Source organism: Mustelus asterias, unplaced genomic scaffold, assembly GCF_964213995.1.
Source record: "Mustelus asterias unplaced genomic scaffold, sMusAst1.hap1.1 HAP1_SCAFFOLD_650, whole genome shotgun sequence".
NCBI classification, from domain to species: Eukaryota; Metazoa; Chordata; class Chondrichthyes; order Carcharhiniformes; family Triakidae; genus Mustelus; species Mustelus asterias.
This window is the reverse complement of record NW_027590599.1, coordinates 33,091-103,604: the sequence shown is the minus strand read 5'-3', so window position 1 is coordinate 103,604 and position 70,514 is coordinate 33,091. Positions and strand designations below refer to the sequence as shown.

Sequence of the window (70,514 nt, the reverse complement as noted above, 5' to 3'; positions counted from 1 at the left end):
GGGGACCTGGGGTGGAGGGTGCTGCATGCAGCAGTTCCGCACAACCGTAGGATTCACTGGCTCACGGGCTCCCGAGACTGCCCCTTCTGTGGCCTCGTGGAGTCCGTGGACCATGTCTACGTTCTGTGTTTTAGGCTGCACACCCTTTTTGGTTTCCTCAAACACCTCTTACTGATGTTTTGTTTGCACTTCAGTCCCACGCTCCTGATCTACGGGCACCTGGTGCGGAGAGGGGCGGGTCGGGATGCCGACCTCCTCGTGAACCTGCTCCTGGGCCTGGCGAGACGCGCCATCAATAGGTCCAGGCAGCGGGCGATCGACGGGGCCGTCCATCCCGACTGTCTGCCCCTCTACCGCGGCTACATTCGCGGCCAGGTGTCTCTGGAGAGGGAGCATGCGGTGTCCACGGGCGCGGTTGACGCCTTCCGCGACCGCTGGGCGCCGCAGGGGCTGGGGTGTATTATCGACCCCGATAATCACCTTTTGGTTTGACGTTTTAAGTTTCCTTTCGACTTTGATTTTGGTTCGGGCTGTTCCCCCCTTCCTTTTGGGGAGCCGCCCCTTTTACTTTGTCCCTAAGTTAATTTGAGTTCGTTTACTTGATTGGTGCCGAAAAAAGCTACTTGATTGGTGTCGAAAGAAATGCCTGATAGAGGGAGGAGGGGGTGGGCGGGGCGGGGTGGGGTTGTGAGTGCTGGGTAATTGGTTCAATTGTTGTTGTTGATTCTGGAATAATTGCTGTCAGCTGAGAGTGGGCTGTGTGTATAAAAGGTGTCGCTTGGTGCCTGAAGGGATGGTTCAGTTGTTTGGGATGACGGGGGATTTTGGAGTGAGGAGTTTCTTCCCAGTGCTGGTGTTAGTTGGAGCTGTTTGTTGCTCTGATACTTGGCAACAGTTTCCAGGCCACAGGTTTCCATGGATAATAGTCAAAGCCACCCCGAGGCCTCAGACATTCCCTCCTCCTGGGCCTCCCTTTGATTCCCATTTCCGTGTGTCTGAGGGTCAAGGTGTGTCTCCAGTGCAGAGTGTGAGGGTGCAGTGTGGAGAGGACAAGCTGCTGCTCAGGGTCCAGCTGGATTTATTTGGAACCAGGCACCTGGTTAAAGCTGCTGATCTGACCCTGGGGACAGCAGGTTGTCGGCCAACCAGGATCTACTCTCAGAACCACACTGTCCTCTTTGACTATGGACTCCATGAGTGTGGCAGCAGATTGCAGGTAATGTGAATCCTCAAACTCTGCCTCTGAGCTGGGGCTGTAGGTTGTTCCCCACTCTTCACTCCAGCACTGGGTGAGATGTCATTGATATTGAGGAGATAGCTGTCTCCTGCTTTATAAACCCCAAACTAGCTTTCTATTCAGGATTGTACTTCACTTTCACTGGTCTGAGTCTCTCCAACCCCATTGTTCTGGAAGCTTCTCTTTGCTTCCTCCAAGCTTTTCCTCTTGTTTTGAGGATTTTCAGTTTGATTTCCCCTCATTCAGATCAACTCCACTGAGGGTTGGGTTTCAGTCCAGTTTAATCCAATTTTGGGATGAGTCTGAATGTAATGGGAATTGAGATGGATTGGACTAAAGAGGAACTCCACACTTCCCACTTTCCCAGTCATTGGAATAAATGGGGCCCTGATTACAAACTGTTTCCAGGCTCCAAATTACTGACAACTTGTGGCTTCTTTTCCTGTTAACTGAAGCTTGCATTGAATCACTTCCCTGTTAATTGATTCTGGTCTTGTGCTCATGATCTCTCCTTGCAGCAAGGGCTGAGGTTGCATAGCAACACTGCTAACCAGATGAGGCCCTTCAGCCTGTTCCCCAGTCATTATGATCAGGACTGAGCTTCCCACAGCCTCCATGTTCCTGTCCTCACAACATGATTCCCTCATGACCAGAAATATATCCCTCTGTCCTAAATATCCTCAGTGAGTGACCATTTCCCAGCTCTCTGGGGCTGGAGAGAATTCCAAAGATTCATCAGCTGCTGAATGAAGAAATTCTTCATCACATTAAATCCTAAATGACTGACCCCCTGCCCTGAGATGACCTCCCTGCTAACAGAATCTCCAGCTTGGGGGAAGCAGCCTCTTCACACTGACCCTGTCAATCCCCCTGAAGAATTGTTTTAATGAGATGAGTTCATTGTTAACCCCAGTGTAGAACATTCTCATTTCAGATCAGTTCTTCATTCCTTAAGCTGCTGTCTTTCAGATGACTGGAGATTTCCTGATCTACAGCACCCACCTGAGCCACAGCCCAGAGTATCATGGATCTGTTATTGTGAGAACCAATGGAGCGGTCGTTCCCATTGAGTGTCGTTATTTTAGGTGAGAATCTTTACTCGATTGTCAATAAGATCTCCAGCTGCTAGTGACCTCTAAACTTGTCCTAAAATGTCTGCACTGTCTTTCCAGGAAGGGCAATGTGAGCAGTAACCCCATCAAGCCCACCTGGATCCCATTCAGCTCCACCAGGTCTGGAGAAGGGCATCTGTCATTCTCACTGCGCCTAATGAATGGTATGTGATGGGTGGATGGGGAGTGATTTCCTGTCCTCATTCACTGGGAGTTACACCCACTGTCTCCAACCCTTGTCCTCTTGTCCTTCAGGTGACTGGCTTACAGAGCGCACTTCGACTGTCTACTACCTGGGTGAGCTCATTCACATTGAGGCCTCTGTTTCAATGAGCAACCACATGGCCCTGAAGCTCTACATTGACCGCTGTGTAGCGACATTGAGGCCAGACAAGGACTCCAGCCCGAGATACAGCATCATTGACTACAATGGGTAAGGAGCTCTCTGCTTCCTCCAGCTGCTCCCATCTCAATGGCTTCTCTGGATTCACTTCTTGTCCCTTTTTCCATCTTTCTTCAGCTGCCTCCTGGACACCAAAGCTGAGGACTCCTTTTCAACCTTTGTGTTGCCAGGAGAGGAGCGGGAGCCGGACAAGCTCCGCTTTGACCTGGATGCCTTCCGTTTCTTTGGAGATGAGCGTTCCTTGGTAAGAGGAAGCTGATCATTACGGGTCTCCATGTTGGGAGGGAGTCACTAAATAACCACTTGTGTTGCATGTGTCCCTCAGATTTTCATCACCTGTCACCTGAAAGTTGTTCCAGTGGATCGGAGAGATTCCAGGAACAAAGCTTGTACTTTGCTGAAGATGCAGGATGTGTAAGTTCCCCCTCTCTCCCTCAGGGATGTGTTTGTGTGGAGAAGTGATGCACAACCTAGTTGACTGATTTCTCTTATTTAGCTGGACCCCATTGGAGGAATCGATCTTTGACATTTGTGCCTGTTGCCATGTGGGGAACTGTGGGGCCACAAGGGATTTGGGATTTGGATCCAGAGGAAGGAGAGTTCTTGCAGCTGAAGCTGGTGGGACATTGATCCTCTAGATGTGGGAGCTTCCCCCTTTCCCCCCTCTAACTGGAATGGTTGATATTGCAGAGAGTGAAGCTGGATTGAAGTGGGAGGCTGAGGCCTCACTTGGACCCCTGCTCATTCTGGATACTGATGGGACCAACCTGGCAACAGCCTCCCTGAATGAGGCTGAGGGAAAGATACAGGAGAGGTCTCCAGGGGGTGAGTTGGCTGACTGCTGGTTTCCATTTCCCCCTCAGTGTTAGCTTCAGTAACCATTGGTTTCTCATTGCTTTGTAGGTGTGGAGTCTGAGGTGGTCCTGATTGTGACCCTGACTGTGACAGCTGTCTCTCTGATCTCTGCTTCATTGATCACCTTGTTCCTGTACAGGAAACACAAACAAACTCTGTTCAACCAGTCATCAAATGATCAATAAAGACCTGTGCTTGTTTCCAGTGTCTGGGAGCTGATTGGTCAATGCATCCTCCATGTTAGTTTGATGGCTTCATGGGACTAATGGCAGGGGTGAGCCAATCCCAGCACAGAACTGGGCCTGCTGAATGATTGGTTTACTGAGGGTTGAAAGAGAAACAATAACTCTCTGGATTTGATGGGGCTGCTGCTGGTTTTCTGTCTGTTTCAGAGCCCAGTGTCGAGGAGGGTTGTGATCAGGTCTGGGGATGTCCTTGTGGAGCTGAGCCTGGCTGCTGTTGCTGTTTCCTGGTGCTGCCTCCTTCTCTCCCATGGTGATGTTCACCCCCTGGAGAGGGTCAGATCACTAAAGCAGCTGTCCTCCCTGGCTGCCTAACTCTGCATCACTTTCACTGAGTGAACAGAGATGAGGAATTGACCTGGGAGAATGTTCTACTGGTCAAGCTGGCTGAGTCCTATTGTGGAGGTGCCGGCGTTGGACTGGGGTGAACACAGTAAGAGTTTAACAACACCAGCTTAAAGTCCAACAGGTTCATTTGGTAGCAAATACCTCTGCTCTTTGTGATTTTTATTAATGACTTAGAGGAGGGGGCTGAAGGGTGGATCAGTAAATTTGCTGATGACACCAAGATTGTTGGAGTAGTGGATGAGGTGGAGGGCTGTTGTAGGCTGCAAAGAGACATAGATAGGATGCAAAGCTGGGCTGAAAAATGGCAAATGGAGTTTAACCCTGATAAATGTGAGTTGATTCATTTTGGTAGGACTAATTTAAATGTGGAATACAGGGTCCAAGGTAGGGTTCTGAAGACTGGAGGAACAGAGATCTTGGGGTCTATATCCACAGATCTCTAAAGGTTGCCACTCGGGTGGATAGAGCTGTGAAGAAGGCCTATAGTGTGTTAGCTTTTATTAACGGGGTTGAAGTTTAAGAGCCGTGGGGTTATGCTGCAACTGTACAGGACCTTGGTGAGACCACATTTGGAATATTGTGTGCAGTTCTGGTCACCTCACTACAAGAAGGATGTGGAAGCGCTGGAAAGAGTGCAGAGGAGATTTACCAGGATGCTGCTTGGTTTGGAGGGTAGGTCTTATGAGGAAAGGTTGAGGGGGCTCGGGCTGTTCTCTCTGGAGTGGAGGAGGCTGAGGGGAGTCTTAATAGAGGTGTATAAAATGATGAAGGGGATAGATAGTGAACGTTCGAAGACTATTTCCTCGGGTGGATGGAGCTATTACAAGGGGGCATAACTATAGGGTTCATGGTGGGAGATATCCTTCCTATATCAGGGGTAGGTTCTTTACACAGAGTGGTTGGGGTGTGGAATGGACTGCCTGCAGTGATAGTGGAGTCAGACACTTTAGGAACATTTAAGCGGTTATTGGATAGGCACATGGAGCACACCTGGATGATGGGAAGTGGGATAGCTTGATCTTGGTTTCAGATAATGCTCGGCACTACATTGTGGGCTGAAGGGCCTGTTCTGTGCTGTACTGTTCTATAAGCTTTTGGAGCGTTGCTCCTTCGTCAGATGGAGTGGAAATGTGCTCTCAAACAGTGCACAGAGACACAAAATTAAGTTACAGAATATTGATTAGAATGCGAATCCCTACAACCAGCCAGGTCTTAAAGATACAGACAATGTGGGTGGAGGGAGCATTAAGCACAGGTTAAAGACATGTGTATTGTCTCCAGACAGGGCAGCCTGCAAGTCCAGGAAGCAAGCTGTGGGGGTTACTGATAATGTGACATAAATCCAACATCCCGGTTTAGGCTGTCCTCATGTGTGCAGAACTTGGCTATCAGTTTCTGCTCAGTGACTCTGTGCTGTCGTGTGTCATGAAGGCCGCCTTGGAGAACGCTTACCTGAAGATCTGAGGCTGGATGCCCATGACTGCTGAAGTGCTCCCCCACAGGAAGAGAACAGTCTTGCCTGGTGATTGTTGAGTGGTGTTCATTCATCTGTTGTTGCAGCGTCTGCATGGTTTCCCCAATGTACCATGCCTCGGGACATCCTTTCCTGCAGCATATCAGGTACACAGCGTTGGCTGAGTTGCAAGAGTAGGTACCGTGTACCTGGTAGATGTTCTCGCGTGAGATGATGGCATCCGTGTCGATGATCCGGCATGTTTTGCAGAGGTTGTTGTGGCAGGGTTGTGTGGTGTCGTGGTCACTGTTCGCCTGCAGGATGGGCAGTTTGCTGTGGACAATGGTCTGTTTGAGGTTGCGCGGTTGTTTGAAGGAAAGGTGTGGGGTTGGCCTGGGCGAGCTGTTCGTCTTCATCAATGACATGTTGAAGGCTCTGGAGGAGATGCCGTAGCTTCTCTGCTCTGGGGAAGTACTGGACGATGAAGGGTACTCTGTCCACTGTGTCCCGTGTTTGTCTTCTGAGGAGGTCGGTGTGGTTTTTCACTGGCGTGTCTCAACTGTTGATCAAGGAGTCGAGCGCCATATCCTGTTCTTATGAGGGCATCTTTCAGTGTCTGGAGGTGTCTGTTGCGATCCTCCTCATCCGAGCAGATCCTGTGTATTCGGAGGGCTTCTCTGTAGGGGATGGCTTCTTTAACGTGTTTCGGGTGGAAGCTGGAGAAGTGGAGCATGAGGTTATCTGTGGGCTTGCGGTACAGTGAGGTGCTGAGGTGACTCTCCTTAATGGAGATGCGTGTGTCCAAGAATGCAACAGATTCCAGAGAGTAGTCCATGGTGAGTCTGATGGTGGGATGGAACTTGTTGATGTCGTCATATATAGTTGTTTCAGTGATTGCTCACCATGACTCTCCAAAGGAAGAAAATGTCGTCAATGTATTTAGTGTATAGCATCAGTTGAAGGTCCTGTGCGGTGAAGAAGTCTTGTTCGAAAATGTGCATGAAGATGTTGGCATATTGAGGTGCGAATTTGGTCCCCATGGCTGTTTCGTGTATCTGGATTAAGAACTGGTTGTTGAAGGTGAAGATATTGTGGTCCATGATGAAGTGGATGAGTTGTAAAATTGCATCTGGAAACTGGCAGTTGATGGCATTGAGTACTGAGGTGGTTGCAGCAATGCCATCATCGTGGGGGATGCTGGTGTAGAGTGCCGAGACATCCATTGTGACAAGGAGTGCTCCTGGTTCAACTGCTCCTACACAAACTCAACGCACATGGAAGTCCGTAGAGTTGCAACAAAAGCTGGGGGTTCTTTGTATAATCGGGTTTCAAGATGCCTTCGACATAGCCTGAAACGATGGGACAGTCGGGTGTGTTTGCCTTGTGTATCTTTGGGAGGCAGTAGAGATCTCCAACACGTGGAGTACGTCGGATGGGTCCGGCTCAAAGGTCTTGATCAGAGTGAGTTGACGGGTGTGTTCTTTGGTCGGATCTGTGGGTAACTGTCTGTAGTGTTCCTCGTTGTTCAGTTGTCGGTATGCTCCTTTGCAGTAATCTGTTCTGTTCAGTATGACGATGGCCCCTCCTTTGTCTGCTGGTTTGATAATGTTGCGGTTGGTCTTGAGAGTGTTGATGGTGTTGCATTGTGTTTGGGTGATGTTCGGTGCCATCTTGTGAGTGCAGCTGATGAATTTGGTGTTGACGCACCTCCTGATGGCTTGGACATGTCAAGTCAAGGGCAGCGGCCTTCCCAAGGAGTCCAATTCGACACTTTTCTCTTCGGTTGCACCGTGGATCTGTCGGCTGTTCTGGTTCATTGGCTGTCTCATTGTGTTTGCTGTTGGCCTCTTGGGGTTTGTGGAAGAACTCCTGCAGCCTCATTCGCCTGATGAATTCCTCTGTCTGCTGTGAGACTGGGGTCTATTTTGATAGTGGGGCAAAAGTTGAGCCCTCGGCTGAGAACTTCGATTTCATCTGGCTGAAGTGTAGTGTGACAAGTTGACAATGGACTTCCCTGCAGTGGTACTGTTTTCTACTGTGGTACCGGGGGAGGCTTGGTTGCTGCTGGTGGTGATGCCGAGTTTCTCAAGTTTCCTGTTCTTGGTGTGCATGTAGATGGTGTAGTTCCTTTGTCTCCTCTGCTTGGCAGAGTTCCGCAGCTGGTCTGCGTCCTGAGTGCAAGTTGACAATATGGACTCTATCTTGGTTTCCAGGCTGTGGTGTATGCTGTAGAGCTGGTGTATGAGGTGTTTGAGGAGGGTGAGAGGTGCGACGGCAAAGTCTCTCAGCGTAGTCTGTTATAGGTTGACCTGAGTGGGTTCGTGATACATAGTCCTTTTGGTATCTTGTCTGCCTTCTTGCATGTTTGTAGAAACTTGATGTCTGTGTCGATATGTGCGATCCTCTTCACTTAGACATGCTGGATCATCAACATGGATGCCATCATCTCATGTGAGAACACCATCTATCAGATACACGGTACATACACTTGCAACTTGGCCAACGTTGTCTACCTGATGTGCTGCAGGAAAGGATGTCCTGAGGCATGGTACATTGGGGAAACCATGCAGACGCTATGACAATGGATGAATGAACACTGCTTGGCAATCACCAGGCAAGACTGTTCTCTTCCTGTGGGGGAGCACTTCAGCAGTCACGGGCATTCAGCCTCTGATCTTCGGGTAAGCGTTCTCCAAGGTGGCCTTCATGACACATGACATTGCTGAGTGGCTGAGCAGAAACCGATAGCTATGTTCCACACATGAGGATGGCCGAAACCAGGATGTTGGGTTTATGTCACACTATCACTGTCACACTTGGCTAAGGCTACTGGAGAGACTTTAAACTAGAAAGGTTGGGGGGAGGGAATCGAAATGAGGGGACTGAGAGCGAGGAGGTTAGCTCGCAAATAGATAAGGAATGTAGACAGGGTAAGAGGGAGGTTAGATGAGTGATGGAGAAGGGAAGTGCTCAGGCTGAAGGTCTGAGATGTGTCTATTTTAATGCCAGGAGTGTAGTGAATAAAGTGGATGAGCTTAGAGCGTGGATTGCTGCTTCGAATTGTGATGTGGTGGCCATTACGGAGACTTGGATGTCTCAGGGACAGGACTGGGTGCTTCAGGTGCCGGGTTTTAGATGTTTCAGGAAGGACAGGGAGGGAGGCGAGAGGGGGGGGGAGTGGCACTGTTGATCAGGGATAGTGTCACGGCTGTAGAGAAGGTGGACGCCGTGGAGGGATTGACTACGGAGTCTCTGTGGGTGGAGGTTAGGAACAGGAAGGGGTCGGTAACTTTGCTGGGTGTTTTCTATAGGCCGCCCAATAGTAACAGAGATGTTGAGGAGCAGATGGGGAAACAGATCCTGGAGAGATGTAGGAATAACAGAGTTGTCGTGATGGGAGATTTTAATTTCCCAAACATAGATTGGAATATCCCTAGGGCTAGGGGTTTGGATGGAGAGGAGTTTGTTAGGTGTGTCCAGGAGAGTTTCCTGACACAGTATGTTTAGTATGATCAAAAGTAGTCAGCACGGCTTTGTCAAGGGCAGGTCGTGCCTTACGAGCCTGGTTGAGTTCTTTGAAAATGTGACCAAACACATTGACGAAGGAAGAGCGGTGGATGTGGTCTATATGGACTTCAGCAAGGCGTTCGATAAGGTCCCCCATGCAAGACTTCTTGAGAAAGTGAGAGGGCATGGGATCCAAGGGGCTGTTGCCTTGTGGATCCAGAACTGGCTTGCCTGCAGAAGGCAGAGAGTGGCTGTGGAGGGGTCTTTCTCTGCATGGAGGTCAGTGACCAGTGGAGTGCCCCAGGGATCTGTTCTGGGACCCTTGCTGTTTGTCATTTTCATAAATGACCTGGATGAGGAAGTGGAGGGATGGGTTGGTAAGTTTGCTGACGACACCAAGGTAGGTGGTGTTGTGGATAGTTTGGAGGGATGTCAGAAGTTGCAGCGAGACATAGATAGAATGCAAGACTGGGCGGAGAAGTGGCAGATGGACTTCAACCCGGATAAGTGTGTAGTGATCCATTTTGGCAGATCCAATGGGATGAAGCAGCAGTATAATATGAAGGGTACCATTCTTAGCAGTGTAGAGGATCAGAAGGACCTTGGGGTCCGGGTCCATAGGACTCTTAAATCGGCCTCGCAGGTGGAGGATGCGGTCAAGAAGGCGTACGGCGTACTGGCCTTCATTAATCGAGGGATTGTGTTTAGGAGTCGGGAGATAATGCTGCTGCTTTATAGGACCCTGGTTAGACCCCACTTGGAGTACTGCGCGCAGTTCTGGTCACCTCATTACAGGAAAGATGTTGAAGCCATTGAAAGGGTGCAGAGGAGATTTACAAGGATGTTGCCTGGATTGGGGGGCATGCCTTATGAGGATAGGTTGAGAGAGCTTGGTCTCTTCTCCCTGGAGAGACGAAGGATGAGAGGTGACCTGATAGAGGTTTACAAGATGTTGAGAGGTCTGGATAGGGTAGACTCTCAGAGGCTATTTCCAAGGGCTGAAATGGTTGCTACGAGAGGACACAGGTTTAAGGTGCTGGGGGGTAGGTACAGAGGAGATGTCAGGGGTAAGTTTTTCACTCAGAGGGTGGTGGGTGAGTGGAATCGGCTGACGTCGGTGGTGGTGGAGGCAAACTCGTTGGGGTCTTTTAAGAGACTTCTGGATGAGTACATGGGATTTAATGGGATTGAGGGCTATAGATAGGCCTAGAGGTAGGGATATGATCAGCGCAACTTGTGGGCCGAAGGGCCTGTTTGTGCTGGGGCTTTCTATGGTCTATGGTCTATGCCCACAGCTTGCCTCCTGGCCATGCAGGCTGGTGTGTGTGCGTGTGCAACCTTTCCCATCCACGTACCTGTCACATGTCTTTGAAATGTCGTAATTGTACCCATCTTCCCTGGCAGCTCATTCCATACACACCACCCTCTGTGGAAAGGTTGCTCCTACCCTGGGGGAAAAGACCTTGCCTTGCCTATTTCCCCCTTGTGATTTTTATGATCTTTCAATGTCACACCTGATCCTCCCAGGCACCCCTGTCTGTTTCACAAGGCTCCCACAGCCCTACCATTAAGCCAACAAGGAGAGACAGCAACACTGGTGCCTTAGAAGGCTGTGTCCTCAGCCCCTTACTATTCTCAGGCAGCATGGTGGCACAGTGGTTAGCAATGTGCCTCACACGGTGCCAGGGACCCAGATTCAATTCTGGCCTCAGGTGAGAGTCTGTGTGGAGTTTGCACATTCTCCCACAGTCCAAAGGTGTGTGGTTTGGGTTGACTGGCCATGCTAAATTGCCCCTTGGCCCCCCCTGACCCTAACAGGGTAAATATGCAAGGTTCTGGGGTTAGGGCCTGGGTGGGATTGTTGTCAGTGCAAGCCTGATGGGCTGAATGTGAGGTAATGCATTTTGGAATGTCTAATACAGATAGGAGATATACAGTAAATGGCAGAAACATTGATGGGCAAAGGGATCTGGGTGTACAGGTACTCGGGTCACTGAAAGTGGCAATGCAGGTGGAGAAAGTCGAAGGCATATGGCATGCTTGCCTTCATAGGCTGGGGCATTGAGTTTAAAAATTGGCAAGTCATGTTGCAGCTTTATAGAACCTTAGTTAGGCCGCACTTGGAATATAATGTTAAATTCTGGTTGCCACACTACCAGAAGGATGTGGAGGCTTTGGAGAGGGTACAGAAAAGATTTACCAGGATTTTGCCTGTTATGGAGGGCATTAGCTACGAGGAGAAGTTGGAGAAACTTGGTTTGTTCTCACTGGAACGACAGAGGTTGAGGGGTGACCTGATAGAAGTCTACAAGATTGAGAAGCCTGGACAGTGTGGATAGTCAGAAGGTTTTTCCCAGGGTGGAAGAGTCAGTGACTAGGGCACACAGGTTTGAGGGGCAAGGTTTAAAGGACATGTATGAGGCAGATTTTTTTACAGAGGAGTGAGGGCCTGGAACTCATTACGGGGGGAAGTAGTGGCAGCGGATACAGTAGTGACTTCTAAGGGGGGTCCTGACAAATACATGAATAGGATGGGAATAGAGGGATATGGTCCCCGGAAGGGTAGGGGGTTTTAGTTCACTTGGGCAGCATCGTCAGTACAGGCTTGGAGGGCCAAAGGGCCTGTTCCTGTGCTGTAATGTTCTTTGAATGGACTCCTTCTACATTGTAGGGATTCTATACTCCTTATACCTACAGCTGTGACGAAAATCTCTCTCTCCCACCCCCCAATTGACTCCATTTTGAGATTTGCTAATGACGCTGCTGTAGGGGGTTAGAGCTCAAACCATGAGAGTGCAGGAAAGAGAATTGGTGACAGCAATCTCTCCATGTCAGTAAAACTGAGGAGAGAGTCATCGACTTCAGGAAGTGTAGTGGAGGACATGCCCCTGTCTACATCAACAGGAATCAAGTGAGAATGCTCGAGAGCTTCAAGTTTCTAGGTGTTCAGATCCAGTCTCCTCCCCCCACTTTGGGGCACAGAATTCCATTCTCGAAGAAGGAATTTCTACACTGTTTTAAATGACCAGCCCTTTATCTTGGAGCTATGTCACCTTGCTCCAGATTCTCCTACGAGTGAAAACATCTCACTATCTACCCTGTGAAGCCCCCTCAGCATCTTGTATGTTTGAATAAGGGTCACCCCTCACTCTTCCAAACTCCCAAGGAATAGAGGCCCAGACTATTTAGTTTCTCCTTGATAAGACAAACTTCTGATCCCAAGAATTTAGCCTGGTGAATCTCCTTTGGACTGCCTTCAATGTTACTCACGCTCCTTTTTTAGGAAAGGTGACCCGAATTGTATGCAGTATTCCAGGTGAGGCCTCGCCAACACCCTGTACAATTGTAACAAATCCTCCCTATTTTTAAACTCCAACCCCTTTGCAATAATGGCCAAAATGCCATTTACCTTAACTACTTGTTGGGCCTGCCTGCTAGCTTTTGGACTCATGTAAAACCCAGATCCCTCTGTACTTCACTCGCCTGCAGTCTCTCTCCAATCTGCCTTTTCCTTCCTCCTACTGAAGTGCATGACCTCTCACTTCCCCACATTAAACCCCATTTGCCAGGTTTTTGCCCAGTCGCCCAATCTATCTCTATCCTGCTGCAGGATCACAATATCCTCATCACAACCTGCCCTTCCACCTATCTTATCAGCTAATTTGGACACCTCGCATTCTGTTCCTTCCTCCAGGTCATTAATGTAAATAGTGAACAATTGTGGGCCAAGAACTGATCCCTGTGGTACTCCACTGGTTATATCTTTCCTCTCTGACAAGGACCCATTTATTCCAACTCTGTTTTCTATGTGACGGCCAGTTTTCAACCGATGCGAACACACTCCCTACAATTCCATGGGGTTGATAAATTCTGATGCCTGCTTTACCAGGACACAGCAAGCTTTGATAGTTTAATACATCATTTGGATACAATGCCTGATGTAAAACTGCATGTTGCTATTCGCTCAGATATGTTTTCAAGACGTTTTTTGCATTTCCAATTCTTTATTCTGCACACATTTTCAGATGTAGAGCAGCAATGTGACAGAATGGTGATAAATACGCAGACACAGAGTTGAACATAGAATCCCGACAGTGCAGAAGGAGACCATCGAATTTGCACCGACTCTCTGACAGAGCATCTTAGCCAGTCCCCTCCCTCTCCCCTTCACAACATTTAAGAAGCATTTAGAGGAACGCTGCAAACACCATTGCAAACAACACGATGCAGGAAGTGCTGGAAAATGGGTCTGGAATTGTGCATGCATCATCACACAGGGCACCGCATCGAGAAGTAGCTCATGTTTCACCTCCACGTTACTGAGTTAATGGAAAAGTGTAGCAAAATACCCTGTCATTTTTCACAGAGGAATTAGATAAGTTGTCCATGGATGTTGCCTCATGTGGCACTGTTGGTAAGGATACCGAGATTTCTATGTTCTTCTTCCAATAATGCCAACTTTAATCTCCCCTGAACAATCCGCCTCGGCAAAGCTGTTCCCTGGACAAGCTCTGTCTCAATGGAGTGTGGGTAGGAGAGTTTGATGCCCCAGCGCTGAACTGGACTGTGAACCCGTATTGCTTCCACATTTGTGCACTTTCTTCTAACAATCGGTGAGCAGTGATCACAGGAATATCCACGCCCCATATCTCCCTCCCAGGCAACCGCAGCCTGATATCTATTACAGTTAAAGCCCAATTCTGCACAGCTTTCAGTCCTTTCCAAGTTTGGGTGATTGTTGCTTTCACAAACAATAGCTTGTTATTTTCTACAAGATGGAGCAGCAATCCCCCATCTCAGGAATCACATTTCTTAAGGTTTGCAGCAGATTCTGAAAGACACGCTGGTTAGGGTGCATTGGCCGTGCTAAATTCTCCCTCAGTGTACCCGAACAGGCACCAGAGTGTGGTGACTAGGGGATTTTCACAGTAACTTCATTGCAGTGTTAATACAAGTGTATTTGTGACACTAATAAACACAATTTAACTTTAAGAACTTAGATTCTGTATCTATTAAAGATAGTTTGATCCTGTTCAGGTCTTTATTTCACAGTCCATTACTGCTTTTGCAAAACCTGTCTCCAACAGGAGAAACTCTCTCAAAGAAAACACTCTAAATATATGCAGTAATGAAAATTCTAATTTCAGACTGAACTCTCATTGAATACTGCTGCTTTTTCTTTTGCAAACTCCCTTACAGTGACCTTAGTGATGATTGTGATCCTATCTCAAGGACGATGTGGTCTCTCTAAATGTGTCGCTCGATACCTGGTGTCCATGGCAGCGGCAGATCTACTGGTTATTATAGTTGATGTGATACTCGGACAGATTCCCATTGCTTACGCCGCACACTTCCTTTTTGTACAGAACATTAAATTGTGTAATAGACACAGCGTCCTGCTTTATGCAATAACTGACTGTTCAGTCTGGTACACAGTTGCTTTTACCTTTGATCGATTTGTGGCAATCTGTTGCCAGAAGCTGAAAGTAAAATATTGCACAGAGAGAACGGCGACTCCAGTTGTGGGAAGCGTGACGGTGCTGTTCTTATTGAAAAATACTTTCTGGTACTTTATTTTAACCAGTGAATATATGCTGTTTAACGCGCCTTGGTTTTGTTACGTGTTAGACAGCTTTCTTCTTTCAAGGATATGGGGAGCAGTAGAAACAATACATTATATTTTAACTCCATTTGTCCCTTTCTTGCTGATCCTGCTGCTCAATGCGCTGACTGTTAGACACATTCTGGTGTCGAGCGGGGCCCGGAGGAGACTCCGGCTCCACAGCAGTGGGAAGAATCCCAGTGATCCCGAAATCGAGAAGCGAAGAAAATCCATCATTTTACTCTTTGTCATCTGGGGAAATTTTATCTTGCTCTGGGTGATGTTTCTGGTGAATTCTATTTGCTTGCGAATGGCCATGATGCAAGATAATGCATCAATTAGGTTGGGGGGAGGGGATCGAGACGAGGTGGCTGGGAGCGAGGAAGTTAGCTCGCAAAACAGAGAAGGGTTATAGACAGTGCAAGAGGGAGGATGGACGGGGGATAGAAGGGGAGAGCTCAGACCAAAGGATTGAGATGTGTTTACTTTAATGCCAGGAGTATCGTGAATAAAGGGGATGAGCTCAGAGCGTGGATCGATGCCTGGAAGTGTGATGTGGTGGCCATTACGGAGACTTGGGTGTCTCGGAGACAGGACTGGATACTCCAGGTGCCGGGATTCAGATGTTTCGGGAAGGACAGGGAGGGAGGCAAGAGAGGGGGTGGAGTGGCACTGCTGATCAGGAATAGTGTCACAGCTGTAGAGGGATTGTCTACAGAGTCTCTGTGGGTGGAAGTTCGGAGTGGGAAGAGGCCGGTCACTTTGCTGGGAGTTTTCTATAGGCCGCCCAATAGTAACAGGGAGGTGGAGGAGCAGATAGGGAAACAGATCCTGGAGAGATGCAGAGTTGTTGTAATGGGAGACTTTAATTTCCCAACCATAGATTGGAATATCCCTAGGGTAAGGGGATTGGATGGGGAGGAGTTCGTTGGCTGTGTTCAGGAGGATTTCCTGACACAGCATGTGGACAAGCCGACAAGAGGAGAGGCTGTACTTGATCTGATGCTGATTAATGAACCTGGACAGGTGTCTCAGATCTCAGTGGGAGAGCATCTTGGGGATAGCGATCATAACTCTACTCCTTTATGCTTGCATTGGAAAAAGAGAGGATCAGGCAAGCTAGGAAAGCGTTTATATGGAGTAAGGGGAAATATGAAGACATGAGGCAGCAAATTAGAGGAATAAATTGGAAGGAGGTATTCTCGGGGAAATGTACTGAAGAGAGGTGGCAGTTTTTCCAGGAATATCTGTCGAGAGTTCTGCAGGGCAACGTTCCGAGCAGACAGGGAGGAGTTGGACGGTTAAAGGAACCGTGGTGCACGAAAGCTGTGCGGGACCTCGTCGAGAAGAAAAGGAAAGCGTACAAAAGGTTCAGAGAGCTTGGCGAAGATAGGGATCTAGATGAGTATACGGCTTGTAGGAAGGGACTAAAGAAGGAAATTAGGAGAGCCAGAAGGGGTCACGAGAAGGCCTTGGCAGGTAGGATTAATTGATCCACTGGAGCAAGCTGAGAGGAGTGATTGAAGGCAGCAGTGCTGGTGAGAGATTAATTGAATTGTTTATTTATTTAATTAGTCAGCTAGTGTGTGTATTTTTTTGGCCTTTACTTTAACAGCAGTTTTTCAAGTTTAAAGTGAAAACTAGAAGTGGGCAGCAAAGGAGTCTGGGAAGGGTTTCTTTAAGCGCGTGAAGTATAAAAGGTAGGCTGCAGTATACAGCGGGCAGCGTCGGGAGTGGGCAGCGTAGTGTGTGGGAAGCAGAGTGTGAGCTATAAGACTTTGGCTCACAGGGCTTAGGCTGAAAGGGCGAGTAGGGGTGAGTTTGAATTCATTTTTGCACTTTCTACCTGGTACTGGCAAGGTATCTAGAGGGGATGGGTGTGCAGGCAGTGCAATGTTCCTCTTGCACTATGTTTGAGGTGAGGGACGACGACAGTGTCCCTACTGATTACACCTGTGGGAAGTGCACCCATCTGCAGCTCCTCCAAAACCGTGTTAGGGAACTGGAGCTGGAGTTGGATGAACTTAGGATCATCAGGGACGCAGAGATGGCCATAGACACAAGCTTTAGGAATACAGTTACTCCGAGGATTGAAAACAGATGGGTGACGGTGAGAGGGGCTGGGAGGAAGCAGTCCGTACAGGGATCCCCGGTGGTCGTTCCCCTTAGCAACAAGTATTCCGCTTTGGATACGGTTGAGGGGGATGACATACCAGTGGGGAGCCGCAGTGAGAGGATCTCCAGCACTGTGTCCGTCTCTGTGGCTCGGGAGGGAAAGGGGGAGAGCGGGAGGGCGATAGTTATTGGGGACTCGTTAGTTAGAGGGATAGATAGGAGGTTCTGTGGCAGCAAAAGAGACTCACGGATGGTATGTTGCCTACCGGATGCCAAGGTCCGTGATGTCTCAGACCGTGTTTTCCAGATTCTGAAGGGGGAGGGGAAACAGTCACAAGTCGTGGTGCACATTGGTACCAATGACATAGGTAAGAGAAGGGACGGGGATTTAAAGCAGGAATTTCTGGAGCTGGGCTGGAAGCTGAGAGCCAAGACGAAACATGTGGTCATCTCTGGTACGTTGCCGGTACCACGTGATAGCGAGTTGAGGAACAGGGAGAGAGTGCAGTTAAATATGTGGTTGCAGGGATGGTGTAGGAGGGAGGGTTTCAGATACGTGGATAATTGGAACACGTTCTGGGGAAGGTGGGACCTGTACAAACAGGACGGGGTGCACCTGAACCAGAGGGGCACCAATATCCTCGGAGGGAAATTTGTTACGGCTCTTCAGGGGGGTTTAAACTAATTTGTCAGGGGAGTGGGAAAGGGAGTTGTAGTCCAGAAGTCAGTGAGGGTGGTGAGGTATTGGGTAAGGTATCAGGGTCAAGGGTGGGTACTGGTAGACAGGAAGGTGGGTTGAAGTGTGTCTACTTCAATGCAAGGAGCATCCGGAACAAGGTAGATGAACTTGGGGTGTGGATTGGTACTTGGGACTACGATGTTGTGGCCATTACGGAGACGTGGGTAGAACAAGGACAGGAATGGTTGTTGGACGTTCCGGGGTATAGATGTTTCACAAAGTGTAGGGAAGCTGGTAAAAGAGGTGGAGGAGTGGCATTGTTAATCAAGGATAGTTTAACGGCTGCGGAAAGGCACTTCGTGGGGGATCTGCACACTGAGGTAATATGGGCTGAAGTTAGAAATAGGAAAGGAGCGGTCACGTTGCTAGGAGTTTACTATAGGCCCCCAAATAGTAATAGAGATGTGGAGGAAGAAATTGCTAAGCAGATTATGGATATGTGTGGGGGTCACAGGGTAGTTGTCATGGGGGACTTTAACTTTCCAAATATTGATTGGAACCTTTGTAGGTCAAATAGTTTGGATGGGGCAGTTTTTGTGCAGTGTGTGCGGGAGGGTTTCCTGACACAATATGTGGATGGGCCGACTAGAGGTGAGGCCACATTGGATTTGGTACTGGGAAATGAACCGGGCCAAGTGTTAGATTTGGTTGTGGGAGAGCAATTTGGAGATAGTGACCACAATTCGGTGTCTTTTGTTATTGCAATGGAGAGGGATAGGGCCGTACGGCAGGGCAAGGTTTACAATTGGGGGAGGGGTAATTATGATGCGATTAGGCAAGAATTAGGGGGCATAAGTTGGGAACAGAAACTGTCAGAGAAAGGAACTAATGAAAAGTGGAACTTTTTCAAGGAACAAATACTGGATGTCCTTGATAGGTATGTTCCTGTCAGGCAGGGAGGAAATGGCCGAGTGAGGGAACCATGGTTCACAAAAGAGGTGGAATGACTTGTGAAAAGGAAGAGGGAAGCTTATGTAGGGATGAGGAACAAGGTTCAGATGGCTCGATTGAGGGTTACAAGTTAGCAAGGAATGAGCTGAAAAAGGGGCTTAGGAGAGCTAGGAGGGGACATGAGAAGTCCTTGGCGGGTCGGATCAAGGAAAACCCCAAGGCTTTTTACTCTTATGTGAGGAATAAAAGAATGACCAGGGTGAGGTTAGGGCCGGTCAAGGACAGTAGTGGGAACTTGTGTATGGAGTCAGTAGAGATAGGCGAGGTGATGAATGAATACTTTTCTTCAGTGTTCACCAAGGAGAGGGGCCATGTTTTTGAGGAAGAGAAGGTGTTACAGGCTAATAGGCTGGAGGAAATAGATGTTCGGAGGGAGGATGTCTTGGCAGTTTTGAATAAACTGAAGGTCGATAGGTCCCCTGGGCCTGATGAAATGTATCCTAGGATTCTGTGGGAGGCAAGGGATGAGATTGCAGAGCCTTTGGCGCTGATCTTTGGGTCCTCGCTGTCCACGGGGATGGTGCCAGAGGACTGGAGAATGGCGAATGTTGTTCCTCTGTTTAAGAAAGGGAATAGAAATGACCCTGGTAATTATAGACCGGTTAGTCTTACTTCGGTGGTTGGTAAATTGATGGAAAGGGTCCTTGGGGATGGGATTTACGACCATTTAGAAAGATGCGGATTAATCCGAGATAGTCAGCACGGATTCGTGAAGGGCAAGTCGTGCCTCACAAATTTGATAGAATTTTTTGAGGAGGTAACTAAGTGTGTTGATGAAGGTAGGGCAGTTGATGTCATATACATGGATTTTAGTAAGGCGTTTGATAAGGTCCCCCATGGTCGGCTTATGATGAAAGTGAGGAGGTGTGGGATAGAGGGAAAGTTGGCCGATTGGATAGGTAACTGGCTGTCTGACCGAAGACAGAGGGTGGTGGTCGATGGAAAATTTTCGGATTGGAGGCAGGTTGCTAGCGGTGTGCCGCAGGGATCAGTGCTTGGTCCTCTGCTCTTTGTGATTTTTATTAATGACTTAGAGGAGGGGGCTGAAGGGTGGATCAGTAAATTTGCTGATGACACCAAGATTGGTGGAGTAGTGGATGAGGTGGAGGGCTGTTGTAGGCTGCAAAGAGACATAGATAGGATGCAAAGCTGGGCTGAAAAATGGCAAATGGAGTTTAACCCTGATAAATGTGAGGTGATTCATTTTGGTAGGACAAATTTAAATGTGGATTACAGGGTCAAAGGTAGGGTTCTGAAGACTGTGGAGGAACAGAGAGATCTTGGGGTCCATATCCACAGATCTCTAAAGGTTGCCAGTCAAGTGGATAGAGCTGTGAAGAAGGCCTATAGTGTGTTAGCTTTTATTAACAGGGGGTTGGAGTTTAAGAGCCGTGGGGTTATGCTGCAACTGTACAGGACCTTGGTGAGACCACATTTGGAATATTGTGTGCAGTTCTGGTCACCTCACTATAAGAAGGATGTGGAAGCGCTGGAAAGAGTGCAGAGGAGATTTACCAGGATGCTGCCTGGTTTGGAGGGTAGGTCATATGAGGAAAGGTTGAGGGAGCTAGGGCTGTTCTCTCTGGAGCGGAGGAGGCTGAGGGGAGACTTAATAGAGGTGTATAAAATGATGAAGGGGATAGATAGAGTGAACGTTCAAAGACTATTTCCTCGGGTGGATGGAGCTATTACAAGGGGGCATAACTATAGGGTTCGTGGTGGGAGATACAGGACGGATATCAGAGGTAGAGTGGTTGGGGTGTGGAATGGACTGCCTGCAGTGATAGTGGAGTCAGACACTTTAGAAACATTTACGCGGTTATTGGATAGGCACATGGAGCACACCAGGATGATAGGGAGTGGGATAGCTTGATCTTGGTTTCAGATAAAGCTCGGCACAACATCGTGGGCCGAAGGGCCTGTTCTGTGCTGTACTGTTCTATGTTCTATGTATTAAGGAAAAACCAAAGGCGTTCTATAAATATGTGAAGTGTGAAAGGATGAGACGTGAAGGAATAGGGCCGATAAACGGTGAAGGCGGGAAAATCTGTACGGAACCAGTAGAAATGGCAGAGGTGCTTAATGAGTATTTTGCCTCAGTTTTCACAGAGGAGAAGGACCTGGGTGGATGTCCTGTGGGCTTGCGGTGGACTGAAAAGATTGAGTATGTGGACTTTAACAAAGAGGTTGTGCTGGAATCTTTGAATGGCATCAAGATAGATAAGTCGCCGGGTCTGGATGGAATGTACCCCAGGTTACTGTGGGAGGCGAGGGAAGAGATTGCAGAGCCTCTGGCGATGATCTTTGCGTCGTTGATAAAGACGGGGGAAGTGCCGGAGGATTGGAGGATTGCGGATGTGGTTCCTATTTTCAAGAAGGGGAATAGGGATAGCCCAGGTAATTACCGACCGGTGAGTCTAACCTCAGTGGTTGGTAAGCTGGTGGAGAAGATCCTGAAGGACAAGATTTATGAGCATTGAGAGAGGTTTAGTATGCTCAAGAATACTCAGCATGGCTTTGTCAAAGGCAAGATCGTGCCTTACGAGCCTGGTGGAGTTCTTCGAAAATGTGACTAAACACATTGACGAAGGGCAAGTGGTAGATGTGGTTTATATGGATTTTAGCAATGCGTTCGATAAGGTCCCCCGTGCAAAGCTTCTGGAAAAAGTGAGAGGGCATGGGATCCAAGGGGCTGCTGCCCTGTGGATCCAGAACTGGCTTGCCCAAAGGAACACAGAAAGAGTTTTAACACCAGGTTAAAGTCCAACAGGTTTATTTGGTAGCAAATACTATTAGCTTTTGGAGCGCTGCTCCTTCGTCAGATGGAGTGGAAATGTGCTCTCAAATAGGGCACAGAGACACAAAATCAAGTTACAGAATACTGATTAACATGCGAATCCCTACAACCAACCAGATCTTAAAGATACAGACAATGTCGGTGGAGGGAGCATTAAGCACAGGTTAAAGAGATGTGTATTGTCTCCAGACAGGACAGCCCGCAAGTCCAGGAGGCAAGCTGTGGGGGTTACTGATAATGTGACATAAATCCAACATCCCGGTTTAGGCCGTCCTCATGTGTGCGGAACTTGGCTATCAGTTTCTGCTCAGTGACTCTGCGCTGTCGTTGTGGATAGTCTGGAGGGATGTCAGAAGTTACAGAGGGACATAGGATGCAAGACTGGGCAGACAAGTGGCAGATGGACTTCAACCCAGATAAATGCGTAGTGGTCCATTTTGGCAGGTCAAATGGAATGAAGGAGTACAATATAAAGGGAAAGACTCTTAGTACTGTAGAGGATCAGAAGGACCTTAGGGTCCGGGTCCATAGGACTCTAAAATCGGCCCCGCAGGTGGAGGAGGTGGTTAAGAAGGCGTATTGTGTGCTGGCCTTTATCAATCGAGGGATTGAGTTTAGGAGTCCGGGGATAATGATGCAGCTATATAAGACCCTCGTCAGACCCCACTTGGAGTACTGTGCTCAGTTCTGGTCACCTCATTACAGGAAGGATGTGGAAAAGATTGAAGGGTGCAGAGGCGATTTACAAGGATGTTGCCTGGATTGAGTGGCATGCCTTATCAGGATAAGCTGAGGGAGCTTGGTCTTTTCTCCTTGGAGAGATGTAGGGTGAGAGGAGACCTAATAGAGGTATATAAGATGTTGAGAGGCATAGATCGGGTGGACTCTCAGAGGCTTTTTCCCAAGGTGGAAATGGCTGCTACAAGAGGACACAGGTTTAAAGTGTTGGGGGCTAGGTACAGGGGAGCAGTTTGGGGCAAAGTTTTCACTCAGAGGGTGGTGGGCGAGTGGAATCGGCTGCCGTCAGTGGTGGTGGAGGCAAATTCAATAGGGTCTTTTAAGAGACTCCTGGATGAGTACATGGGACTTAATAGGATGGAGGGTTATAGGTAGGTCTAGAAGGTAGGGATATGTTCGGCACAACTAGTGGGGCCGAAGGGCCTGTTTTGTGCTGTAGTGTTTTCTATGTTTCTAATTAGCATTTTGGATGTCCTACAAGAAATCGGTTTCATGCTTCAGCTTTTGAGTTCTTGCACAAATACCTGCATTTATGCAGCAACTCAGAATAAATTCCGTCACGAATTGAAGTCTGTGCTGAAATATCCCATCACTCTCATCTTGAAATGTTGCTGGGGAAACAAATAGAAATTAAAACATGTCCAGAGCAAAACATCCCGCCACCGATTGCTATTTCATTGTCAGCTTCAACAAATATGCAGCAATTTGACTTCATGCAAACCACTGGATAAATCATTCCAACCTTTAACATGTTAATAAAATAAGATAAACAAACAACTTTCCACCTGGATCAAATAATCTGCTTGTTCTTTCTATATTGTTATATTTTTATTCATTTATGGGATGTGGGAGTTGCCGGCTGGACCCAGCGTTTATTGTCCATCCCTCACTGCCCCCCATTTCAGAGGGCATTTGAGAGTCACCCACACACCTGTGGGTCTGGAGTCTCATGGAGGCCAGACCGGGTAAGGATGGCAGATTTCCTTCCCTAAAGGTCATTAGTGAACCAGATGGGTTTTTCCAACAATTGGCAATCATTTCATGGTCATTGTTAGACTTTTAATTCCATATTTTTATTGAATTCAAATTTCACCAGCGGCCGTGGTGGGATTTGAACCTGGGTCTCTGGATTACAAATCTAGAGACGATACCATTGTGCCACCGCCTACCTTGGCATGTCCTTGTCGTAACGTGCCATGGACAAGACCCAGAGGTCTCAGCTAAAAACCATCCACGTGATAACTGAGCCACGATGAGGATTGGTGATTGTTGCATTGTGTAGAACATAGAACAGAGAATATAGAACAGTACAGCACAGAACAGGCCCTTAGGCCCACGATGTTGTGCCAAGCTTTGTCTGAAACCCAGATCAAGCTATTTCCTCCCTATCATCCCGAAGTACTCCATGTGCCTATCCAATAGCTTCTTAAATGTTCCTAAAGTTGCTGACTCCACTATCCCTGCAGGCAGTCCATTCCACACCCTAACCACTCTCTGCGTAAAGAACCTACCTCGGACATCCTTCCTATATCTCCCACCATGAACCCTATAGTTATGCCCGCTAGTTACCGCTCCATTCACCCGAGGAAATAGTCTTTGAACGTTCACTCTATCTATCCCCCTCATCATCTTATAAACCTCTATCAAGTCTCCTTTCAACCTCCTCCACTCCAAAGAGAAAAGCCCAAGTTCCCTCAACCTTTCCTCATAAGACCTACCCTCCAAACCAGGCAGCATCCTGGTAAATCTCCTTTGCACTCTGTCCAGTGTCTCCACATCCTTCTTGTAGTGAGGTGACCAGAACTGCACACAATATTCCAAATGTGGTCTCACCAAGGTCCTGTACAGTTGCAGCATAACCCCACGGCTCTTAAACTCAAACCCCCTGTTAATGAATGCCAACACACTATAGGCCTTCTTCACGGCTCTATCCACTTGAGTGGCAACCTTCAGAGACCTATGGATATGAACCCCAAGATCTCTCTGTTCCTCCACATTCTTCAGAAACCTACCTTTGACCCTGTAATCCACATTTAAATTTGTCCTACCAAAATGAATCACCTCGCATTTGTCAGGGTTAAACTCCATTTGCCATTTTTCAGCCCAGCTCTGCATCCTATCTATATCTCTTTGCAGCCTACAACAGCCCTCCACCTCATCCACTACTCCACCAATCTTGGTGTCATCAGCAAATTTACTGATCCACCCTTCAGCCCCCTCCTCCAAGTCATTTATAAAAATTACAAATAGCAGACGACCAAGCACTGATCCCTGTGGCACTCCGCTGGTAACCGGTTTCCAGTCTGAAAATTTTCCATCCACCCCCACCCTCTGTCTTCTGTTAGATACAGTAAGAAGTTTAACAACACCAGGTTAAAGTCCAACAGGTTTATTTGGTAGCAAAAGCCACACAAGCTTTCGGAGCTGCAAGCCCCTTCTTCAGGTGAGTGGGAATTCTGTTCACAAACAGAGCATATAAAGACTCAAACTCAATTTACATGAATAATGGTTGGAATGCGAATACTTACAACTAATCAAGTCTTTAAGAAACAAAACAATGTGAGTGGAGAGAGCATCAAGACAGGCTAAAAAGATGTGTATTGTCTCCAGACAAGACAGCCAGTGAAACTCTGTGGGGGTTACAAATAGTGTGCCATGAACCCGGTTGAGGCCGTCCTCGTGTGTGCGGAACTTGGCTATCAGTTTCTGCTCAGCGACTCTGCGCCGTCGTGTGTCGCGAAGGCCACCTTGGAGAACGCTTACCCGAATATCAGAGGCCGAATGCCCGTGACCGCTGAAGTGCTCCCCAACAGGAAGAGAACAGTCTTGCCTGGTGATTGTCGAGTGGTGTTCATTCATCCGTTGTCGCAGCGTCTGCATAGTTTCCCCAATGTACCATGCCTCGGGACATCCTTTCTTGCAGCGTATCAGGTAGACAACGTTGGCCGAGTTGCAAGAGTATGTACCGTGTACCTGGTGGATAGTGTTCTCACGTGAGATGATGGCATCTGTGTTGATGATCCGGCACGTCTTGCAGAGGTTGCTGTGGCAGGGTTGTGTGGTGTCATGGTCACTGTTCTCCTGAAGGCTGGGTAGTTTGCTGCGGACAATGGTCTGTTTGAGGTTGTGCGGTTGTTTGAAGGCAAGAAGTGGGGGTGTGGGGATGGCCTTGGCGAGATGTTCGTCTTCATCAATGACATGTTGAAGGCTCCGGAGGAGATGCCGTAGCTTCTCCGCTCCGGGGAAGTACTGGACAACGAAGGGTACTCTGTCCACTGTGTCCCGTGTTTGTCTTCTGAGGAGGTCGGTGCGGTTTTTCGCTGTGGCGCGTTGGAACTGTTGATCAATGAGTCGAGCGCCATATCCTGTTCTTATGAGGGCATCTTTCAGCATCTGGAGGTGTCTGTTGCGATCCTCCTCATCCGAGCAGATCCTGTGTATACGGAGGGCTTCTCTGTAGGGGATGGCTTCTTTAACGTGTTTAGGGTGGAAGCTGGAGAAGTGGAGCATCGTGAGGTTATCCGTGGGTTTGCGGTACAGTGAGGTGCTGAGGTGACCGTCCTTAATGGAGATGCGTGTGTCCAAGAATGCAACCGATTCTGGATAGGAGTCTATGGTGAGTCTGATGGTGGGATGGAACTTGTTGATGTCATCATAGAGTTGTTTCAGTGATTGCTCACCATGAGTCCAAAGGAAGAAAATGTCATCGATGTATCTAGTGTATAGCATCGGTTGAAGGTCCCGTGCGGTGAAGAAGTCTTGTTCGAACCTGTGCATGAAGATGTTGGCATATTGAGGTGCGAATTTGGTCCCCATGGTTGTTCCGTGTGTCTGGATGAAGAACTGGTTGTTGAAGGTGAAGATATTGTGGTCCAGGATGAAGCGGATGAGATGTAAAATTGCATCTGGAAACTGGCAGTTGTTGGCGCTGAGCACTGAGGCCGTTGCAGCAATGCCATCGTCATGGGGGATGCTGGTGTAGAGTGCCGAGACATCCATTGTGACAACTTCTTACTGTGTTTACCCCAGTCCAACGTCGGCATCTCCACATTCTGTTAGATAGCCAGTTACCTATCCAATCGGCCAAACTTCCCTCTATCCCACACATCCTTACTTTCTTCATAAGCCGACCATGGTGGACTTTATCAAACGCCTTACTAAAATCCATGTATATGACATCAACTGCACTACCTTCATCTACATACTTAGTTACCTCTTCAAAAAATTCTATCAAATTTGTGAGGCAAGACTTGCCCTTCACAAATCCGTGCTGACTATCCCGGATTGAGCTGCATCTTTCTAAATGGTCGTAAATCCTATCCCTGAGGACCTTTTCCATCAACTTACCGACCACCGAAGTAAGACTAACCGGCCTATAATTACCAGGGTCATTTCTATTCCCTTTCTTAAACAGAAGAACAACATTCGCCACTCTCTAGTCCTCTGGCACCACCCCCCTGGACAGTGAGGACGCAAAGATCAATGCCAAAGGCTCTGCTATCTCATCCCTTGCCTCCCAAAGACTCCTAGGATATATTTCATCAGGCCCAGAGGACTTATCAACTTTCAGTTTTTTCAAAATTGCTAGTACATCTTCCCTCCGAACATCTACTTCCTCCAGCCTATCAGCCTGTGACACCCTCTCTTCCTCAAAAACATGGCCCCTCTCCTTGGTGAACACTGAAGAAAAGTATTCATTCATCACCTCTCCTATCTCTTCTGAATCCATGCACAAATTCCCACTGCCGTCCTTGACCGGCCCCAACCTCACCCTGGTCATTCTTTTATTCCTCACATAAGAGTAAAAAGCCTTGGGGTTTTCCTTGATCCGACCCGCCAAGGACTTCTCATGCCCCCTCCTCGCTCTCCTAAGCCCCTTTTTCAGCTCATTCCTTGCTAACTTGTAACCCTCCATCGAGCCAACTGAACCTTGTTTTCTCAACCTTACACATGCTTCCTTCTTCCTCTTGACAAGACATTCCACCTCTTTTGTGAACCATGGTTCCCTCACTCGGCCATTTCCTCTCTGCCTGGCAGGGACATACCTATCAAGGACACGCAGTATTTGTTCCTTGAAAAAGTTCCACTTTTCATTAGTGCCTTTCCCTGACAATTTTTGTTCCCATCCTATGCTTCCTAATTCCCGCCTGATTGCATCATAATTACCTCTCCCCCAATTGTAAACTATGCCCTGCCGCATGGCCCTCTCCCTCTCCATTGCAATAACAAAAGACACCGAATTGTGGTCACTATCTCCAAAGTGTTCTCCCACAACCAAATCCAACACTTGGCCCGGTTCATTTCCCAGTACCAAATCCAATGTGGCCCCACCTCTTGTCGGCTTATCCACATATTGTGTCAGGAACCCCTCCTGCACACACTGCACAAAAACTGCCCCATCCGAACTATTCGACCTATAAAGGCTCCAATCAATATTTGGAAAGTTAAAGTCCCCCATGACAACTACCCTGTGACCTCCACACCTATCCATAATTTGCTTAGCAATTTCTTGCTCCACATCTCTATTACTATTTGGGGGCCTATAGTAAACTCCTAACAACGTGACCGCTCCTTTCCTATTTCTAACCTCAGCCCATATTACCTCTGGAGGCAGATCCCCTTCGAAATGCCTTTCTGCAGCCGTTACACTCTCCTTGATTAACAGTGCCACTCCTCCACCTCTTTTACCAGCTACCCTACACTTACTGAAACATCTATACCCCGGAACTTCCAACAACCATTCATGTCCTTGTTCTACCCATGTTTCCGTAATGGCCACAACATCGTAGTCCCAAGTGCCAATCCACGCCCCAAGTTCACCTACCTTATTTCGGATGCTCCTTGCATTGAAGTAGACACACTTCAACCCACCTTCTTGTCTGCTGGTACCCACCTTTGACCATGATACCCTTCCCAGTACCTCACTACACTCACTGACCTCCGGACTACAACTCCTTTTCCCATCCCCCTGACAAATTAGTTTAAACCCCCCCGAAGAGCTGTAGCAAATTTCCCTCCCAGGATATTGGTGCCCTTCTGGTTCAGGTGCACCCCGTCCTGTTGGTACAGGTCCCACCTTCCCCAGAAAGTGTTCCAATTATCCACATAGCTGAAACCCTCCCTCCTACACCATCCCTGCATCCATGTGTTTAACTGCACTCTCTCCCTGTTCCTCAGCTCGCTATCCCGTGGCACCGGCAACATACCAGAGATGACAACCTGTTTTGTCCTGGCTCTCAGCTTCCACCCTAGCTCCCTGAATTCCTGTTTTAAATCCCCGTCCCCTCTCTTACCTATTTCTTTGGTGCCGGCGTGCACCACGACTTGTGACTGTTCCCCCTCCCCCTTTAGAATCCTGAAGACACGGTCGGAGATGTCACGGACCCTGGCATCCGGGAGGCAACATACCATCCGTGAGTCTCTCTTGTTGCCACAGAACCTCCTATCTATCCCTCTAACAAATGAATCCCCAATAACTATAGCTCTACCGCTCTCCCCCTTTCCCTTCTGAGCCACAGGGACGGACTCAACGCTGGCGATCTGGTCACTGCGGCTCACCACTGGTAGGTCGCCCCCCTCACCTGTATCCAAAGTGGAATACTTGTTGCTAAGGGGAACGACCACAGGGGATCAACTGCGCCAAGTGCTCCGGACTCCTGGTTGGTCCGTGGGAGACGGACCTTCCTCCGGAGGTGCTCAGGCCTTTCACCTGGAGCAGGACCAACCTCCTCGACTTGGGGGCCCATCTCTGCCCAGCCGAGGAATCCTGGCCGGCAACCTGGCAGGAGCTGGAGGCCAAAGTCTCTGCACACCTGAGTCACTGGACAGGACTGCTCCGAGTGCTGTCCTGCAGAGCGCGAGTTCTCATCATTAACCAGCTGCTCGCCTCCATGTTGTGGTACCGGCTGGTCCCTTTGACCCCTCCCCCTGGCTTTGTCACAAATCTCCAGAAAACCCTTGTGCGGTTTTTCTGGGACAACCGACTGCACTGGGTCTCTGCCGAGGTTCTGCATCTCCCGCTTGCGGAGGGCGGTCAGGGTCTCGTGTGCCTTCGCACACAGGTAGCGACCTTCCACCTCCAGACCCTGCAGAGATACCTTTACGTCGAGCCTCCTCCACGATGGTGTGCCCTGGCAACGGATTTCTTCCGCCAGTTGCACGGCCTGAATTACGACGTGCAGCTGCTGCATATAAATCTGGGGTGTATTCCGACCTCCTTGCGGGAGTTGCCCGTCTTTTACCAGGACCTCCTCACTGTCTGGAACACGGTCGCCTCACGACACAGCATCAGGAGTAGCGACCCTCGTGCGAGAGCCACTGCTCAGGAATCCGCTCCTCCAGCTGTATAACTTCAGGTGGCTGACGGAGAGGGGGGCTGTGGCCGCCGGGGTGACCAAGATCGGGGACGTGCTGGATGGCGGAGGAGCGGGCAGGATGAGCCCCCGCGTGCTGGCTGAGCGCGCGGGGGTGGCCGTCTGGCGCGCGGCCAAAGCCATCCAAGACCTTAGAACGGTCGTGCTCGGCCCCGAAAGTGCACGTGGTCTCGAGGCGGCGCAGGCGTGCGGTGGGATCCTGCCCAAGCGTTCCCCTGTTTGGACGGAATTCCACATTGGTCCAAAACCTTTCCCTCCCCCTCCCGGGTCAGGTGACCCACAGTGTGTGCCGCCTCACGGAAATTCCCTCCGTGCCTTTTTCCACCTCGCTGAGGCGTTTCCTGTACGGGCTGCTGCTGCACACCTTCCACTACCGCATCCTCGCCCATCGCCCGGATACACCTTGGCGGGCCTTGTTGCCGCCGGGCGGCGGAGGTCCCCAGTGGAGGTCCCTCTACGGAAGGATCTCCACCAATTACATGGGAGACCTGGGGTGGAGGGTGATGCATGCAGCAGTTCCGCACAACCGTAGGATTCACTGGTTCACGGGCTCCGAAGACTGCCCCTTCTGTGGACTTGTGGAGTCCATGGACCATGTCGACATTTTGTGTCTCAGGTTGCACTTCCATTTTGTTTTCCTGAAGAACCTTTTATTGATGTTTTGTTTGCACTTCAGTCCCACGCTCCTGGTCTCCGGGCACCTGGTGCGGAGAGGGGCGGGTCGGGGTGGCGAGCTCCTCGTGAACCTGCTCCTGGGCTTGGCGAAACACGCCATTAACAGGTCCAGGCAGCGGGCGATTGAGGGGGCCGTCCATCCCGACTGTCTGCCCCTCTACCGCGGCTACATTCGCGGCCAGGTGTCTCTGGAGAGGGAGCATGCGGTGTCCACGGGCGTGGTTGACGCCTTCCGCACCCGTTGGGCACTGCAGGGGTTGGGGTGTATTATTGACCTTGATAATCACATTTTAAATTGATGTCTTTAAGTTTCAAAGAACAAAAGAACAAAGAACAATACAGCACAGGAACAGGCCCTTCGGCCCTCCAAGCCCGCGCCGCTCCCCGGTCCAGGATTGAATCCTGAATCCAGGATCCCCGCCCAATTTTCCAGCCTATCTACATACCAATATCCTATCCACCGATCTGTCCCTCACAGCTACGATGCTTTGTTCATCACAACCTATTAACTCACCCCCACCCCCCCATTCCAGACCATGTGATCTCCAGGGAGAGGCGAAAACCCAGAGTGAAAACCCCAGGGCCAATATGAGGAAAAGAAATCTGGGAAATTCCTCTCCGACCCCCTGAGGCGATCGAAACGAGTCCAGGAGATCACACTGGCCCTGATCGGAAAATGCTTCCCAACCCTAGTCATTTCCACTTCCACGAACACCATATGAATTCCCTGCCCCCGAGACAGGTTCCCAACTATCCGCAGTCTCGCTCTGTACTGGCACCAGCATGATGATCATAGAATGAAGCCTTGAAACGAGAAACAAGGAACAATTAGCCCGCGCCGCTCCCTGGTCCAAACTAGACCACTCTTTTGTATCCCTCCATTCCCACTCCGTTCATATAGCTGTCTAGATAAGTCTTAAACGTTCCCAGTGTGTCCGCCTCCACCACCTTGCCCGGCAACACATTCCAGGCCCCCACGACCCTCTGTGTAAAATATGTCCTTCTGATATCTGTGTTAAACCTCCCCCCCTTCACCTTGAACCTATGACCCCTCGTGAACGTCACCACCGACCCGGGGAAAAGCTTCCCACCGTTCACCCTATCTATGCCTTTCATAATTTTATACACCTCTATTAAGTCTCCCCTCATCCTCCGTCTTTCCAAGGAGAACAACCCCAGTTTCCCCAATCTCTCCTCATAACCAAGCCCCTCCATACCAGGCAACATCCTGGTAAACCTCCTCTGTACTCTCTCTCCAAAGCCTCCACGTCCTTCTGGTAGTGTGGCGACCAGAACTGGACGCAGTATTCCAAATGCGGCCGAACCAACGTTCTATACATCTGCAACATCAGACCCCAACTCTTATACTCTATGCCCCGTCCTATAAAGGCAAGCATGCCATATGCCTTCTTCACCACCTTCTCCACCTGTGACGTCACCTTCAAAGATCTGTGGACTTGCACACCCAGGTCCCTCTGCATCTCTACACCCTTTATGGTTCTTCCATTTATCGTGTAGCTCCTCCCTACATTATTCCCACCAAAATGCATCACTTCGCATTTATCAGGATTGAACTCCATCTGCCATTTCCTTGCCCAAATTTCCAGCCTATCTATATCCTTCTGTAGCCTCTGACAATGTTCCTCACTATCTGCAAGTCCTGCCAGTTTTGTGTCGTCCGCAAACTTACTGATCACCCCAGTTACTCCTTCTTCCAGATCATTTATATAAATCACAAACAGCAGAGGTCCCAATACAGAGCCCTGCGGTACACCACTAGTCACAGGCCTCCAGCCGGAAAAAGACCCTTCCACTACCACCCTCTGTCTTCTATGACCAAGCCAGTTCTCCACCCATCTAGCCACCTCCCCCTTTATCCCATGAGATCCAACCTTTTTCACTAGCCTACCATGAGGGACTTTGTCAAACGCTTTACTAAAGTCCATATAGACAACATCCACGGCCCTTCCTTTGTCAACCATTTTGGTCACTTCTTCAAAAAACACCACCAGGTTAGTGAGGCATGACCTCCCTCTCACAAAACCATGCTGACTATCGTTAATGAGTTTATTCCTTTCTAAATGCGCATACATCCTATCTCTAAGAATCTTCTCCAAAAAATTCCCCACCACGGACGTCAAGCTCACCGGCCTATAATTACCCGGGTTATCCTTCCTACCCTTCTTAAATAACGGGACCACATTGGCTATCCTCCAATCCTCTGGGACCTCACCTGTGTCCAGTGACGAGACAAAGATTTGCGTCAGAGGCCCAACGATTTCACCTCTCGTCTCCCTGAGCAGCCTTGGATAGATTCCATCAGGCCCTGGGGATTTGTCAGTCTTTATATTCTCTAACAAACCTAACACTTCCTCCTTTGTAATGGAGATTTTTTCCAACGGTTCAACACTCCCCTCAGAGACACTCCCAGTCAACACTTCCCTCTCCTTTGTGAATACCGACGCAAAGTATTCATTTAGGATCTCCCCTACTTCTTTGGGCTCCAAGCATAAGTCCCCACTTTTGTCCCTGAGAGGTCCAATTTTTTCCCTAACAACCCTTTTGTTCCTAACGTATGAATAAAATGCCTTGGGATTCTCCTTAATCCTGTCTGCCAAGAACATTTCGTGACCCCTTTTTGCTCTTCTAATTCCCCGTTTGAGTACTTTCCTACTTTCATTGTACTCCTCCAGAGTTCCCTCCGTTTTTAGCTGCTTGGACCTAACATACACCTCTCTTTTCTTTTTGACCAGTCCCTCAATTTCCCTGGTTATCCACGGTTCTCTAATCCTACCCTTCCTATCCTTCTTTTTTACAGGCACATGCTTGTCCTGTAGCACTAACAACCGTTCCTTAAAAGACTGCCACATACCAGATGTGGATTTACCCTCAAACAACCTCTCCCAATCAAGAAATGCGCATACATCCTATCTCTAAGAATCTTCTCCAACAACTTCCCCACCACGGACGTCAAGCTCACCGGCCTATAATTACCCGCGTTATCCTTCCTACCCTTCTTAAATAACGGGACCACATTGGCTATCTCGCCAGGCCCAGGAGCAGGTTCACGAGGAGGTCGGCATCCCGACCCGCCCCTCTCCGCACCAGGTGCCCGTAGATCAGGAGTGTGGGACTGAAGTGCAAACAGATCATCAATAAGAGGTGTTTGAGGAAACCAAAAAGGGTGTGCAGCCTAAAACACACAACGTAGACATGGTCCACGGACTGCACGAGGCCACAGAAATACAAATTTCCTTTGTACTTTGATTTTTGTTCGGGCTGTTCCCCTCCTTTTGGGGAGCTGCCCCCTTTACTTTGTCCTGATTTAAGTTGAGTTTGTTTATTTGGTTTGACCTAAAAAGAGGCCAAAGCCTAGACCCCCCCTCCCGGGTCAGGTGCCCCACAGGTTGTGCCGTCTCACGGAAGTGTCCTCCGTGCCTTTTTCCACCTCGCTGAGGCGTTTCCTGTACGGGCTGCTGCTGCACACCTTCCACTACCGCATCCTCGCCTGTCGCCCGGATACACCTTGGCAGGCCTTGTTGCCGCCGGGCGGCGGAGGTCCCCAGGGGAGGTACCTCTACGGAGGGATCTCCCCCAATTATCTCAGGGACCTGGGGTGGACGGTGCTGCACGCAGCAGTGCCGTGCAACCGTAGGTTTTTCCGGTACACGGGCTCCCGAGACTGCCCTTTCTGTGGCCTCGTGGAGTCCGTGGACCATGTCTACGTTCTGTGTTTTAGGCTGCACACCCTTTTTTGGTTTCCTCAAACACCTCTTATTGATGTTTTGTTTGCACTTCAGTCCCACGCTCCTGATCTACGGGCACCTGGTGCGGAGAGGGGCGGGTCGGGATGCCGACCTCCTCGTGAACCTGCTCCTGGGCCTGGCGAGACGCGCCATCAATAGGTCCAGGCAGCGGGCGATCGACGGGGCCGTCCACCCCGACTGTCTGCCCCTCTACCGCGGCTACATTCGCGGCCAGGTGTCCTTGGAGAGGGAGCATGCGGTGTCCACGGGCGCGGTTGACACCTTCCGCGACCGCTGGGCGCCGCAGGGGCTGGGGTGTATTATCGACCCCGATAATCACCTTTTGGTTTGACGTTTTAAGTTTCCTTTCGACTTTGATTTTGGTTCGGGCTGTTCCCCCCTTCCTTTTGGGGAGCCGCCCCTTTTACTTTGTCCCTAAGTTAATTTGAGTTCGTTTACTTGATTGGTGCCGAAAGAGCTATCGAAAGAGTTGGGTAATTGGTTCAATTGTTGTTATTGATTCTGGAATAATTGCTGTCAGCTGAGTGTGGGCTGTGTGTATAAAAGGTGTCGCTTGGTGCCTGAAGGGATGGTTCAGTTGTTTGGGATGATGGGGGATTTTGGAGTGAGGGGTTTCTTCCCAGTGCTTGTGTTAGTTGGAGCTGTTTGTTGCTCTGATACTTGGCAACAGTTTCCAGGCCACAGGTTTCCATGGATAATAGTCAAAGCCACCCCTAGGCCTCAGACATTCCCTCCTCCTGGGCCTCCCTTTGATTCCCATTTCCGTGTGTCTGAGGGTCAAGGTGTGTCTCCAGTGCAGAGTGTGAGGGTGCAGTGTGGAGAGGACAAGCTGCTGCTCAGGGTCCAGCTGGATTTATTTGGAACCAGGCACCTGGTTAAAGCTGCTGATCTGACCCTGGGGACAGCAGGTTGTCGGCCAACCAGGATCTACTCTCAGAACCACACTGTCCTCTTTGACTATGGACTCCATGAGTGTGGCAGCAGATTGCAGGTAATGTGAATCCTCAAACTCTGCCTCTGAGCTGGGGCTGTAGGTTGTTCCCCACTCTTCACTCCAGCACTGGGTGAGATGTCATTGATATTGAGGAGATAGCTGTCTCCTGCTTTATAAACCCCAAACTAGCTTTCTATTCAGGATTGTACTTTACTTTCTCTGGTCTGAGTCTCTCCAACCCCATTGTTCTGGAAGCTTCTCTTTGCTTCCTCCAAGCTGTTCCTAGTTTGAAGATTTTTACAGTTTGATTTCCCCTCATTCAGATCAACTCAACTGAGGGTTGAGTTTCAGTCCAATTTAGTCCAAATGGGTTGAGTCTGAATGAAATGGGATTTGAGATGGATTGGACGAAATAAGAACTCCACACTTCCCACTTTCCCAGTCATTGGAATAAATGGGGTTCTGATTCCAAACTGTTCTATTTCCATGCTCCAGATTACTGACAACTTGTGGCTCATTTTCCTGTTAACTGAAGCTTTCATTGAACCACTTCCCTGTTAATTGATTCTGGTCTTGTGCTAATCATCTCTCCTTGCAGGAAGGGATGAGGTTGCATAGCAACACTGCTAACCAGATAAGGCCCTTCTGCCTGTTCCCCAGTCATTAAGATCAAGACTGAGCTTCCCACAGCCTCCATGTTCCTGTCCTCACAACATGATTCCCTCAATGGCCAAAAATAAATGCCTCTGTCCTGAATATCCTCTGAGTGACCATTCCCAGCCCTCTGGGGCTGGAGAGAATTCCAAAGATTCATCAGCTGCTGAAGGAAATTCGTCGTCACATAAATCCTAAATGACTGACCCCTGACTTGAGAAGACTCCCTGCTAACACACTCCAGCTTGGGAGAAGCAGCCTCTTCACACTGACCCTGTCAATCCTGCTGAAGAATTGTTTTAATGAGATGAGTTCATTGTTAACCCCAGTGTAGAACATTCTCATTTCAGATCAGTTTTTCATTCCTTAAGCTGCTGTCTTTCAGATGACTGGAGATTTCCTGATCTACAGCACCCACCTGAGCCACAGCCCAGAGTATCATGGATCTGTTATTGTGAGAACCAATGGAGTGGTCGTTCCCATTGAGTGTCGTTATTTTAGGTGAGAATCTTTACTCGATTGTCAATAAGATCTCCAGCTGCTAGTGACCTCTGACCTTGTCCTAAAATGCCTGCACTGTCTTTCCAGGAAGGGCAATGTGAGCAGTAACCCCATCAAGCCCACCTGGATCCCATTCAGCTCCACCAGGTCTGGAGAAGGGCATCTGTCATTCTCTCTGCGCCTAATGAATGGTATGTGATGGGTGGATGGGGAGTGATTTCCTGTCCTCACTCACTGGGAGTTACACCCACTGTCTCCAACCCTTGTCCTCTTGTACTTCAGGTGACTGGCTTACAGAGCGCACTTCGACTGTCTACTACCTGGGTGAGCTCATTCACATTGAGGCCTCTGTTTCAATGAGCAACCACATGGTCCTGAAGCTCTACATTGACCGCTGTGTAGCGACATTGAGGCCAGACAAGGACTCCAGCCCGAGATACAGCATCATTGACTACAATGGGTAAGGAGCTCTGCTTTCTCCAGCTGCTCCCATCTCAATGGCTTCTCTGGATTCACTTCTTGTCCCTTTTTCCATCTTTCTTCAGCTGCCTCCTGGACAGCAAAGCTGAGGACTCCTTTTCAACCTTTGTGTTGCCAGGAGATGAGCGGGAGCCGGACAAGCTCCGCTTTGACCTGGATGCCTTCCGTTTCTTTGGAGATGAGCGTTCCTTGGTAAGAGGAAGCTGCTCATTGGGGTCTCCATGTTGGGAGGGAGTCACTAAATAACCACTTGTGTTGAATGTGTCCCTCAGATTTTTATCACCTGTCACCTGAAAGTTGTTCCAGTGGATCGGAGAGATTCCAGGAACAAAGCTTGTACTTTGCTGAAGATGCAGAATGTGTAAGTTTCCCCCTCTCTCCCTCAGGGATGTGTTTGTGTGGAGAAGTGATGCACAACCTGGTTGACTGATTTCTCTTGTTTAGCTGGACCCCATTGGAGGAATCGAGCTTTGACATTTGTGCCTGTTGCCATGTGGGGAACTGTGGGGCCACAAGGGATTTGGGATTTGGATCCAGAGGAAGGAGAGATCTTGTAGTTGAAGCTGGTAGGACATTGATCCTCTAGATGTGGGAGCTTCCCCCTTTCCCCTCTCTAACTGGAATGGTTGATATTGCAGAGAGTGAAGCTGGATTGAAGTGGGAGGCTGAGGCCTCACTTGGACCCCTGCTCATTCTGGATACTGATGGGACCAACCTGGCAACAGCCTCCCTGAATGAGGCTGAGGGAAAGATACAGGAGAGGTCTCCAGGGGGTGAGTTGGCTGACTGCTGGTTTCCATTTCCCCCTCAGTGGTAGCTTCAGTAACCATTGGTTTCTCATTGCTTTGTAGGTGTGGAGTCTGAGGTGGTCCTGATTGTGACCCTGACTGTGACAGCTGTCTCTCTGATCTCTGCTTCATTGATCACCTTGTTCCTGTACAGGAAACACAAACAAACTCTGTTCAACCAGTCATCAAATGATCAATAAAGAACTGTGCTTGTTTCCAGTGTCTGGGAGCTGATTGGTCAATGCATCCTCCATGTTAGTTTGATGGCTTCATGGAACTAATGGCTGGGGTGAGCCAGTCCCAGCCCAGAACTGGGCCTGCTGAATGATTGGTTTACTGAGGGTTGAGAGAGAAACACTAACTCTCTGGATTTGATGGGGCTGCTGCTGGTTTTCTGCCTGTTTCAGAGCCAAGTTTGGGGGAGGGGGTGTGATCAGGTCTGGGGATGTCCTTGTGGGGCTGAGCCTGGCTGCTGTGGCTGTTTCCTGGTGCTGCCTCCTTCTCTCCAATGGTGACGTTCACCCCATGGAGAGGGGCAGATCACTAAAGCAGCTGTCCTCCCTGGCTGCCTAACTCTGCATCACTTTCACTGAGTGAACAGAGATGAGGAATTGACCTGGGAGAATGTTCTACTGGTCAAGCTGGCTGAGTCCTATTGTGTAGGTGCCGGCGTTGGACTGGGGTGAACACAGTAAGAGTTTTAACAACACCAGCTTAAAGTCCAACAGGTTTATTTGGTAGCAAATACCTCTGCTCTTTGTGATTTTTATTAATGACTTAGAGGAGGGGGCTGAATGGTGGATCAGTAAATTTGCTGATGACACCAAGATTGGTGGAGTAGTGGATGAGGTGAAGGGCTGTTGTAGGCTGCAAAGAGACATAGATAGGATGCAAAGCTGGGCTGAAAAATGGCAAATGGAGTTTAACCCTGATAAATGTGAGTTGATTCATTTTGGTAGGACTAATTTAAATGTTGAATACAGGGTCAAAGGTCGGGTTCTGAAGACTGGAGGAAGAGAGATATCTTGGGGTCTATATCCACAGATCTCTAAAGGTTGCCACTCGGGTGGATAGAGCTGTGAAGAAGGCCTATAGTGTGTTAGCTTTTATTAACAGGGGGTTGGAGTTTAAGAGCCGTGGGGTTATGCTGCAACTGTACAGGACCTTGGTGAGACCACATTTGGAATATTGTGTGCAGTTCTGGTCACCTCACTATAAGAAGGATGTGGAAGCGCTGGAAAGAGTGCAGAGGAGATTTACCAGGATGCTGCTTGGTTTGGAGGGTAGGTCTTGTGAGGAAAGGTTGAGGGGGCTCGGGCTGTTCTCTCTGGAGTGGAGGAGGCTGAGGGGAGACTTAATAGTGGTTTATAAAATGATGAAGGGGATAGATAGAGTGAACGTTCAAAGACTATTTCCTCGGGTGGATGGAGCTATTACTAAGGGGCATAACTATAGTGTTCATGGTGGGAGATATAAGAAGGATATCAGAGGTAGGTTTTTTACACAGTGGTTGGGGTGTGGAATGGACTGCCTGCAGTGATAGTGGAGTCAGACACTTTAGGAACATTTAAGCGGTTATTGGATAGGCACATGGAGCACACCAGGATGATGGGGAGTGGGATAGCTTGATCTTGGTTTCAGATAATGCTCGGCACAACATCGTGGGCCGAAGGGCCTGTTCTGTGCTGTACTGTTCTATAAGCTTTTGGAGCGCTGCTCCTTCGTTAGATGGAGTGGAAATGTGCTCTCAAACAGTGCACAGAGACACAAAATTAAGTTACAGAATACTGATTAGAATGTGAATCCCTACAACCAGCCAGGTCTTAAAGATACAGACAATGTGGGTGGAGGGAGATTTAAGCACAGGTTAAAGACATGTGTATTGTCTCCAGACAGGACAGCCTGCAAGTCCAGGAGGCAAGCTGTGGGGGTTACTGATAATGTGACGTAAATCCAACATCCTGGTTTGGGCTGTCCTCATGTGTGCAGAACTTGGCTATCAGTTTCTGCTCAGTGACTCTGTGCTGTCGTGTGTTGTGAAGGCCGCCTTGGAGAACGCTTACCTGAAGATCTGAGGCTGGATGCCCATGACTGCTGAAGTGCTCCCCCACAGGAAGAGAACAGTCTTGCCTGGTGATTGTTGAGTGGTGTTCATTCATCCGTTGTCGCAGCGTCTGCATGATTTTCCCAATATACCATGCCTTGGGACATCCTTTCCTGCAGCGTATCAGGTCGACAATGTTGGCTGAGTTGCAAGAGTAGGTACCATGTGCCTGGTAGATGGTGTTCTCACGTGAGATGATGGCATCTATGTCGATGATCCGGCATGTTTTGCAGAGGTTGCTGTGGCAGGGTTGTGTGGTGGCAGGGTTGTGTGGTGTCGTGGTCACTGTTAGCCTGCAGGATGGGTAGTTTGCTGTGGACAATGGTCTGTTTGAGGTTGTGCGGTTGTTTGAAGGAAAGGTGTGGGGACGGCCTCGGCGAGATGTTCGTCTTCATCAATGACATGTTGAAGGCTCCGGAGGAGATGCCGTAGCTTCTCCGTTCCGGGGAAGTACTGGACGACGAAGGGTACTCTGTCCACCGTGTCCCGTGTTTGTCTTCTGAGGAGGTCGGTGTGGTTTTTCACTGGCACGTCGCAACTGTCCATCGAGGAGTCGAGTGCCATATCCTATTCTTATGAGGGCATCTTTCAGCGTCTGGAGGTGTCTGTTGCGATCCTCCTCATCCGAGCAGATCCTGTGTATTCGGAGGGCTTGTCCGTAGAGGATGGCTTCTTTAACGTGTTTAGGGTGGAAGCTGGAGAAGTGGAGCATGAGGTTATCCGTGGGCTTGCGGTACAGTGAGGTGCTGAGGTGACCGTCCTTAATGGAGATGCGTGTGTCCAAGAATGCAACAGATTCCAGAGAGTAGTCCATGGTGAGTCTGATGGTGGGATGGAGCTTGTTGATGTCGTCATAGAGTTGTTTCAGTGATTGTTCACCATGACTCCAAAGGAAGATAATGTCATCGATGTATCTAGTGTATAGCATCGGTTGCAGGTCCTGTGCGGTGAAGAAGTCTTGTTTGAACCGGTGCATGAAGATGTTGGCATATTGAGGTGCGAATTTGGTCCCCATGGCTGTTCTGTGTGTCTGGATGAAGAACTGGTTGTTGAAGGTGAAGATCTTGTGGTCCAGGATGAAGCGGATGAGTTGTAAAATTGCATCTGGAAACTGGCAGTTGACAGCATTGAGTACTGAGGCAGTTGCAGCAATGCCATCATCGTGGGGGATGCTGGTGTAGAGTGCCGAGACATCCATTGTGACGAGGAGTGCTCCTGGTTCAACTGCTCCTACACAAACTCAACGCACATCCAAGTGTTGCAACAAAAGCTGGGGGTTCTTTGTATAAATGGGTTTCAAGATGCCTTCGACATAGCCGGAGAGGTTCTCGCACAGGGTTCCATTGCCTGAAACGATGGGACGGCCGGGTGTGTTTGCCTTGTGTATCTTTGGGGGCAGTAGAGATCTCCAACGCGTCGAGAGCACGGAGGGTGCTTCGAAGGTCCGTCTCAAAGGTTTTGATCAGTGTTGAGTTGACAGGTGTGTTCTTTGGTCGGATCTGTGGGTAACTGTCTGTAGTGTTCCTCGTTGTTCAGTTGTCGGTACACTCCTTTGCAGTCATCCTTTCTGTTCAGTATGCCGATGGCCCCTCCTTTGTCTGCTGGTTTGATAATGTTGCGGTTGGTCTTGAGAGCGTGGATGGCGTTGCGTTGTGCTTGGGTGATGTTCGGTGCTGTCTTGTGAGTGCGGCTGATGAATTTGGTGTTGATGCACCTCCTGATGGCTTGGACATGTCAAGTCGAGGGCAGCGGCCTTCCGGAGGAGTCCAATTTGACTCTTTCCTCTTCGGTTGCACTGCGGATCTCTCTGTCTGCTGTTCCGGTTCATTGGCTGTCTCATTGTGTTTGCTGTTGGCCTCTTGGGGTTTGTGGAAGAACTCCTGCAGCCTCATTCGCCTGATGAATTCCTCAGTGTCCGCTGCGAGACTGGGGTCTATTTTGATAGTGGGGCAAAAGTTGAGCCCTCGGCTGAGAACTTCGATTTCATCTGGCTGAAGTGAGTAGTCTGACAAGTTGACAATAGACTTCCCTGCAGTGGTACTGTTTTCAACTGTGGTACCGGGGGAGGCTTGGTTGCTGCTGGTGGTGATGCCGAGTTTCTCAAGTTTCCTGTTCTCGGTGTGCATGTAGATGGTGTAGTTCCTTTGTCTCGTCTGCTTGGCAGAGTTCCGCAGCTGGTTTGCGTCCTGAGTGCAAGTTGACAATATGGACTCTATCTTGGTTTCCAGGCTGTGGCGTTTGCTGTAGAGCTGGTGTTTGAGGTATTTGAGGAGGGTGAGAGAGGTGCGACTGCCAAGTCTCTCAGCGTAGTCTGTGTTATAGGTTGACCTGAGTGGGTTGTTGATCCGTAGTCCTTTCGGTATCTTGTCTGCTTTCTTGCATGTTTGTAGAAACTTGATGTCTATGTCGATATGCGCGATCTTCTTGGAAATCCTCTCCACTTAGATGTGCCGGATCATCGACACAGATGCCATCATCTCACGTGAGAACACCATCTACCAGGTACACGGTACCTACTCTTACAACTCAGCCAACGTTGTCTACCCTATATGCTGCAGGAAAGGATGTCCCGAGGCATGGTACATTGGGGAAACCATGCAGACACTACGACAACGGTTGAATGAACACCACTCGACAATCACCAGGCAAGACTGTTCTCTTCCTGTGGGGGAGCACTTCAGCAGTCACGGGCATTCGGCCTCTGATCTTCGGGTAAGCGTTCTCCAAGGTGGCCTTCATGACACACGACAGCACAGAGTGGCTGAGCAGAAACTGATACCCAAGTTCCGCACACATGAGAACGGCCTAAACCAGGATGTTGGATTTATGTCACATTATCAGTAACCCCCACAGCTTGCCTCCTGGACTTGCAGGCTGTCCTGTCTGGAGACGATACACATCTCTTTTTAACCTGTGCTTAATGCTCCCTCCACCCACATTGTCTGTCTGTATCTTTAAGACCTGGCTGGCTGTAGGGATTCGCATTCTAATCAGTATTCTGTAACTTGATTTTGTGTCTCTGTGCCCTGTTTGAGAGCACATTTCCACTCCATCTGACGAAGGAGCAGCGCTCCGAAAGCTGATGGCATTTGCTACCAAATAAACCTGGACTTTTAAGCTGGTGTTGTTAAAACTCTTACTGAGTCCTATTGGACATATCTGCTGGACTGTCTGTGACATGTTGAGGGAGAAAACTACCTGGCCTCATCCTCCCCAATCTCCCTGCCACAGATACATCTGCCCATTACAGCTTTGGTTCAAGTGTCCATCCACAGTCCCTTCACACGGCCCATTGCTGTGTGACATTAGCACTGTGCTCAATGTGAGATTTACAAATCTAGCAATTCTTCTGGTGTGAGCACTGTCTGCATGCCTCACAGTGGAAGCAGCCTGCAGGACAACACTAAGCAATCTCCCAACCAATGGATCAGATCAACGCCCTATAGGCTGACTCTGGTATCAGACAGATATACAACAAACAGGCTCTTCAGCCCAACTTGCAAATGGGACTAGTTCAGTTTAGGAAACCTGGTTGTCGATGGACCAGTGTTTGTCCCATATCCCTCTAAACCTTTCCCATCCACGTACCTGTCACATGTCTTTGAAATGTTGTAATTAGAAAGAAACATAGAAACCCTACAGTGCAGAAGGAGGCCATTCGGCCCATCTAGTCTGCACCGACCACAATCCCACCCAGGCCCTACCCCCACATATTTTACCCTCTAATCCCTCTAACCTACGCATCCCAGGACTCTTGGGGGCAATTTTTAACCTGGCCAATCAACCTAACACGCACATCTGTGGACTGTGGGAGGAAACCGGAGCACCCGGAGGAAACCCACGCAGACACGAGGAGAATGTGCAAACTCCACACAGACAGTGACAGTACCCATCTCCCGTGGTAGCTCATTCCATACACTCCACCCTCTGTGGGGAAAGGTTGCTCCTACTCTGGGGGAAAAGACCTTGCCTTGCCTATTTCCCCCTTGTGATTTTTAATGAACTTTCAATGTCACACCTAATCCTCCCAGGCACCCCTGTCTGTTTCACAAGGCTCCCACAGCCCTACCATTAAGCCAACAAGGAGAGACAGCAACACTGGTGCCTTAGAAGGCTGTGTCCTCAGCCCCTTACTTTACTCAGGCAGCATGGTGGCACAGTGGTTAGCAATGTGCCTCATGGTGCCAGATTCAATTCTGGCCTCAGGTGAGAGTGTGTGTGGAGTTTGCACATTCTCCCACAGTCCAATGGCGTGTGGTTTTGGTTGACTGGCCATGCTAAATTGCCTCTTGGCCCCCCTGCCTGTAACAGGGTAAATATGCAAGGTTCTGGGGTTAGGGCCTGGGTGGGATTGTTGTCAGTGCAAGCCTGATGGGCTGAATGTGAGGTAATGCATTTTGGAAGATCTAATACAGATAGGAAATATACAGTAAATGGCAGAAACATTGATGGGCAAAGGGATCTGGGTGTACAGGTACTCTGGTCACTGAAAGTGGCAATGCAGGTGGAGAAAGTCAAGAAGGCATACGGCATGCTTGCCTTCATAGGCCAGGGCATTGAGTTTAAAAATTGGCAAGTCATGTTGCAGCTTTATAGAACCTTAGTGTGGTGAACCATCGTTGGTTCCCACTGGATAGTGCTGAGCCAGGGGCTGGCCAGTACTACAAGGATGTACATATGTTACTGTTGGATTGTGCTATTGTTGCTGTTGGGGTTAGGGTGGGGTTGTTACACCTTTGTACTGTAGTGTTGTGGCACATCCCAGTTGGCCTCCGCCTCCTGGGAGAGGTATAAGAGTCCCTGCTCTGGCCGGGACCCCTTCAGTCTGGGATAGTGTATATAATTACTGGCAGCTTCATTACAGTAAATAAAAGCCTTTCATTTACCGAGCTTCAGGCCTCGTGTTTGAGTAGCGCATCACTGAGTTAGGCCGCACTTGGAATATAATGTTAAATTCTGGTTGCCACACTACTAGAAGGATGTGGAGGCTTTGGAGAGGGTACAGAAAAGATTTACCAGGATTTTGCCTGTTATGGAGGGCATTAGCTACGAGGAGAAGTTGGAGAAACTTGGTTTGTTCTCACTGGAACGACAGAGGTTGAGGGGCGACCTGATAGAAGTCTACAAGATTGAGAAGCCTGGATAGTGTGGATAGTCAGAAGCTTTTTCCCAGGGTGGCAGAGTCAGTTATTCGGGGACACAGGTTTAAGGTGCGAGGGGCAAGGTTTAAAGGACATGTATGAGGCAGATTTTTTACAGAGTAGTGAGGGCCTGGAACTCACTGCCGGGGGAAGTAGTGGAAGCGGATACGGGAGTGACTTCTAAGGGGGGTCTTGACAAATACATGACTAGGATGGGAATAAAGGGATATGGTCCCCGAAAGGGTAGGGGGTTTTAGTTCACTCGGGCAGCATAGTCGGTGCAGGCTTGGAGGGCCGAAGGGCCTGTTCCTGTGCTGTAATGTTCTTTGAATGGACTCCTTCTGCATTGTTGGAATTCTATACTCCTTATACCTACAGCTGTGACAAAATTTCTCTCTCCCACCCCCCAAATGACTCCATTTTGACATTTGCTAATGACGCTGCTGTAGGGGGTTAGAGCTCAAACCATGAGAGCGCAGGGAAGAGAATTGGTGACAGCAATCTCTCCATGTCAGTAAAACTGAGGAGAGAGTCATCGACTTCAAGAAGTGTAGTGGAGGACATGCCCCTGTCTACATCAACAGGAGTCAAGTGGGAATGCTCGAGAGCTTCAAGTTTCTAGGTGTTCAGATCCAGTCTCCTCCCCCCACTTTGGGGCAGAGAATTCCATTCTCTCAGAAGGAATTTCTACACTGTTTTAAATGGCCAGCCCTTTATCTTGGAGCTATGTCACCTTGCTCCAGATTCTCCTACGAGTGAAAACATCTCACTATCTCCCCTGTGAAGCCCCCTCAGCATCTTGTATATTTGAATAAGGGTCACCCTCACTCTTCCAAACTCCCAAGGAATAGAGGCCCAGAATACTTAATCTCGCTTGATAAGACAAACTTCTGATCCCAAGAATTTAGCCTGGTGAATCTCCTTTTGGACTGCCTTTTAAGGTTACTCACTCTCCTTTTTTTAGGAAAGGTGACCAGAATTGTATGTAGTATTCCAGGTGAGGCCTCCCCAACACCCTGTACAATTGTAACACATCCTCCCTATTTTTAAACTCCAACCCCTTTGCAATAATGGCCAAAATGCCATTTGCCTTAACTACTTGTTGAGCCTGCCTGCTAGCTTTTTGATTCATGCACTACAACACCCAGATCCCTCTGTACTTCTCTCGCCTGCAGTCTCTCTCCAATCTGCCTTTTCATTCCTCCTACTGAAGTGCATGACCTCACACTTCCCCACATGAAACGCCTTTTGCCCAGTCACCCAATCTATCTCTATCCTGCTGCAGAATCACCATCTCCTCATCACAACCTGCCCTTCCACCTATCTTATCCGCTAATTTAGACACCTCACATTCTGTTCCTTCCTCCAGGTCATTAATGCAAATAGTGAACAATTGTGGGCCAAGAACTGATCCCTGCGGTACTCCACTGGTTATATCTTTCCTCTCTGACAAGGACCCATTTATTCCAACTCTGTTTTCTATGTGACAGCCAGTTTTCAACCCATGCGAACACACTCCCTTCAATTCCATGGGGTTGATAAATTCTGATGCCTGCTTTACCAGAACACAGCAAGCTTTGATAGTTTAACACATCGTTTGGACACAATGCCTGATGTAAAACTGCATGTTGCTATTAACTCAGATATGTTTTCGAGACTTTTTTTTGCATTTCCAATTCTTTATTCTGCACACATTTTCAGATGTAGAGCAGCAATGTGACAGAATGGTGATAAATACGCAGACACAGAGTTGAACATAGAATCCCGACAGTGCAGAAGGAGACCATCGAGTTTGCACCGACTCTCTGACAGAGCATCTTAGCCAGCCCCCTCCCTCTCCCCTTCACAACATTTAAGAAGCATTTAGAGGAACGCTGCAAACACCATTGCAAACAACACGATGGAGGAAAATGTGACTGGAATTGTGCATGCATCATCACACAGGGCACTGCATCCAGAAGTAGCTCCTGTTTCACCTTACTGAGTTAGTGGAAAAGTGTAGCAAAATACCCTGTCATTTTTCACAGAGGAATTAGATAAGTTGTCCATGGATGTTGCCTCATGTGGCACGGTTGGTAAGGATACCGAGATTTCTATGTTCTTCTTCCAATAATGCCAACTTTAATCTCCCCTGAACAATCTGCCTCGGCAAAGCTGTTCCCTGGACAAGCTCTTTCTCAATGCAGTGTGGGTAGGAGAGTTTGATGTCCCAGCGCTGAACTGGACTGTGAACCCGTATTGTTTCCACATTTGTGCACTTTCTTCTAACAATCGGTGAGCAGTGATCACAGGAATATCCACGCCCCATATCGCCCTCCCAGGCAACAGCAGCCTGCTATCTATTACAGTTAAAGCCCAATTCTGCACAGCTTTCAGTTCTTTCCAAGTTTGGGTGATTGTTGCTTTCACAAACAATAGCTTGTTATTTTCTACAAGATGGAGCAGCAATCCCCCATCTCAGGAATCACATTTCTCAAGGTTTGCAGCAGATTCTGAAAGACGTGCTGGTTAGGGTGCATTGGCCGTGCTAAATTCTCCCTCAGTGTACCCGAACAGGTGCCGAACTATGGCGACTAGGGGATTTTTCACAGTAACTTCATTGCAGTGTGAATACAAGTGTATTTGTGACACTAATAAATACACTAACTTTAAGAACTCAGATTTTGTATCTATTAAAGATAGTTTGATCCTGTTCAGTTCTTTATTTCACAGTCCATTGCTGCTTTTGCAAAGCCTGTCTCCAACAGGAGAAACTCTCTCAAAGAAAAAAATATATGCAGTAATGAAAATTCTAATTTCAGACTGAACTCTCATTGAATACTGCTGCTTTTTCTTTTGCAAACTCCCTTACAGTGAACTTAGTGACGATTGTGGTCCTATCTCAAGGACGATGTGGTCTCTCTAAATGTGTCGCTCGATACCTGGTGTCCATGGCAGCGGCAGATCTACTGGTTATTACAGTTGATGTGATACTCAGACAGATTCCCATTGCTTACGCCGCACACTTCCTTTTTGTACAGAACATTAAATTGTGTAATATACACGGCGTCCTGCTTTATGCAATAACTGACTGTTCAGTCTGGGACACAGTTGCTTTTACCTTTGATCGATTTGTGGCAATCTGTTGCCAGAAGCTGAAAGTAAAATATTGCACAGAGAGAACGGTGACTACAGTTGTGGGAAGCGTGACGGTGCTGTTCTTATTGAAAAATACTTTCTGGTACTTTATTTTAACCAGTGAATATATACTGTTTAACGCGCCTTGGTTTTGTTACGTGTTAGACAGCTTTCTTCTTTCAAGGATATGGGGAGCAGTAGAAACAATACATTATATTTTAACTCCATTTGTCCCTTTCTTGCTGATCCTGCTGCTCAATGCGCTGACTGTTAGACACATTCTGGTGTCGAGCGGGGCCCGGAGGAGACTCCGGCTCCACAGCAGTGGGAAGAATCCCAGTGATCCCGAAATCGAGAAGCGAAGAAAATCCATCATTTTACTCTTTGTCATCTGGGGAAATTTTATCTTGCTCTGGGTGATGTTTCTGGTGAATTCTATTTGCTTGCGAATGGCCATGATGCAAGATAATGCATCAATTAGGTTGGGGGGAGGGGATTGAGACGAGATGACTGGGAGTGAGGAAGTCAGCTCGCAAAACAGAGAAGGTTTACAGACAGTGCAAGAGGGAGGATGGACGGGGGATAGAGAAGGGGAGAGCTCAGACCAAAGGATTGAGATGTGTTTAGGAACATTTAAGCGGTTATTGGATAGGCACTTGGAGCACACCAGGATGATAGGGAGTGGGATAGCTTGATCTTGGTTTCAGATAAAGCTCGGCACAACATCGTGGGCCGAAGGGCCTGTTCTGTGCTGTACTGTTCTATGTTCTATGTTTACTTTAATGCCAGGAGTATAGTGAATTAAGGGGATGAGCTCAGAGTGTGGATCGATGCCTGGAAGTGTGATGTGGTGGCCATTACGGAGACTTGGATGTCTCGGGGACAGGACTGCATACTCCAGGTGCCGGGATTCAGATGTTTCAGGAAGGACAGGGAGGGAGGCAAGAGAGGGGGTGGAGTGGCACTGCTGATCAGGGATAGTGTCACAGCTGTAGAGAAGGTGTATGCTGTGGAGGGATTGTCTACAGAGTCTCTGTGGGTGGAAGTTCGGAGTGGGAAGAGGTCGATCACTTTGCTGGGAGTTTTCTATAGGCCGCCCAATAGTAACAGGCAGGTGGAGGAGCAGATAGGGAAACAGATCCTGGAGAGATGCAGAGTTGTTGTGATGGGAGACTTTAATTTCCCAAACATAGATTGGAATACCCCTCGGGTAAGGGGATTGGATGGGGAGGAGTTCGTTGGGTGTGTTCAGGAGGGTTTCCTGACACAGCATGTGGACAAGCCTACAAGAGGAAAGGCTGTACTCGATCTGATACTGACCAATGAACCTGGACAGGTGTCAGATCTCTCAGTGGGAGAGCATCTTGGGGATAGCGATCATAACTCTATCTCCTTTATGCTTGCATTGGAAAAAGAGAGGATCAGGCAAGCGAGGAAAGCGTTTATATGGAGTAAGGGGAAATATGAAGATATAAGGCAGCAAAGTGGAAGGAGGTGTTCTCGGGGAAATGTACTGAAGAGAGGTGGCAGTTTTTCAAGGAATGTCTGTCTAGAGTTCTACAGGACAACGTTCCGAGCAGACAGGGAGGAGTTGGACGGTTAAAGGAACCGTGGTGCACGAACGCTGTGCGGGACCTAGTGGAGAAGAAAAGGAAAGCGTACAAAAGGTTCAGAGAGCTTGGCGAAGATAGGGATCTAGATGAGTATACGGCTTGTTGGAAGGGACGAAAGAAGGAAATTAGGAGAGCCAGAAGGGGTCACGAGAAGGCCTTGGCAGGTAGGATTAAGGAGAACCCTAAGGTGTTCTATAAATATGTCAAGAGTAAAAGGATGAGACGTGAAGGAATAGGGCCTATAAAAGGTGAAGGCGGGAAAATCTGTATAGAACCACTAGAAATGGCAGAGGTGCTTAATGAGTATTTTGCCTCGGTTTTCACAGAGGAGAAGGACCTGGGTGGATGTACTGCGGGCTTGCGGTGGACTGAAAAGATTGGGTATGTGGACTTTAACAAAGAGGTTGTGCTGGAATCTTTGATTGGCATCAAGATAGATAAGACGCTGGGTCCGGATGGGATGTACCCCAGGTTACTGTGGGAGGCAAGGGAAGAGATTGCAGAGCCTCTGGCGATGATCTTTGTGTCGTCGATGGAGACGGGAGAGGTGCCGGAGGATTGGAGGATTGTGGATGTGGTTCCTATTTTCAAGAAGGGGAATAGGGATAGCCCAGGACATTACTGACCGGTGAGTCTAACCTCAGTGGTTGGTAAGCTGATGGAGAAGATCCTGAGGGACAAGATTTATGAGCATTTAGAGAGGTTTAGTATGCTCAAGAATACTCAGCATGGCTTTGTCACAGGCAGATCGTGCCTTACGAGCCTGGTGGATTTCTTCGAAAATGTGACTCAACGCATTGACGAAGGGAAAGCGGTAGATGTGGTTTATATGGATTTTAGCAATGCGTTCGATAAGGACCCCGTGCAAGGCTTCTAGAAAAAGTGAGAGGGCATGGGATCCAAGGGGCTGCTGCCCTGTGGATCCAGAACTGGCTTGCCCAAAGGAACACAGTAAGAGTTTTAACAAAACCAGGTTAAAGTCCAACAGGTTTATTTGGTAGCAAATACCATTAGTTTTTGGAGCGCTGCTCCTTCGTCAGATGGAGTGGAAATGTGCTCTCAAACAGGGCACAGAGACACAAAATCAAGTTACAGAATACTGATTAAAATGCGAATCCCGACAACCAACCAGATCTTAAAGATACAGACAATGTCGATGGAGGGAGCATTAAGCACAGGTTAAAGAGATGCGTATTGTCTCCAGACAGGACAGCCTGCAAGTCCAGGAGGCAAGCTGTGGGGGTTACTGATAATGTGACATAAATCCAACATCCCGGTTTAGGCCGTCCTCATGTGTGCGGAACTTGGCTATCAGTTTCTGCTCAGCGACTCTGCGCTGTCGTTGTGGATAGTCTGGAGGGATGTCAGAAGTTACAGAGGGACATAGATAGGATGCAAGACTGGGCGGACAAGTGGCAGATGGACTTCAACCCAGATAAATGCGTAGTGGTCCATTTTGGCAGGTCAAATGGAATGAAGGAGTAAAATATAAAGGGAAAGACTCTTAGTACTGTAGAGCATCAGAAGGACCTTGGGGTCCGGGTCCATAGGACTTTAAAATCGGCCCCGCAGGTGGAGGAGGTAGTTAAGAAGGCGTATGGTGTGCTGGCCTTTATCAATCGAGGGATTGAGTTTAGGAGTCCGGGGATAATGATGCAGCTATATAAGACCCTCGTCAGACCCCACTTGGAGTACTGTGCTCAGTTCTGGTCGCCTCATTACAGGAAGGATGTGGAAAAGATTGAAAGGGTGCAGAGGAGATTTACAAGGATGTTGCCTGGATTGATTGGCATGCCTTGTGAGGATAGGCTGAGGGAGCTCGGTCTTTTCTCCTTGGAGTGACGTAGGATGAGAGGAGACCTAATAGAGGTATATAAGATGTTGAAAGGCATAGATCGGGTGGACTCTCAGAGGCTTTTTCCCAAGGTGGAAATGGCTGCTACGAGAGGACACAGGTTTAAAGTGTTGGGGGGTAGGTACAGGGGAGCAGTTCGGGGCAAGTTTTTCACTCAGAGGGTGGTGGGGGAGTGGAATCGGCTGCCGTCAGTGGTGGTGGAGGCAAACTCAATAGGGTCTTTGAAGAGTCTCTTGGATGAGTACATGGGAATTAATAGGATGGAGGGTTATAGGTAGGTCTAGAAGGTAGGGATATGTTCGGCACAACTAGTGGGGCTGAAGGGCCTGTTTTGTGCTGTAGTGTTTTCTATGTTTCTAATTAGCATTTCGGATGTCCTACAAGAAATCGGTTTCATGCTTCAGCTTTTGAGTTCTTGCACAAATACCTGCATTTATGCAGCAACTCAGAATAAATTCCGTAACGAATTGAAGTCTGTGCTGAAATATCCCATCACTCTCATCTTGAAATGTTGCTGGGGAAACAAATAGAAATTAAAACATGCCCAGAGCAAAACATCCCGCCACCGATTGCTATTTCATTGTTAGCTTCAACAAATATGCAGCAATTTGACTTCATGCAAACAACTGGATAAATCATTCCAACCTTTAACATGTTAATAAAATAAGATAAACAAACAACTTTCCACCTGGATCAAATAATCTGCTTGTTCTTTCCATATTGTGATATTTTTATTCATTTATGGGATGTGGGAGTTGCCGGCTGGACCCAGCGTTTATTGTCCATCCCTCACTGCCCCCCATTTCAGAGGGCATTTGAGAGTCACCCACACACCTGTGGATCTGAAGTCTCACGTAGGCCAGACCGGGTAAGGATGGCAGATTTCCTTCCCGAAAGGTCATTAGTGAACCAGATGGGTTTTTCCAAAAATTGACAATCATTTCATGGTCATTGTTAAACCTTTAATTCCAGATTTTTATTGAATTCAAATTTCACCAGCGGCCGTGGTGGGATTTGAACCTGAGTCTCTGGATTACAAATCTAGTGACGATACCATTGTGCCACCGCCTACCTCGGCATGTCCTTGTCGTAACGTGCCATGGAAAAGACCCAGAGGTCTCAGCTAAAAACCATCCATGTGATAACTGAGCCACGATGAGGATTGGTGATTGTTGCATTGTGTAGAACATAGAACAGAGAACATAGAACAGTACAGCACAGAACAGGCCCTTAGGCCCACGATGTTGTGCCAAGCTTTATCTGAAACCCAGATTAAGCTCTTTCCTCCCTATCATCCCGAAGTACTCCATGTGCCTATCCAATAGCTTCTTAAATGTTCCGAAAGTTTCTGACTCCACTATCCCTGCAGGCAGTCCATTCCCCACCCCAACCACTCTGAGTAAAATACCCTACCTCGGACATCCTTCCTATATCTCCCACCATGAACCCTATAGTTATGCGCCCGAGTTACCACTCCATTCACCCGAGGAAATAGTCTTTGAACGTTCACTCTATCTATCCCCTCATCATCTAATAAACATCTATCAAGTCTCCTCTCAACCTCCTCCGCTCCAAAGAGAAAAGCTCAAGTTCCCTCAACCTTTCCTCATTAGACCTACCCTCCAAACCAGGCAGCATCCTGGTAAATCTCCTCTGCACTCTTTCCAGTGTCTCCACATCCTTCTTATAGTGAGGTGACCAGAACTGCACACAATATTCCAAATGTGGACTCACCAAGATCCTGTACAGTTGCAGCATAACCCCACGGCTCTTAAACTCAAACCCCCTGTTAATGAACGCTAACACACTATAGGCCTTCTTCACAGCTCTATCCACTTGAGTGGCAACCTTCAGAGATTTATGGACATGAACCCCAAGATCTCTCTGTTCCTCCACATTCTTCAGAACCCTACCTTTGACCCTGTAATCCACATTTAAATTTGTCCTACCAAAATGAATCACCTCACATTTATCAGGGTTAAACTCCATTTGCCATTTTTCAGCCCAACTCTGCATCCTATCTATATCTCTTTGCAGCCGACAACAGCCCTCCACCTCATCCACTTCTCCACCAATCTTGGTGTCATCAGCAAATTTACTGATCCACCCTTCAGCCCCCTCCTCCAAGTCATTTATAAAAATGACAAATAGCAGAGGACCAAGCACTGATCCCTGTGGCACTCCGCTGGTAACCGGTTTCCAGTCCAAAAATTTTCCATCCACCACTACCCTCTGTCTTCTGTTAGATAGCCAGTTACCTATCCAATCGGCCAAACTTCCCTCTATCCCACACATCCTTACTTTCTTCGTAAGCCGACCATGGAGGACTTTATCAAAAGCCTGACTAAAATCCATGTATATGACATCAACTGCACTACCTTCATCTACATACTTAGTTACCTCTTCAAAAAATTCTATCAAATTTGTGAGGCAAGACTTGCCCTTCACAAATCCGTGCTGACTATCCTGGATTAAGCTGCATCTTTCTAAATGGTCGTAAATCCTATCCCTGAGGACCTTTTCCATCAACTTACCGACCACCGAAGTAAGACTAACCGGCCTATAATTACCAGGGTCATTTCTATTCCCTTTCTTAAACAGAGGAACAACATTCGCCACTCTCCAGTCCTCTGGCACCACCCCCGTGGACAGTGAGGACGCAAAGATTAATGCCAAATGCTCTGCTATCTCATCCCTTGCCTCCCAAAGACTCCTAGGATATATTTCATCAGGCCCAGGGGACTTATCAACTTTCAGTTTTTTCAAAATTGCTAGTACATCTTCCCTCCGAACATCTACTTCCTCCAGCCTATCAGCCTGTGACACCCTCTCTTCCTCAAAAACATGGCCCTCTCCTTGGTGAACACTGAAGAAAAGTGTTCATTCATCACCTCTCCTATCTCTACTGACTCCATGCACAAATTCCCACTGCCGTTCGTGACCTCACCTCACCCAACTCCAACCTCACCCTAGTCATTCTTTTATTCCTCACATAAAAACCCTTGGGGTTTTCCTTGATCCGACCCGCCAAGGACTTCTCATGCCCCCTCCTACCTCTCCTGAGCCCCTTTTTCAGCTCATTTCTTGCTAACTTGTAACCCTCCATCGAGCCAACTGAACCTTGTTTTCTCAACCTTACATATGCTTCCTTCTTCCTCTTGACAAGACATTCCACCTCTTTTGTGAACCATGGTTCCCTCACTCGGCCATTTCCTCTCTGCCTGGCAGGGACATACCTATCAAGGACATGCAGTATTTGTTCCTTGAAAAAGTTCCACTTTTCATTCGTGCCTTTCCCTGACAATTTTTGTTCCCATCCTATGCTTCCTAATTCCCGCCTGATTGCATCATAATTACCCCTCCCCCAATTGTAAACTATGCCCTGCCGCATGGCCCTCTCCCTCTCCATTGCAATAACAAAAGACACCGAATTGTGGTCACTATCTCCAAAGTGCTCTCCCACAACCAAATCTAACACTTGGCCCGGTTCATTTCCCATTACCAAATCCAATGTGGCCCCACCTCTTGTCGGCTTATCCACATATTGTGTCAGGAATCCCTCCTGCACACACTGCACAAAAACTGCCCCATCCGAACTATTCGACCTATAAAGGCTCCAATCAATATTTGGAAAGTTAAAGTCCCCCATGACAACTACCCTGTGACCCCCACACCTATCCATAATCTGCTTAGCAATTTCTTGCTCCACATCTCTATTACTATTTGGGGGCCTATAGTAAACTCCTAACAACGTGACCGCTCCTTTCCTATTCCTAACCTCAGCCCATATTACCTCTGTAGGCAGATCCCCTTCGAAATGCCTTTCTGCAGCCGTTACACTCTCCTTGATTAACAGTGCCACTCCTCCACCTCTTTTACCAGCTACCCTACACTTACTGAAACATCTATACCCCGGAACTTCCAACAACCATTCCTGTCCTTGTTCTACCCATGTCTCCGTAATGGCCACAACATCGTAGTCCCAAGTGCCAATCCACACCCCAAGTTCACCTACCTTATTTTGGATGCTCCTTGCATTGAAGTAGACACACTTCAACCCACCTTCTTGTCTGCTGGTACCCACCTTTGACCATGATACCCTTCCCAGTACCTCACTACACTCACTGACCTCCGGACTACAACTCCTTTTCCCATCCCCCTGACAAATTAGTTTAAACCCCACCGAAGAGCTGTAGCAAATTTCCCTCCCAGGATATTGGTGCCCCTCTGGTTCAGGTGCACCCCGTCCTGTTGGTACAGGTCCCACCTTCCCCAGAAAGTGTTCCAATTATCCACATAGCTGAAACCCTCCCTCCTACACCATCCCTGCATCCATGTGTTTAACTGCACTCTCTCCCTGTTCCTCAGCTCGCTATCCCGTGGCACCTGCAACATACCAGAGATGACAACCTGTTTTGTCCTGGCTCTCAGCTTCCACCCTAGCTCCCTGAATTCCTGTTTTAAATCCTCGTCCCCACTCTTACCTATGTCGTTGGTACCGATGTGTACCACGACTTGTGACTGTTCCCCCTCCCCCTTTAGAATCCTGAAGACACGGTCGGAGATGTCACGGACCCTGGCATCCGGGAGGCAACATACCATCCGTGAGTCTCTCTTGTTGCCACAGAACCTCCTATCTATCCCTCTAACAAACGAATCCCCAATAACTCTAGCTCTACCGCTCTCCCCCTTTCCCTTCTGAGCCACAGGGACGGACTCAGCGCTGGCGATCTGGTCACTGCGGCTTACCACTGGTAGGTCGCCCCCCTCACCTGTATCCAAAGTGGAATACTTGTTGCTAAGGGGAACGACCACAGGGGATCCCCGCACCGACTGCTTCCTCCCAGCCCCTCTCACTGTCACCCATCTATTTTCATTCCCTGGAGCAACTATATCCCTGAAGCTTGTGTCTATGGCCCTCTCTGCCTCCCTGATGACCCTAAGCTCATCCAACTCCAGCTCCAGCTCCCTGACGCGGTCTTGGAGGAGCTGCAGATGGGTGCACCTCCCACAGGTGTAATCAGCAGGGACCCTGACGGTGTCCCTCACCTCAAACATTCTGCAGGAGGTACATTGCACTGCCTTCACTTCCATCCCCTCCATATAACTTACTGCTACAAAGAAAAAGAATTGCTCCAATGGAACACTGAACCCTTTTTCCCCTTCCCCAGAGTGCACTGGGTAAGAAGTTTAAAAAGCAGGAACACAGAGCGGAGACAGTTTAAAGAGTGGGAACATAGAGCGGTGACAGTTTAAAGAGTGGGAACACAGAGCGGTGACAGTTTAAAGAGCAGGAACACAGAGCGGATTATATCCAAATTATGTCCAAACAACAGAGCTTAACCCCAAACAACTTTGTGTCGATGCCATTTGTTCTCCAGATGGAAAACTCCTCCAATGAATAGAGGGCAATCCTTTCTTTTTGAATCAAGATTGACTTCACGGTATTGGCGATTGAAAAGTAACTTTATAATTTCACACACACCCTGGGTGGGATTCTCCCAAACAGATTCCAAGAGCTGAATTTGTGTAAAAACTGGAGTAAATCCCGTTGCTTTTTTCAGCGGGAGTTTCAAAATGAATCTCCCACACTCTGTGCATCACCAGGAGCCTTAGCGTCAATCGCGCTGAAAATCAGTGGACGGGGCCTATTCCCGCTGGAGAGGCCGGCAGCGTAGCACTGAGCGGGACACTGTGCCTGCTCCCATCATTCAGCGCCGAGATTGGCACATGCGCAATAGGCCCGCACTGCCGGCCTCCCGATCGCTGGCCAGCACAGCAACGCCTCCCGCAATTGCTGGCCATGTGACCTCCCCCCCCAACCACTTGATTGCTGGCCTTCCGGACCCAGCACACCGCCCCCCCCCCCACCCCCCACCCCCCCCCCCCCCAAGCCCGTTGGCCCAACCCACCCAATCATTGGCCTTCCGGATGTGTCTGGGTCAGCCATGACCCTGATCCCACCACCTTCTCCCGCCCACCACACTCTCCTGGACACCTCAATACATCGATCTCCCCCCCCCCCCGAAACCCCCTGCAGTCTCGATCCCCCCACACTAACTGTTATCACCCTCCTGGCCCGGTCTTCCGATCGCACCCCTCCCCCGCAGCACCGAACCTCCCCAGCAAGACGACCCCTTCCCACTCCGATGGCCAGCCCCGTTCAGCCCTTCTCTCCCACTACTCACGATCCCTGTGCAGAGTGGCAGCGGGAACCCCCCACTGATCTGCCACCCCCCCCCCCATGTGCCCTCTCCGTATGCGCCACCTCCTCTGGCCCCATACCTGTGGCACTGCTCAATGTCTGGTGGGTTATGCCAAGGTGCATCCTTGGCACATTGGGGGTGGTGTGTGGTGGGTGGGGGGGTCAGGGGGTTGGGATGGGGGTGCGGATCATTGGATGGTGGCAGAGAGGGAGAAATGTTTTGTCCGATTATTCATCCCAGCTCCCCACCCCCTCCCAATAACCAGTGTCCCCATGAGTCTGGTTGGTGGCAACCCAACACCATCCTCGGTGCCAAGCGTCACCTCAATGGGTTGCCTACGGTTGACAAACTGGCCACGGCAGGCAGGGGGAGCATACGGGTGGGAGCGCGGGGGTGCCCATTGTGGACCCTTGAGGCATAGACATCGATGCTCCTACTGCACTGCCTTCCGGGTATGTGTTTGAGTTCAGCCGCATGGACAGGGGCAGCCTCCTGACTATCACCAGCTGGGTTCCACGAGGTGGTGACCTTCCTATAATGTGGCGACCGGAACTGCACACAGTATTCTAGCTGTGGCCTCACCAAATCAAGACAACTCCAACATGACTTCCCAGCTTTTGCAATCTATGCCTCGAATGATAAACACAGTAAGAAGTCTGACAACACCATGTTAAAGTCCAACAAGTTTATTTGGTAGCATAATCTACTAGCTTTCAGAGCGCTGCTCCTTCGTCAGGTAAGTGGGAGCTCTGTTCACAAACAGGGCATATAAAGACACAAACTCAATTTACAAAATAATGGTTGGAATGCGAATCTTTATAGGTAATTAAGTCTTAAAGGTACAGACATGTGAGTGGCGGGAGCATTAAGCACAGGTTAAAGAGAGGTGTATTGTCTCCAGACTGGACGGTTAGTGAGATTTTGCAAGCCCAGGCAAGTTGTGGGAGTTACAAATAATGTGACATGAACCCAAGATCCCGGTTGAGGCTGTACTCATGTGTGCGGAACTTGGCTATCAGTCTCTGCTCAGCGACTCTGCGTTGTCGTGTGTCGTGAAGGCTGTCTTGGAGAACGCTTACCCGAAGATCAGAGGCCGAATGCCCGTGACCGCTGAAGTGTTCCCCAGCAGGATCAAAACACTCTTGCCTGGTGATTGTTGAGCGGTGTTCATTCATCCGTTGTCGTAGCGTCTGCATGGTTTCCCCAATGTACCATGCTTCGGGACATCCTTTCTTGCAGTGTATCAGGTAGACAACGTTGGCCGAGTTGCAAGAGTAGGTACCGTGTACCTGGTGGATGGTGTTGTCACGTGAGAAGATGGCATCCGTGTCGATGATCCGGCACGTCTTGCAGAGGTTGCTGTGGCAGGGTTGTGTGGTGTCGTGGTCACTGTTCTCCTGAAGGCTGGGTAGTTTGCTGCGGACAATGGTCTGTTTGAGGTTGCGCGGTTGTTTGAAGGCAAGAAGTGGGGGTGTGGGGATGGCCTTGACGAGATGTTCATCTTCATCAATGACATGTTGAAGGCTCTGGAGAAGATGTCGTAGCTTCTCCGCTCTGACATTCCCCGGCTCACTGAGCTACTCGAGCAGCGCAGCGGGCCCGGAAAATCGCACCCATTCCGTTTCTTTACTTTCCCCATTCTCACTGTCTTTATCTTTTGTCTCATGAAATCTTCCTCTACCACAGAGGGTCTCATTAAGGTTAACGGGTCCCTGACGGCGCCCCTTCGCTTTGGGAGAGGAGTACGGCAGGGCTGCAACTTGTCCGACCAACTTTATTCTATATGCGTGGAGCCATTCCTGCGCCTCTTGCGGAGGAGGTTGTCGGGTTTGGCTCTGCGCGGCCCAGACGTAGGGGTGGTCCTGTCTGCTTACGCCGACGACGTGCTCCTCATGTTCACGGACCCGGCTGACCTGCGGAGGATGCGAGAATGCCAGGCGGTGTACTCCGCCACGTCCTCCGCCAGGATCAACTGGGCCAAGTGCTCCGGACTCCTGGTCGGTCCGTGGGAGACGGACCCCCTTCCGGAGGAGCTCAGGCCTTTCACCTGGAGCAGGACCAACCTCCTCTACCTGGGGGTCCATCTCTGCCCAGCCGAGGAATCCTGGCCGGCTAACTGGCGGGAGTTGGAGGCCAAAGTCTCCGCCCGCCTGGGTCGCTGGACAGGACTGCTCCGAGTGCTGTCCTACAGGGCACGAGCTCTCGTCATAAACCAGCTGGTCACCTCCATGCTGTGGTACCGGCTGGTCACTTTGACCCCTCCCCCTGGCTTTGTCACCGATATGCAGAAAGCCCTCGTGCGGTTTTTCAGGGACAACCGACTGCACTGGGTCGCTGCCGAGGTGCTGTATCTCCCGATTGAGGAGGGCGGACAAGGTCTGGTGTGCCTCCGCACGCAGGTAGCGACCTTCCGCCTCCAGACCCTGCAACGATACCTTTACGTCGAGCCTCCTCCACGATGGCGTGCGATGGCGACGTATTTTTTCCGCCACTTGCACGGCCTCAATTACGACGTGCAGCTGCTGCATATAAATCTGGGGCATATTCCCACCTCCCTGCGGGAGTTGTCCGTCTTTTACCAGGACCTCCTCACAGTCTGGAACACGGTCGCCTCGCGACGCAGCTCTCCCCCGTCAGGAGTAGCGGCTCTCGTGCGAGAGCCGCTGCTCAGGAATCTGCACCTCCAGCCTTACGACTTCAGGTGGCTGGCGGAGAGGAGGGCCGTGGACGCCGGGGTGACCAGGATCGGGGACGTGCTGGATGGCGGAGGAGCGGGCTGGATGAGCCCCCACGTGCTGGCTGAGCACGCGGGGATGGCCGTCTGGCGCGCGGCCAAAGCCATCCGAGACCTTAAGACGGTCGTGCTCGGCCCCGAGTGCGCACGCGGTCTGGAGGCGGCGCAGGCGTGCGGTGGGATCCCGCCCGAGCGTTCCCCTGCTCGGACGGAATTCCACATTGGCCCGAAGCCTAGACCTCCCCCCCCCGGGTCAGGTGCCCCACAGTTTGTGCCGCCTCGCGGAAATGCCCTCCGTGCCCTTTTCCACCGCGCGGAGGCGTTTCCTGTACGGGCTGCTGCTGCACACCTTTCACTACCGCGTCCTCGCCCGTCGCCCGGATACACCTTGGCGGGCCTTGTTGCCGCCGGGCGGCGGAGGTCCCCAGGGGAGGTCCCTCTACGGAGGGATCTCCCCCAATTATCTCAGGGACCTGGGGTGGAGGGTGCTGCACGCAGCAGTGCCGTGCAACCGTAGGTTTTTCCGGTACACGGGCTCCCGAGACTGCCCTTTCTGTGGCCTCGTGGAGTCCGTGGACCATGTCTACGTTCTGTGTTTTAGGCTGCACACCCTTTTTGGTTTCCTCAAACACCTCTTACTGATGTTTTGTTTGCACTTCAGTCCCACGCTCCTGATCTACGGGCACCTGGTGCGGAGAGGGGCGGGTCGGGATGCCGACCTCCTCGTGAACCTGCTCCTGGGCCTGGAGAAACGCGCCAACAATAGGTCCAGGCAGCGGGCGATCGACGGGGCCGTCCATCCCGACTGTCTGCCCCTCTACCGCGGCTACATTCTCGGCCAGGTGTCTCTGGAGAGGGAGCATGCGGTGTCCACGGGCGCGGTTGACGCCTTCCGCGACCGCTGGGCGCCGCAGGGGCTGGGGTGTATTATCGACCCCGATAATCACCTTTTGGTTTGACGTTTTAAGTTTCCTTTCGACTTTGACTTTGGTTCGGGCTGTTCCCCCCTTCCTTTTGGGGAGCCGCCCCTTTTACTTTGTCCCTAAGTTAATTTGAGTTTGTTTATTACGTTGGTACCCGAAAAAGCTACTTGATTTGTGTCGAAAGAAATGCCTGAAAGAGGGAGGCGGGGGGGGGGGGGTTCTGGGGGCTGGGTAATTGGTTCAATTGTTGTTATTGATTCTGGAATAATTGCTGTCAGCTGAGTGTGGGCTGTGTGTATAAAAGGTGTCGCTTGGTGCCTGAAGGGATGGTTCAGTTGTTTGGGATGATGGGGGATTTTGGAGTGAGGAGTTTCTTCCCAGTGCTGGTGTTAGTTGGAGCTGTTTGTTGCTCTGATACTTGGCAACAGTTTCCAGGCCACAGGTTTCCATGGATAATAGTCAAAGCCACCCCGAGGCCTCAGACATTCCCTCCTCCTGGGCCTCCCTTTGATTTCCATTTCCATGTGTCTGAGGGTCAAGGTGTGTCTCCAGTGCAGAGTGTGAGGGTGCAGTGTGGAGAGGACAAGCTGCTGCTCAGGGTCCAGCTGGATTTATTTGGAACCAGGCACCTGGTTAAAGCTGCTGATCTGACCCTGGGGACAGCAGGTTGTCGGCCAACCAGGATCTACTCTCAGAACCACACTGTCCTCTTTGACTATGGACTCCATGAGTGTGGCAGCAGATTGCAGGTAATGTGAATCCTCAAACTCTGCCTCTGAGCTGGGGCTGTAGGTTGTTCCCCACTCTTCACTCCAGCACTGGGTGAGATGTCATTGATATTGAGGAGATAGCTGTCTCCTGCTTTATAAACCCCAAACTAGCTTTCTATTCAGGATTGTACTTCACTTTCACTGGTCTGAGTCTCTCCAAACCAAACCTATTCTGGAAGCTTCTCTTTGCTTCCACCAAGCTTTTCCGAGTTTGAAGATTTTTACAGTTTGATTTCCCCTCATTCAGATCAACTCAACTGAGGGTTGGGTTTCAGTCCAATTTCAACCAAATGGGTTGAGTCTGAATGAAATGGGATTTGAGATGGATTGGACGAAAGAGGAACTCCACACTTCCCACTTTCCCAGTCATTGGAATAAATGGGTCTCTGATTACAAACTGTTCTATTTCCATGCTCCAGATTACTGACAACTTGTGGCTCCTTTTCCTGTTAACTGAAGCTTGCATTGAATCACTTCCCTGTTAATTGATTCTGGTCTTGTGCTAATGATCTCTCCTTGCAGCAAGGGCTGAGGTTGCATAGCAACACTGCGAACCAGATGAGGCCCTTCAGCCTGTTTCCCAGTCATTATGATCAGGACTGAGCTTCCCACAGCCTCCATGTTCCTGTCCTCACAACATGATTCCCTCAATGGCCAGAAATAAATGCCTCTGTCCTGAATATCCTCAGTGAGTGACCATTCCCAGCTCTCTGGGGCTGGAGAGAATTTCAAAGATTCATCAGCTGCTGAAGGAAATTTGTCGTCACATAAATCCTAAATGACTGACCCCTGACTGAAGACTCCCTGCTGACTGACTCTCCAGCTTGGGGGAAGCAGCCTCTTCACACTGACCCTGTCAATCCCCCTGAAGAATTGTTTTAATGGGATGAGTTCATTGTTAACCCCAGTGTAGAACATTCTCATTTCAGATCAGTTCTTCATTCCTTAAGCTGCTGTCTTTCAGATGACTGGAGATTTCCTGATCTACAGCACCCACCTGAGCCACAGCCCAGAGTATCATGGATCCGTTATTGTGAGAACCAATGGAGTGGTCGTTCCCATTGAGTGTCGTTATTTTAGGTGAGAATCTTTACTCGATTGTCAATAAGATCTCCAGCTGCTAGTGACCTCTGCCTTGTCCTAAAATGGCTCCACTGTCTTTCCAGGAAGGGCAATGTGAGCAGTAACCCCATCAAGCCCACCTGGATCCCATTCAGCTCCATCAGGTCTGGAGAAGGGCATCTGTCATTCTCACTGCGCCTAATGAATGGTATGTGATGGGTGGATGGGGAGTGATTTCCTGTCCTCACTCACTGGGAGTTACACCCACTGTCTCCAACCCTTGTCCTCTTGTACTTCAGGTGACTGGCTTACAGAGCGCACTTCGACTGTCTACTACCTGGGTGAGCTCATTCACATTGAGGCCTCTGTTTCAATGAGCAACCACATGGCCCTGAAGCTCTACATTGACCGCTGTGTAGCTACATTGAGGCCAGACAAGGACTCCAGCCCGAGATACAGCATCATTGACTACAATGGGTAAGGAGCTCTCTGCTTTCTCTAGCTGCTCCCATCTCAATGGCTTTTCTGGATTCACTTCTTGTCCCTTTTTCCATCTTTCTTCAGCTGCCTCCTGGCCAGCAAAGCTGAGGACTCCTTTTCAACCTTTGTGTTGCCAGGAGAGGAGCGGGAGCCGGACAAGCTCCGCTTTGACCTGGATGCCTTCCGTTTCTTTGGAGATGAGTGTTCCTTGGTAAGAGGAAGCTGATCATTGGGGTCTCCATGTTGGGAGGGAGTCACTAAATAACCACTTGTGTTGAATGTGTCCCTCAGATTTTTATCACCCGTCACCTGAAAGTTGTTCCAGTGGATCGGAGAGATTCCAGGAACAAAGCTTGTACTTTGCAGAAGATGCAGAATGTGTAAGTTCCCCCTCTCTCCCTCAGGGATGTGTTTGTGTGGAGAAGTGATGCACAACCTGGTTGACTGATTTCTCTTGTTTAGCTGGACCCCATTGGAGGAATCGAGCTTTGACATTTGTGCCTGTTGCCATGTGGGGAACTGTGGGGCCACAAGGGATTTGGGATTTGGATCCAGAGGAAGGAGAGATCTTGTAGCTGAAGCTGGTAGGACATTGATCCTCTAGATGTGGGAGCTTCCCCCTTTCCCCTCTCTAACTGGAATGGTTGATATTGCAGAGAGTGAAGCTGGATTGAAGTGGGAGGCTGAGGCCTCACTTGGACCCCTGCTCATTCTGGATACTGATGGGACCAACCTGGCAACAGCCTCCCTGAATGAGGCTGAGGGAAGGATACAGGAGAGGTCTCCAGGGGGTGAGTTGGCTGGCTGCTGGTTTCCATTTCCCCCTCAGTGTTAGCTCCACTAACCATTGGTTTCTCATTGCTTTGTAGGTGTGGAGTCTGAGGTGGTCCTGATTGTGACCCTGACTGTGACAGCTGTCTCTCTGATCTCTGCTTCATTGATCACCTTGTTCCTGTACAGGAAACACAAACAAACCCTGTTCAACCAGTCATCAAATGATCAATAAAGCACTCAGTCCTTGTTTCTAGTGTCTGGGAGTTGATTGGTCAATGCATGCTCCAAATGTTAGTTCAATGGCTTCATGGGACTAATGGCTGGGGTGAGCCAATCCCAGCACAGAACTGGGATGAATGATTGATTTACTGAGGGTTGAGAGAGAAACACTGACTCTCTGGATTTGATGGGGCTGCTGCTGGTTTTCTGCCTGTTTCAGAGCCCAGTGTGGGGGAGGGGGTGTGATCAGGTGTGGGGGTGTCCTTGTGGAGCTGAGCCTGGCTGCTGTGACTGTTTCCTGTGGCTGCCTCCTTCTCTCCAATGGTGATGTTCACCCCCTGGAGAGGGTCAGATCACTAAACCAGCTGTCCTCCCTGGCTGCCTAACTCTGCGTCACTTTCACTGAGTGAACAGAGATGAGGAATTGACCTAGGAGACTGTTAATAGAACATAGGACAGTACAGCACAGAACCGGCCCTTCGGCCCCCGATGTTGTGCCGAGCTTTATCTGAAACCAAGATCAAGCTATCCCACTCCCTATCATCCTGGTGTGCTCCATGTGCCTATCCAATAACCGCTTAAATGTTCCTGAAGTGTCTGACTCCACTATCACTGCAGGCAGTCCATTCCACACCCCAACCACTCTCTGTGTAAAGAACCTACCTCTGATATCCTTCCTATATCTCCCACCATGAACCCTATAGTTATTCCCCCTTGTAATAGCTCCATCCACCGAGGAAATAGTCTTTGAACGTTCACTCTATCTATCCCCTTCATCATTTTATAAACCTCTATTCAGTCTCCCCTCAGCCTCCTCTGCTCTAGAGAGAACAGCCCCAGCTCCCTCAACCTTTCCTCATAAGACCTACCCTCCAAACTAGGCAGCATCCTGGTAAATCTCCTCTGCACTCTTTCCAGCGCTTCCACATCCTCCTTATAGTGAGGTGACCAGAACTGCACACAATATTCCAAATTTGGTCTCACCAAGGTCCTGTACAGTTGCAGCATAACCCCACGGCTCTTAAACTCCAACCCCCTGTTAATAAAAGCTAACACACTATCGGCCTTCACAGCTCTATCCACTTGAGTGGCAACCTTTAGAGATCTGTGGATATAGACCCCAAGATCTCTCTGTTCCTCCAGTCTTCAGAACCCTACCTTTGACCCTGTAATCCACATTTAAATTAGTCCTACCAAAATGAATCACCTCACATTTATCAGGGTTAAACTCCATTTGCCATTTTTCAGCCCAGCTTTGCATCCTATCTATGTCTCTTTGCAGCCTCCAACAGCCCTCCACCTCATCCACTACTCCACCAATCTTAGGGTTGTTGTAGGTAAAAAAACCTCTGACACTATTCGTGGTTCAAAATGCAGTGTTTACTTTTACAATTGTGGGAGAAGTGAGGTTCCTCACAGTGGACCCCCAGCCTTCTCTTCGAACACAAGTAAGAACAGAGTTTATATATGTCCTGGGCCCCGCCCTCATTACATTGTAATTCTCTAAGATGTCTGTCACTGTTCATGGTGAGGTTCTTGTTGTATTAGCAGTATCTTCCTCTGCGTAGTTTGTTGGATCTCCAAGGCCATGATTGTTCGTCATTTATATCCTTGAAACAACGTCACAGGTTTTGCACAAACAAGTTAACTAATCTACATACAGGTTTGAATAATACTTTAGATCAGGATAAGATGAATAACATATGATGAATATATATATATATGAATCTATGGTGATTCAAAGACAGAAGGCATACATGTCAACTCCATGATGTTAAACAAAGGTACATGAAAATGGAGGTTGTCTAGCTTAACTTGAGCTGGGTTAATCGCATTTCTTGATAACAAATGGAGACAGAGGAATAGCTGTTCCTTTTATCTGGTACAGACATGAAAAACACCGAACTCTGACAAAAACATGGACTCTGCCGTGTTCTAAACAAAATCAGAGTTCGGGTCTTACTGCTTAAGTGTGACAAGGGTCATTAACCCATTCCCGACTGCAGGGTCATCAGCAAATTTACTGATCCACCCTTCAGCCCCCTCCTCTAAGTCTTTAATAAAAATCACAAAGAGCAGAGGACCAAGCACTGATCCCTGTGGCACTCCGCTAGCAACCTGCCTCCAGTCCGAAAATTTTCCATCCACCACCACCCTCTGTTTTCGGTCAGATGGCCAGTTACCTATCCAATTGGCCGACTTTCCCTCTATCCCACACCTCACTTTCATCATAAGCCGACCATGGGGGACCTTATCAAACGCCTTACTAAAATCCATGTATTTGTTCTACTGATCAAGCTGGCTGAGTCCTATTGGACATATCTGCTGGACTGTCTGTGACATGTTGAGGGAGAAAGCGACCTGGCCACATTCTCCGCAATCTCCCTGCCACAGATACATCTGCCCATTACAGCTTTGGTTCAAGTGTCCATCCACAGTCCCTTCACACGGCCCATTGCTGTGTGACATTAGCACTGTGCTCAATGTGAGATTTACAAATCTAGCAATTCTTCTGGTGTGAGCACTGTCTGCATGCCTCACAGTGGAAGCAGCCTGCAGGACAACACTCAGCAATCTCCCAACCAGTGGATCAGGTCAACACCCTGTATCCTGACTATGGAATCAGACAGATATACAGCACAGAAACAGGCCCTTCAGCCCAACTTGCAAATGGGACTAGTTTGGTTTAGGAAATCTGGTTGTCCATGGACCAGTGTTTGTCCCATATCCCTCTAAACCTTTCCCATCCACGTACCTGTCACATGTCTTTGAAATGTTGTAATTGTACCCATCTCCCCTGGCAGCTCATTCCATACACACCACCCTCTGTGGGGAAAGGTTGCTCCGACCCTGGGGAAAATACCTTGTCTGCACACCTTGCCTATGCCCTTTGTGATTTTATAAACCTTTATGGTCACCCCTCAGCCCCCTAGGCACCCCATGTCTGTTTCACAAGGCTCCCACAGCCCTACCATGAAGTCAGCAAGGAGAGACAGCAACACTGGTGCCTTTCAAGGCTGTGTCGTCAGCCCCTTACTGCACTCAGGCAAAATGGTGGCCCAGTGGTAGCAATGTGCCTCATGGTGCCAGGGATCTAGATTCCATTCCAGCCTCAGGTGACAGTCTGACGTTTCCACAGCCCAAAGATGTGTGGTTAGGGTTGACTGGCCGTGCTAAATTGCCTCTTAGCCCCCTGACCCTAACAGGGTAAATATGCAAGGTTCTAGGGTCAGGGCCTGGATGGGATTGTTGTCACTACAAGCCTGATGGGCTGAATGGACTCCTTCTACATTGTAGGGATTCTATACTCCTTATACACCTACAGCTGTGACAAAATCTCTCTCTTCCACCCCCCAGCTGACTCCATTTTGAGATTTGCTAATGACGCTGCTGTAGGGGGTTAGAGCTCAACCCTGAGTGTAGGAAAGAGAATTGGTGACAGCAATCTCTCCATGTCAGTAAAACTGAGGAGAGAGTCATCGACTTCAGGAAGTGTAGTGGAGGACATTCCCCTGTCTACATCAACAGGAATCAAGTGTGAATGCTCGAGAGCTTCAAGTTTCTAGGTGTTCAGATCCAGTCTCCTCCCCCCACTTTGAGACAGAGAATTCCATTCTCTAAGAAGGAATTTCTACACTGTTTTACATGACCAGCCCTTTATCTTGAAGCTATGTCGCCTTGTTCGAGAGTCTTCCACTAGTGAAAACATCTCACTATCTACCCTGTCAAGCCCCCTCAGCATCTTGTATGTTTGAATAAGCTCACCCCTCACTCCTCCAAACTCCCAAGGAATACAGAACCAGACTATTTCATCTCTTTTAATAACACAACCCTCTGATCCCAAGAATTTAGCCTGGTGAATCTCCTTTGGACTGCCTCCAAATTTGTTCTCTCCTTTTTAGGAAAGGTGATCAGAATTGTATGCAGTATTCCAGGTGAGGCCTCACTAACACTGCACAATTGTAACAAAACCTCCTTATTTTTAAACTCCAACCCCTTTGCAATAATGGCCACAATGCCATTTGCCTTAACTACTTGTTGGACCTGCCTGCTAGATTTTCGATTCATGCACTACAACACCCAGATCCCTCTGTACTTCACTCGCCTGCAGTCTCTCTCCAATCTGCCTTTTCATTCCTCCTACTGAAGTGCATGACCTCACACTTTCCCACATTAAACGCCCTTTGCCAGGTTTTTGCCCAGTCACCCAATTGATCTCTATCCTGCTGCAGAATCACCATCTCCTCATCACAACCTGCCCTTCCACCTATCTTATCAGCAAATTTGGTCACCTCGCATTCTGTTCCTTCCTCCAGGTCATTAATGCAAATAGTGAACAATTGTGGGCCAAGAACTGATCCCTGTGGTACTCCACTGGTTATATCTTTCCTCTCTGACAAGGACCCATTTATTCCAACTCTGTTTTCTATGTGACAGCCAATCCATGCTAACACACTCTCTTCAATTCCATGGGCTTTTACTTTGTGCACCAGCATCTTGTGTGGCACCTTGCTGAATGCCTTTTGGAAATCTAAATACACTACATCTGCAGCTTCCCCTCGATCTATTCTCCCTGTTACATCCTCAATGAATTTCAGCAAATTTGTCAAGCATGATATACCTTTCATAAAACCATGTTGACTAAGTTTGATTCTATTCCGGTTTCCTAAATGATTCGCTCTTTCCTCTTTGATTATTGACTCCAGCGTCTTGCCAATAATGGATGTTAAACTAACTGGCCAAGAGCGCTCTGCCTTTCTCACATTTTGAACAAGGGAGTCACGTTGGTGATGTCCAATCTTCTGGTATCTTCCCAGAATTTAGTGAGTGATGCAAATTTTTAACCAATGGGTCCACTATCCCGGCAGCCACTTCCATTAAAATCCTAGTGTGCAGTTCACTGGGTCCTGGCAACTTGTCTGCCTTTAGCCCCTTGGGTTTCTCTAATACTCTATCCCTTGCGATTGGGATTTTTGTAAGGATCTTGGGGATATTTACAATGCCTTCCATGGTGAAGACTAATGCACAAAATTTATTTAGCATATCAGCCATTTCATTGTTTGCTGTTATCAATTCACCCGCCTCGTTCAGTCGAGGTCCCACATTTCCCTGAGCTGACCACTTCCTATTTCTAATTCAACAGAAACCCTGACTGTTTCTCATGCTGCAAGCAGCTTTCCTCCTTTTTCCTTTCTTCTAATGAGTTTGTTTTGGTCTTAGTTTCAAGTGTTCATCATGTTTAAATGTTGAGGTTTCCACTTCCACCACCCTTTCAGGCAGTGATTGCACATTTCCACCACCCTGTGGGTGAAAACGGTTTTGTCTAAATTCCCTGACCTTCAATGGAAAGGGCTTGTGGAAAAGCAAATTTGCCACAAAGCTTTAGAACAACCTTTATTTTATGATGTAATCCTGAGCTCTGCCTGTTGCTTTCATCGATCTCTATTAATTTGTTACTTTACTTGCTACTCACAGTAGAGGGAGCACTGTTCCAGAACTTTCCAGCAGAGCATGTGGCAAACGAGGCTTCCTTTGATGTTGGTTTCACTGTAATCTTTGTTTTAACTGGTGCTTTGGATGGTGGTGGTTGCTACTTTTCAGCACCGCTCCATGGCCAGCTTTGCTGTGCTGAAGGTTTGATCATCTTCAACCTTTTTGGGTGGCTGCAGTGTGGGTCGATGATTTTTGTCACTCCTCTAGATTTCTGCAGTTGTTCAGCTGTTTAAACCACCTCATCAGCTTCTTTGTGGTGTTTTCAAAATACAGGCTTTTAAACCAAAGGTATGAAACAAGCAGAGTGTTTATTAGGAAGGTATTTAGAAATAGACTACTCGATTAGACTGACTTAGTCTGTCCAAACTGCCAATGATGTCATCAATGCATCAGATGAGTAAACACTGACCCTGTTCCAACAAGATGAACACACAACATTGGCAGTGGCTGACTTGTCATTGAGGGAATGGCCCGGTACAGTGAGGCTGGGACACCAGAGTTGTCATCTCTGGCTGTCTGGGTGTGGGAATGTCTGGGTGAGGTGCAGGCTGGGATACTGGAGGAGTTAGTCAGTTGTACAGCACAGAAAAGACCCTTCATCCCATTGAGTCTGCACCAGAGATAACCACTAAACCCTCACTCATCCCAGCTCCTTGAATGTTATATTTCAAGTGTTCATCTTTTTTAAAGGTTGTAAGGTTTCCCTACCACCCTCGGCAGTGCATTCCAGATTACTACCACCCTGAGAAAAA

At 48.9% G+C, this 70,514-nt stretch overlaps 3 protein-coding genes across 3 annotated transcripts; all 3 read left to right on the top strand.

The window, feature by feature from the left end:
• The first annotated feature begins 793 nt into the window (after window positions 1–793).
• LOC144487216 (zona pellucida sperm-binding protein 3-like) lies at window positions 794–3,390 on the top strand. Its single transcript, XM_078205289.1, has 7 exons — window positions 794–1,216; window positions 2,207–2,322; window positions 2,410–2,513; window positions 2,605–2,782; window positions 2,870–2,996; window positions 3,078–3,166; window positions 3,249–3,390. Exons 1-7 carry the CDS (start codon window positions 794–796, stop codon window positions 3,388–3,390), a joined length of 1,179 nt encoding a protein of 392 aa, XP_078061415.1.
• Window positions 3,391–34,503: 31,113 nt separating this feature from the next.
• Window positions 34,504–37,471, top strand: LOC144487215 (zona pellucida sperm-binding protein 3-like). The gene is made up of 8 exons (XM_078205288.1): window positions 34,504–34,905; window positions 35,888–36,003; window positions 36,091–36,194; window positions 36,286–36,463; window positions 36,549–36,675; window positions 36,756–36,844; window positions 36,928–37,049; window positions 37,335–37,471. The coding sequence occupies exons 1-8, from the start codon at window positions 34,504–34,506 to the stop codon at window positions 37,469–37,471; spliced, it is 1,275 nt and encodes a 424-aa protein (XP_078061414.1).
• A 23,840-nt stretch (window positions 37,472–61,311) lies between these two features.
• On the top strand, window positions 61,312–64,282 carry LOC144487214 (zona pellucida sperm-binding protein 3-like). Its single transcript, XM_078205287.1, has 8 exons — window positions 61,312–61,713; window positions 62,699–62,814; window positions 62,901–63,004; window positions 63,096–63,273; window positions 63,361–63,487; window positions 63,568–63,656; window positions 63,739–63,860; window positions 64,146–64,282. Exons 1-8 carry the CDS (start codon window positions 61,312–61,314, stop codon window positions 64,280–64,282), a joined length of 1,275 nt encoding a protein of 424 aa, XP_078061413.1.
• The last annotated feature ends 6,232 nt before the right edge of the window (window positions 64,283–70,514 follow it).

Excerpts from the sequence above, each read along its gene's own strand:
- LOC144487214 (XM_078205287.1), top strand. The coding sequence starts at position 61,312 with ATGGGGGATTTTGGAGTGAGGAGTTTCTTCCCAGTGCTGGTGTTAGTT. Across the intron at positions 61,714-62,698 it reads AGTGTGGCAGCAGATTGCAG|ATGACTGGAGATTTCCTGAT; the intron begins GTAATGTGAATC and ends GCTGTCTTTCAG. Across the intron at positions 63,005-63,095 it reads CTCACTGCGCCTAATGAATG|GTGACTGGCTTACAGAGCGC; the intron begins GTATGTGATGGG and ends CTTGTACTTCAG.
- LOC144487216 (XM_078205289.1), top strand. The coding sequence starts at position 794 with ATGGTTCAGTTGTTTGGGATGACGGGGGATTTTGGAGTGAGGAGTTTC. Across the intron at positions 1,217-2,206 it reads AGTGTGGCAGCAGATTGCAG|ATGACTGGAGATTTCCTGAT; the intron begins GTAATGTGAATC and ends GCTGTCTTTCAG. Across the intron at positions 2,997-3,077 it reads TTGGAGATGAGCGTTCCTTG|ATTTTCATCACCTGTCACCT; the intron begins GTAAGAGGAAGC and ends TGTGTCCCTCAG.
- LOC144487215 (XM_078205288.1), top strand. The coding sequence starts at position 34,504 with ATGGGGGATTTTGGAGTGAGGGGTTTCTTCCCAGTGCTTGTGTTAGTT. Across the intron at positions 36,195-36,285 it reads CTCTCTGCGCCTAATGAATG|GTGACTGGCTTACAGAGCGC; the intron begins GTATGTGATGGG and ends CTTGTACTTCAG. Across the intron at positions 36,464-36,548 it reads AGCATCATTGACTACAATGG|CTGCCTCCTGGACAGCAAAG; the intron begins GTAAGGAGCTCT and ends ATCTTTCTTCAG.